The sequence below is a fragment of the Oncorhynchus gorbuscha genome, linkage group LG10 (assembly GCF_021184085.1).
Source record: "Oncorhynchus gorbuscha isolate QuinsamMale2020 ecotype Even-year linkage group LG10, OgorEven_v1.0, whole genome shotgun sequence".
Taxonomy (NCBI): Eukaryota; Metazoa; Chordata; class Actinopteri; order Salmoniformes; family Salmonidae; genus Oncorhynchus; species Oncorhynchus gorbuscha.
In genome coordinates, this window is record NC_060182.1 from 77189778 (window position 1) to 77261866 (window position 72089).

At 42.9% G+C, this 72089-nt stretch overlaps 2 protein-coding genes across 3 annotated transcripts; one reads left to right on the forward strand and one right to left on the reverse strand.

Annotated features, from left to right (window-relative positions):
- Positions 1–6603: 6603 nt before the first annotated feature.
- LOC124046594 (potassium channel subfamily K member 10-like) lies at positions 6604–45634 on the forward strand. 2 transcript variants are annotated; one of them, XM_046367138.1, is made up of 7 exons: positions 6604–6659; positions 14364–14776; positions 37166–37283; positions 38080–38240; positions 39161–39353; positions 39871–40013; positions 40689–45634. In XM_046367138.1, coding segments are annotated over exons 1-7 (1713 nt in total). In that variant the 5' UTR covers positions 6604–6658; the 3' UTR covers positions 41373–45634. The 2 variants fall into 2 exon arrangements, with proteins under 2 accessions (XP_046223094.1, XP_046223093.1); XM_046367137.1 differs by lacking the exon at positions 6604–6659 and adding an exon at positions 6818–7243.
- A 13301-nt stretch (positions 45635–58935) lies between these two features.
- On the reverse strand, positions 58936–66111 carry LOC124046947 (ovarian cancer G-protein coupled receptor 1-like). Its single transcript, XM_046367698.1, has 2 exons — positions 65485–66111; positions 58936–59037 (listed from the first exon to the last, which is right to left on the reverse strand). The coding sequence occupies exons 1-2, from the start codon at positions 66109–66111 to the stop codon at positions 58936–58938; spliced, it is 729 nt and encodes a 242-aa protein (XP_046223654.1).
- Positions 66112–72089: the final 5978 nt, after the last annotated feature.

Sequence of the window (72089 nt, forward strand, 5' to 3'; positions counted from 1 at the left end):
CAGGTGTAAACGGTGAACGGAAAATCAAAAAAGAAATAGTCTCACTGTGGTTACCAGATACTGTGAGAGTTAAAGGTAGTGTCTCAAATTTGATACTGGGAAGATGACTACCATCTAAGGCAAACATGGGCGTAGGCTTGTCTAACGGTCTGAAAGGAATGTTATGTTTCCGAACCCATGCTTCGTCCATGAAACAACCCTCAGCCCCAGAGTCAATCAAGGCACTGCATGTAGCACCCGAACCGGTCCAGCGTAGATGGACCGACATAGTAGTACAAGATCTAGATGAAGAGACCTGAGTAGTAGCGCTCACCAGTAGCCCTCCGCTTACTGATGGGCTCTGGCCTCTTACTGGACATGAATTAACAAAATGTCCAGCAACTCCGCAATAGAGGCACAGGCGGTTGGTGATCCTCCGTTCCCTCTCCTTAGTCGAGATGCGAATCCCTCCCAGCTGCATGGGCTCAGTCTCAAAGCCAGAGGAGGGAGATGGTTGCGATGCGGAGCAGGGAAACACCGTTGATGCGAGCTCTCTTCCACGAGCCCGGTGACGAAGATCTACCCGTCGTTCTATGCGGATGGCGAGAGCAATCAAAGAGTCCACATCTGAAGGAACCTCCCGGGAGAGAATCTCATCCTTAACCACTGCGTGGAGTCCCTCCAGAAAACGAGCGAGCAGCGCCGGCTCGTTCCACTCACTAGAGGCAGCAAGAGTGCGAAACTCAATAGAATAATCCGTTATGGACCGTTCACCTTGGCATAAGGAAGCCAGGGCCCTAGAAGCCTCCCTACCAAAAACTGAACGGTCAAAAACCCGAATCATCTCCTCTTTAAAGTTCTGGAACTTGTTAGAGCAATCAGCCCTTGCCTCCCAGATAGCTGTGCCCCATTCTCGAGCCCGGCCAGTAAGGAGTGAAATGACGTAAGCAACCCGAGCTCTCTCTCTAGAGTATGTGTTGGGTTGGAGAGAGAACACAATCTCACACTGCGTGAGAAAGGAGCGGCACTCAGTGGGCTGCCCGGAGTAGCAAGGTGGGTTATTAACCCTAGGTTCTGGAGGCTCGGCAGGCCAGGAAGTAACAGGTGGCACGAGACGTAGACTCTGGAACTGTCCAGAGAGGTCGGAAACCTGAGCGGCCAGGTTCTCCACGGCATGGCGAGCAGCAGACAATTCCTGCTCGTGTCTGCCGAGCATGGCTCCTTGGATCTCGACGGCAGTGTAACGAGCGTCTGAAGTCGCTGGGTCCATTCCTTGGTCGGTTCCTTCTGTCATGCAGGTGATAGAGGACCCAAAAGCGACTTAACAGAAACAGAGTTTATTCAAGTCCAAACAGGGAATAACAGAAATCCTCTAGTCTGTAGAGGGGAATAACAAGAGAAGCGGCCACAGACTGCAGGTCGCTTCGGTAGGCGCAGGCCGTAGTTGACAGAGACACCTGCTCACACGCAGCATCTGATGAAGGCAAAAACACGACAGGACAGGGCGAAACACAATCACAGCACGGTGAATACTAAACAAGGAACCGACGGGACAGGAACGGAACACAAAGGAATAAATAGGGACTCCAATCAGGGGAAAGGATCGGGAACAGGTGTGGGAAGACTAAATGATGATTAGGGGAATAGGAACAGCTGGGAGCAGGAACGGAACGATAGAGAGAAGAGAGAGCGAGAGAGTGAGAGAGGGAGGGGGAGAGAGAGGGATAGAAAGAGGGAAAGAACCTAATAAGACCAGCAGAGGGAAACGAATAGAATGGGGAGCACAGGGACAAGACATGATAATAAATGACAAACATGACAGCAAAAGGTAAATCATGCACACACATCAGAGCTAGAGAGAGAGCAATTACGTGGGGCATATACAGTGGGGCAAAAAATTATTTAGTCAGCCACCAATTGTGCAAGTTCTCCTACTTAAAAAGATGAGAGAAGCCTGTATTTTTCATCATAGGTACACTTCAACTATGACAGACAAAATGAGAAAAAAAATCCAGAAAATCACATTGTAGGATTTTTAATTAATTTATTTGCAAATAATGGTGGAAAATAAGTACACTTATTGTGCACTCTCCTCAAACAATAGCATGGTATTCTTTCACTGTAACAGCTACTGTAAATTGGACAGTGCAGTTCGATTAACAAGAATTTAAGCTTTCTGCCCGTATCAGATATATCTATGCCTGGGAAATGTTCTGTTACTTACAACCTCATGCTAATCACATTAGCCTACGGTTCCTCAAACATTCCGAAGGGGGAGACACCGATCCCGTAGAGGATAACCAGGTTTGTTTGACGGTGATTACGGCCATCTATTGTACAATAAGGCTAAAATATTTGTATCTGGAATTTGTCTTTCAGCATTGGTAGAACACACCTTACTCTCCTCCTCCAGTCATACAAGAAGAACGGTCTAATAAAAGCCTCCAATCAAAAAAAGAGCTGGCCAAAGCAAGCACAGGTTACACCTGAAGCATGAGGACTTGCAGCGGGTTGTGAACTTCATCAACATCTACAGAGATGATAATGCAATAGTATTACCAGGATGCCACCCAGGACTCAGGACTATCTGGCATGATGACTCCTTGCTGTCCCCAGTCCACCTGGCTGTGCTGCTGCTCCAGTTTCAACTGTTCTGCCTGCGGCTATGGAACCCTGACCTTTTCACCGGACTTGCTACTTGTCCCAGACCTGCTGTTTTCAACTCTCTAGAGACAGGAGGAGCGGTAGAGATACTCTCAATGATTGGCTGTGAAAAGCCAATTGACATTTACTCCTGAGGTGCTGACCTGTTGCACCCTCGACAACTACTGTGAATATTATTATTTGACCATGCTGGTCATTTATGAACATTTGAACATCTTGGACATGTTCTGTTATAATCGCCACCCGGCACAGCCAGAAGAGGATTGGCCACCCCTCATAGCCTGGTTCCTCTCTAGGTTTCTTCCTAGGTTCTGGCCTTTCTAGGGAGTTTTTTCCTAGCCTTCGTGCTTCTACACCTGCATTGCTTGCTGTTTGGGGTTTTAGGCTGGGTTTCTGTACAGCACTTTGAGATATTTATTTTTTATTTCACTTTATTTACCCAGGTAGGCTAGTTGAGAACAAGTTCTCATTTGCAACTGTGACCTGGCCAAGATAAAGCAAAGTAATTCGACACATACAACAACACAGAGTTACACATGGAATAAACAAAACATACAGTCAATAATACAGTAGAACAAAATAAAACAAAAAGTCTATATACAGTGAGTGCAAATGAGGTAAGTTAAGGAAATAAGTAGTCCATGGTGGAGAAGTAATTACAATATAGCAATTAAACACTGGAATGGTAGATAAATGCCAGTATGGGGATGAGGTAGGTAGATAGATGGGCTGTTTACAGATGGGCTAAGTACAGGTGCAGTGATCTGTAAACTGCTCTGACAGCTGGTGCTTAAAGCTAGTGAGGGAGATGTGAGTCTCCAGCTTCAGAGATTTTTGCAATTCCTTCCAGTCATGGGCAGCAGAGAACTGGAAGGAAAGACGACCAAAGGAGGAATTGGCTTTGGGTGTGACCAGTGAGATATACCTGCTGGAGCGCGTGCTACGAGTGGTTGCTGCTATGGTGACCAGTGAGCTGAGATAAGTTGGGGCTTTACCTAGCAGAGACTTGTAGATAACCTGTAGCCAGTGGATTAAGCGACGAGGATGAAGCGAGGGCCAACCAACGAGAGCGTACAGGTCGCAATGGTGGGTAGTGTATGGGGCTTTGGTGACAAAACGGATGGCACTGTGATAGACTGCATCCAGTTTGTTGAGTAGAGTGTTGGAGGCTATTTTATAGATGACATCACCGAAGTCGAGGATCGGTAGGATGTTCAGTTTTACGAGGGTATGTTTGGCAGCATGAGTGAAGGATGCTTTGTTGCGATATAGGAAGCCGATTCTAGATTTAATTTTGGATTGGAGATACTTAATGTGAGTCTGGAAGGAGAGTTTACAGTCTAACCAGACACCCAGGTATTTGTAGTTGTCCACGTATTCTAAGTCAGAGCCGTCCAGAGTAGTGATGCTGGACGGGCGAGCAGGTGCGGGCAGCGATCGATTGAAAAGCATGCAGTTAGTTTTGCTTGCATTTAAGAGCAGTAGTATCCAAGAAGGGGCCAGAAGTATACAGAATGGTGTCGTCTGCATAGAGGTGGATCAGAGAATCACCAGCAGCAAGAGCAACATCATTGATGTATACAGAAAAGAGAGTCGGCCCGAGAATTGATCCCTGTGGCACACCCATAGAGACTGTCAGAGGTCCAGACAACAGGCCCTCCGATTTGACACACTGAACTCTATCAGAGAAGTAGTTGGTAAACCAGACGAGGCAATCATTTGAGAAACCAAGGCTGTCGAGTCTTCCAATAAGAATGTTGTGATTGACAGAGTCGAAAGCCTTGGCCAGGTCGATGAATACGGCTGCACAGTATTGTTTCTTATCGATGGTGGTTAAGATATAATTTAGGACATTGAGCGTGGCTGAGGTGCACCCATGACCATCTCTGAAACCAGATTGCATAGTGGAGAAGGTATGGTGGGATTCGAAATGGTCAGTAATCTGTTTGTTAACTTGGCTTTCGAAGACCATAGAAAGATATCAGCTGACGTAAGAAGGGCTATATAAATACATTTTGATTTGATTTGAGACAAACACTTTGGTGGAAAGCTGGGAAAGCTTTTGGGTAAATGGGTCTCAATACTTTCAGAATGCACTGTATTTAACTTCCAGTAGTACCAAATGCCTTTTCAAAATCCACTGTGAATAGCAGGCCTGGTTTCTTAGTAGTTTCATGTTCTATTATTGCTAGTAGTTGTTGTTTATTGTCTCCAATGTATCATCCATGTAAAAACCTGAGTGCTATGCATTTCGCCACTATTTTTGCATCACAACATTATAGTCTAAGAGGCCTCCAGTTTTTTAGACGGACAGGATCTTTTGTATTTAGCATCTGGTTCATGTTTTAGTAATAGTGATATCAGACCTTCATGCTCCCTGACAGACTACAATTGTTATAGGAGTAGTTAAAACAAGCTAATAATGGAGCTTGAATACATACAATCCAGGTTTGATATACCTCTACCGATTTTTCCAGACAGAAAGGATTTAATAGCCTCAAAGTTATTCCTCTGTAATTTGACCTTCACACTGATCTTTTTGTGCATTTGTTCATTTTCCTTCTTTTCATTATTAGGAAAGAAATCTTTACAGAAATCGTCAGTAAGGAGGAGACTGGAAAAGAGGAGGAGGAGACGTACTTAAAATATTTGGGTGGCCTGGACCAAATTTATCTACCTGTATGTACTGCTAGGTCCTGTCACAGGAGGTTGGTGGAACCTTAATTGGGGAGGATGGGCTCGTGGTAATGGCTGGAGTGGAATGGTATCAAACACATGGTTTCTGTGTGTTTGATGCCATTCCATTTGCTCCGTTCCAGCCATTACTATGAGCTGTCCTACACAACAGCATCCACTAGTTCCTGTATTTCCCTTGTTAGTGTTGTCTCTTTAGACCAAAACGGCTTTTTCTTTACTGATTAATATTGAGTTGAATGACCTGTGAAGTTACATTTAAAGGTATCCCAAACAATAAGGGGATTTGCTGAACATGTATTGTGATGGAAAAAAATCAGTTATAGATTATTCGGTCTTATTTAAGAACAACTTGTCCTCCAGTAGACTTTGATTAAATTTCCAATATCCCGTCCAAGTGGAAAGGCCCATTAGATTATGGTCCGATCGCATTCAGTCTCATATCAATACTTTTTAAACCATTGGTGCCAGAAAGTAGTTAAGACAACTAGCTTGATTAAGTCTCCTCTGTGTATATCTTACTAGATCTGGGTCTCCATATATCGACCAGTTCTAATGTATCCATGATCAATTTTGTGATCTCAGGGGCACAAGGTTGATAGTTTGTAGTGTGATTTCCTTTCTGGTCCATTGAGGTACTTAACATTATGTTATTGTCTCCCACCATTAAGATTTGGTATATATATTTTCAAAGAGGTGTGGGTCATCCTGATTTGGACAATTTACACATGTATACAGCTACATGATTTTGTTATTTTGTATTATGTATTTTTTACAGTGGTGGCCTAGATTCAGTAGCAGTAGCGCACCGCTGCTAAGTGCATAAATCAAATCAAATCAAAATGTATTTGTCACATACACCTTTAGCAGATGTTATTGCGGGTGTAGCGAAACGCTTGTGTTTCTAGCTCAAACAATACAGTAATATCTAACAATTCACAACAATACACACAATACACACAAACTAAAAGTAAAACAATTGAATTAAGCAATATAAACATGTTAGGACGAGCAATGTCGGAGTGGCATAGACTAAAATATAGTAGAATAGAATACAGTATATATGAGATGACTAAATAAAAAATATGCAAACATTATTAAAGTGACTAGTGTTCCATTATTAAAATGGCCAGCGATTTCAAGTCTATGTATATAGATGAAACACTGGAAGAACTAATGGTTTTAGTAGTCTATTATTGAATTATGACTTTTACTCATGTGCCATGTCCCTGCAGTAAACGCCGATACCCAATCAGGAGTGGAGCACTTGATTTAACCCAAACGAAAGGAGGATAGGCGGTATCCCTCCCTGGCACAAAAGAGTAAGTAACGCATTTACAAACATTTGTTGATGATCATTTATATGCCTATAATTAGCGTACAGTAGGTTATTAGTGGTAATATAATTAGAACTTTTAGAAAAACGTGCATTGATGGAGAGGTAGACTACTAGACAATACAAGTTGTTCCTCATTTATTGGGGGTGACGTCCTCATTCGTGACTGTGAAATTCGTGGTTCTAAAAGCGCGCAACTCACTGTCCACTGCTGTTCCCAAGTGGACTGGCGTGTGGATTAACGTGTGAAATGAGTTGTAGCCCATTAGGTGTTCCTGAAAGGTGCGACAGACAGTAGGCCTACAGAAACCTTATTACGAACAATTTGTCCAGGCGTGTACCACGCGCCCATGGCTCCAGACAATGCAATTTTCGCGTTACTTTTAAGAAATATTTTTTTATGACATTCTAAGCAACTATAACACAGAACTGTTACAAGGGCGCTGGCAGATTTTCTCACGCGCTATTGAGCAGATTTATGGTCTTAGTGTGTATTGAGAATAACAAAAGCTATGAAATGTCCACTGGAAAACCCTATAAAACAAGTAAAATTGGACCCGGATCAACAAGGTTAGTAGCCTAAATATACCTTTTCCTCAGAAAGTGGAGTTTGACCCTGAATAGTTTGTCTATGCTGACTGAAGAAATGCTTAGGCTGTATACAGTTGTCTTTACCATCCACTATGTAAGATAAAATGTGATTTTTTTATTTTAATTATTACGATTGTTAATATATATAATGCATATTTATTTTATGTTATCTAAGAAAGAACAGCTAAACTAGCTTTTTATTATTATGCAATGTGATTTTTATGTTGCCAGGTAGTTGGGAGTAGATATCTAGACTCAAATGGAAATGTACAGACGTGACTAAATGGAATAATGTGTCCCTGAACAAAGGGGGGTCAAAATCAAAAGTAAAAGTCAGTTACACAGCATTAAGTACTGTAGTGTATCTCCTCCTCATTTACTGCACCAGATTGATCAGTTCTTGCTGTGAGATGTTACCCCACTCTTCCACCAAGGCACCTGCAAGTTCCCTGACATTTCCGTGAGGAATGGCCCTAGCCGTCACCCTCCGATCCGACAGGTCCCAGACGTGCTCAATGGTATTGAGATCCGGGCTCTTCACTGGCCATGGCAGAACACTGTCATTCCTGTTTTGCAGGAAATCATGCACAGAACGAGTAGTATGGCTGGTGGCATTGTCATGCTGGAGGGTCATGTCAGGATAAGCCTGCAGGATGGGTACCACATAACATTTACATTTACATTTAAGTCATTTAGCAGACGCTCTTATCCAGAGCGACTTACAAATTGGTGCATTCACCTTATGACATCCAGTGGAACAACCACTTTACAATAGTGCATCTAAATATTTTAAGGGGAGGGGGGGTGAGAAGGATTACTTTATCCTATCCTAGGTATTCCTTAAAGAGGTGGGGTTTCAGGTGTCTCCGGAAGGTGGTGATTGACTCCGCTGTCCTGGCGTCATGAGGGAGTTTGTTCCACCATTGGGGAGCCAGAGCAGCGAACAGTTTTGACTGAGCTGAGCGGGAACTGTACTTCCTCAGTGGTAGGGAGGCGAGCAGGCCAGAGGTGGATGAACGCAGTGCCCTTATTTGGGTGTAGGGCCTGATCAGAGCCTGGAGGTACTGAGGTGCCGTTCCCCTCACAGCTCCGTAGGCAAGCACCATGGTCTTGTAGCGGATGCGAGCTTCAACTGGAAGCCAGTGGAGAGAGCGGAGGAGCGGGGTGACGTGAGAGAACTTGGGAAGGTTGAACACTAGACGGGCTGCGGCGTTCTGGATGAGTTGTAGGGGTTTAATGGCACAGGCAGGGAGCCCAGCCAACAGCGAGTTGCAGTAATCCAGACGGGAGATGACAAGTGCCTGGATTAGGACCTGCGCCGCTTCCTGTGTGAGGCAGGGTCGTACTCTGCGGATGTTGTAGAGCATGAACCTACAGGAACGGGCCACCGCCTTGATGTTAGTTGAGAACGACAGTTTGTTGTCCAGGATCACGCCAAGGTTCTTAGCGCTCTGGGAGGAGGACACAATGGAGTTGTCAACCGTGATGGCGAGATCATGGAACGGGCAGTCCTTCCCCGGGAGGAAGAGCAGCTCCGTCTTGCCGAAGTTCAGCTTGAGGTGGTGATCCGTCATCCACACTGATATGTCTGCCAGACATGCAGAGATGCGATTCGCCACCTGGTCATCAGAAGGGGGAAAGGAGAAGATTAATTGTGTGTCGTCTGCATAGCAATGATAGGAGAGACCATGTGAGGTTATGACAGAGCCAAGTGACTTGGTGTATAGCGAGAATAGGAGAGGGCCTAGAACAGAGCCCTGGGGGACACCAGTGGTGAGAGCGCGTGGTGAGGAGACAGATTCTCGCCACGCCACCTGAGGAGGATGTCTTCCATGTAATGCACAGCGTTGAGATTGCCTGCAATGACAACAGCTCAGTCCGATGATGCTGTGACACACCGTCCCAGACCATTACAGACCCTCCATCTCCAAATTGATCTCGCTCCAGAGTACATTCCTTCGAAGATAAACACGAATCCGCGACTCGTCAGTGAAGAGCACTTTTTGCCAGTCCTGTCTGGTCCAGCGACGGTGGGTTTGTGCCCATAGGCGAAATTGTTGGCTGTGATGTCTGGTGAGGACCTGCCTTACAACAGGCCTACAAGCCCTCAGTCCAGCCTCTCTCAGCCTATTGTGGACAGTCTGAGCACTGATGGAGGGATTGTGCGTTCCTGGTGTAACTCGGGTGTGATGTTCGGATGTACGTATCCTGTGCAGGTGTTGTTACACGTGGTCTGCCACTGCGAGGACAATCAGTTGTCCGTCCTGGCTCCCTGTAGTGCTGTCTTAGGCGTCTTACAGTACGGACATTGCAATTTATTGCCCTGGCCACATCTGCAGTACTCATGCCTCCTTGCAGCATGCCTAAGGCACGTTCACGCAGATGAGCAGGGACCCTGGGCATCTGTCTTTTGGTGTTTTTCAGAGTCAGTAGAAATGTCTCTTTAGTGTCCTAAGCTTTCATAACTGTGACCTTAATTGCCTACCGTCTGTAAGCTGTTAGTGTCTTAATGACCGATCCACAGGTGCATGTTCATGAATTGTTTATTGTTCATTGAACAAGCATGGGAAACCGTGTTTAAACCCTTTACAATAAGATCTGTGAAGTTATTTGGATTTTTACGAATTATCTTTGAAAGACAGGGTCCTGAGAAAGGAATGTTTATTTTTTTGCTGAGTTTATCTTCACCTTGCTTGTTGGGCTCAGATGTACAGTAGACTACAACCAATTCTTCGTTGGGAATAGATAGAGTGGGGATAGGACAGCTGCTGGGAAGTGGCTTAGCATCAGATGTTGCTGCCTGTTATAAGTGGACAAGAAGGTATGAAATTATCATACCATAGTCACCAATTATCATCATCATCATGGACGGTGGATACAAGTAAAAACACAACTTCATCTTCGTCATCCAGTAACTTTTCTTGGATTTAGATCCCCCAGTGCATCACCTCACACTTGTCTTTATCCTGTCAGCTTTCAGTATTCCTCTTGTAAAGTCTGGACGAGAGACAGAGGTGGAAGACCAAGGGCAGTAGGAATGTATTGGATAAAATCATGTGGAACAATGGAAATCAATAGGAGGCAGGTTTGGATCTTGCAACACAATTCATGATTAATGTTTTATACAGTATTTTGGAGCACAATAGTAATTTCAAAACCACGGTAGTGTTACGTTCGTCGTTAGAATGAGACCAAGGTGCAGGGTGGTAAGCGTACATCTTTCTTTATTGATCAAAAAAAAAAAGAAGATAAACGAACGTAACATTCTGCATGCTACACAGTAACAGTACAAAAACAAGATTCCACAACTGAAGGTGGGAAAAAGGGCTGCCTAAGTATGATCCCCAATCAGAGACAACGATAGACAGCTGCCTCTGATTGGGAACAATACCCGGCCAAAAAAGAAATATATAATATACAAACTAGAATGCCCACCCAAATCACTCTGGACTGCGGACCGTCGCCGGAGACTCTGGACTGCGGACCGTCGCCGGAGACTCTGGACTGCGGACCATCGCCGGAGACTCTAGACTGCGGACCGTCGCCGGAGACTCTGGACTGCGGACCGTCACCGGAGACTCTGGACTGCGGACCGTCGCCGGAGGCTCTGGACTGCGGACCGTCGCCGGAGACTCTGGACTGCGGACCGTCGCCAGAGACTCTGGACTGCGGACCGTCGCCGGAGGCTCTGGACTGCGGACCGTCGCCGGAGACTCTGGACTGCGGACCGTCGCCGGAGGCTCTGGACTGCGGACCGTCGCCGGAGACTCTGGACTGCGGACCGTCACCGGAGACTCTGGAAAAAAAGATAAACGAATGTAACATTCTGCATGCTACACGGTAACAGTACAAAAACAAGAAAAAGGGCTGCCTAAGTATGATCCCCAATCAGAGACAACGATAGACAGCTGCCTCTGATTGGGAACCATACCCGGCCAATAAAGAAATATACAAACTAGAATGCCCAGGTCGGTTTGAGATATAGATTACCCTTACAACCATGAGTTATGCTAATAATGATGGAACCATTTGTTATTCAGAATGTGATTGGAATTTAATGGCTATTTTTAGACAGAAGCAGACTTAGTGGTAGATAGATCAATCCCTTTCTTAAAGCACTCGTTCAAGTATGATGTACTGTGGCACTGTGGTGCCCATTTATTCCATTCCACTCAATTTATTAGAAGTGATGAAAACCAAATAATGAATGCTTTTGTCAGATTAGTCAAGACACTTGACCCAGTTGGATGTTAAATGGGTGGGTTGTAAAGTTGGATGTTCTATAAAGTCCATCAGCAGGCTCTTCTCTGCAGCTTGCAGGTCTGAAAATATTAGATAAAATGTCTGCCTAAAGCTAATCCCACCCATCCTAAGAGAAATTTCATTGTGAATTCCTTTATTGTGAAGTTACTGTTTTTGGGGCAGTTTCCCAATCGCCTAGTCATGGACTAAAAAGCAAGCTCAATTGGGAATATTAATCAAAAAATAGTTTGAAGACTAGGCTTAATGTGTCCAGGAAACTACCCCTTAATGTCCTAAAAATAGCTTGAGAATGTTCTCCTAGGCACCTGTAATGTGGCTATGTTGATGTTGGTGAATTCCTGGCCTTATGTACCCATCCTGATGACAAAAGTTTGTTTTGATTCATTTAAACTGTGATCAGTGTCAAAGAATGGACTAACATGATTTAGATCCCTGGAAGTGATTGAGACTGCCTTGATGTCCTTGACTCATCGTAACCGGTTGTGTTGGTGTTAGTGTTAGTATTGTTAATAATAATAATAATAATATATGCCATTTAGCAGACGCTTTTATCCAAAGCGACTTACAGTCATGTGTGCATACATTCTACGTATGGGTGGTCCCGGGGATCGAACCCACTACCCTGGCGTTACAAGCACCATGCTCTACCAACAGTAAACATGTATATGCAGGGCCCAGTTGTAATAGAGACCTTGGTCTCAGTCTGTGTTCCTTGTTGAAATAAAGGTAGAATAATACTTATCACACACAGTGCCTTCAGAAAGTATTCATACCCCTTGACTCATTCCATATTTTGTTGTGTTCCAAAATGGATAAAAAAATATATTTAAAAATAATCGGTGAAAACAACATGTTTTATGAAATACAGATATCTAATTTACATTAAGTATTCACATCCCTGAGTCAATACTTTGTAGAAGCACCTTTGCCGACAAAACACAGCTTTGAGTTGTCTTGGGTATGTCTGCATCAGCTTTGCACATCTGAATTTGGGGGTTTCATCCCATGCTTCCTGGCAGATTTTCTCAAGCTCTGTTAAGTTAGATGAGGAGTCTTTGTACAGACTTTCAATGGCATTCAAGTCTGTGCTTTGGCTGGCCAGTCAAGGACTTTCACATTCGTGTTCTAAGGCCACTGCAGCGTTGCTTTGGCTGTATGCTTGGGGTCATTGTCCTGTTGGAACGTAAATCCTTTCCCCATTCTAAGGTCGTTTGCACTCTGAAGTAGGTTCTCATCAAGGATTTGGCTTAGAGCTGACCCCATTTAGTTGACTGGTTGATTGTTTTGTCAATAGGCTGTTGGTTGACCAAGATTAGTTTTTGTAGTCGACCAGTGGCAAATATATTTAAAAAATCACTTCACATGAGAACCCCGTCTGATTTGCACCCGTCTTAGTAGACTAATCCATTCAGGAGACGTGGCATTAGTCTAAGAAGAAGGGGAGTGTGGCTAAGATGCACAAGGCACATCTCTCTCCAGAATGCCATTTCATTGTTTCATAACTTCCTTGTGTGAATTGTTTGCCCTTTGATTGTTAGTGTCTATCAATTCGCCATTACATATATCACCAGTAGTAGGCTACATTTACCTTTAATACCCATGATTTCTAATCGGCAATGTTTGTTTGGTTGCGGTAATTAATGCATTCAAAATATTATTATTATTATTATTACAACAGTCGTTTACTGTTGTCATTGTCGGAGTGGACACGCTATTTGCAGAGCTCACAACCTATGCTACACTTGTGAGAAACACGTTTATTTTTATTTCAATGCATTAACAAGTGTTTATAATTTATTCAGTGTCTTTTTTTTGGAGCACTCCTGTCAATGTTGAGTAAGGACGAGCACCTGATTACGCATATAAAGTAGGTCTAGGCAACTTGGCCTGCGCGCAAATGTAGGCCTATAAATGTGGAAATACCTGATTACTTCTTATCCTGTGCACAAATTGCATACATGTGCAGAAAACTGAGGGCCAAGAATATTTTATACAATGTTGCAAGTTTGCTAGTGTTTCAAGTTCATTGCAGACAGGCCATCCATGAGGAGGGCGGTTGGAAACAGGTTTTTTCCTTCTGGTTGATCTTGATCTCTTTATAAATGCATTTGATTTGATATTAAAACACACATAGTGTGTCTATATATGGAAGACTCAGTCAAGATTTTTTTTCTTGGGTGGACAGCTCTAAATTTAGCGCATTCATTGGTAAACGTTAATTAAATACAACCACCGACTGTTTCCTCGTTGCTGTTTCTCTAAAATGGCAACTATGTGCTAATCCACATGTGCCAAATGAATCTCAACAAGTAAATCGTCAGGGGTTGCATTTGATTAACGTTTTATTAAAATGTATGGATTTCAGCAAACAAAGAAAGGTATGCAACAACGGAGAACAAACCTAGGTACAGTGTTTCAGAATTTACGTTTTTGAAGTATCATGCAAAATAAAATAAAAGGAGTCTGAGGTTCATTTCAAAAACTTGAGTCTGTGCTCAACTCTGTGGAGGTGTTTAAGTGCTTGGCAATGCTACTCCAGGCTATATGGAATGGGGCATCTGTCCAGGGCTGCAGGCTGGAGTAGCACACAAATGGCTTGTATCATTAGTCTGCTGGGATAGATGGATACAGTTATCCCATCTGCGTCTGTTCGTTTCTAGAACTTTGATACTGAAGTTGCAGAGAACCATGAAGCATACTGTAGCTGTTTTTGAGTATTATTCAGGGATGGAAAGGTTAATGACCACATTTAAGCTCCAAAAAGCTACATTCTCAGACGTTAATTATGAAAATAGTTTGCTAACTTATACTTTATACGCTTTCTACTTCGGTTTAGTGGGGGTCCAGACCAACTTGGCCCCTCCCAAGAAGGTCCAATCAGGGATGATCCAGTCTAGCCTTGTCCAGGCCAGTGTGGGGGCCATGCAGAACCCCATGGGCTGTAATTCCAAGGGGGCCAACGGCCACTGCCCCTTACCCCGGCTCTCCGTCTCCTCCCGCTCCGCAAGCGTGGTGGCCAGCATGGACACAACCGGCGACCTCTCGGCCCACCACTCTGTGATGAAGTGGAAGACGGTGGTGGCGGTTTTTGCGGTGGTTGTAGCCTTCTTGGTGGGGGGCGGCCTGGCCTTCCGCGCCCTGGAGCAGCCCTTCGAGAGCAACCAGAAGGACAGCATCACCCTTGAAAAAACGTTGTTCCTGCGGAGGCACCCATGTGTCACGCCTCCTGAGCTGGAAGCACTGATCAAGGTGAGTGTTGCTGGTGGTGTGTGTGAATGTGTGTGGGTCAATGGCGAGTGGCACGAGGAATAGTGATGGTTATCACCATTCAGGCGTCATGCCCATAGGGGCACAGGGGCACGTGCCTCCTCAGATTTATCCTGTTTGTTTTTCTCTGTAATACACCTAGCAATTTTATGAAGTTGGCTTTAGCTAGACCAGATAGGTTTCCAATCTCCCAACCTCAAAACTAGATACCCAGAAGCCATTTCAGGTTATCAATCAAGTTAGAGTTGCTAGCTTGTCTAATTATCTTAGCTGGCATGCCTGCTGGCATGGTTGGTAGACTTTAAAAAGCAAACAATAACTAAATGTACTGAATAAGACTCACAATCTTTGACCCAGTTTTGAGCATAGATGCAGAGAAGCATATTTAGTTTCTGTTTATATGAACACTAACCTCTTCCCGGGAAATTCACACATGACTGTAAAAAAAGCGTTTGATATTTTTTTTTTTTTTTTTTTTTTTTTTATATGAACACTAACCTCTTCAAATGTCATAGTAAATGGACTTAGGTATTGGCACATCTCAAATGTTCTAAATGTGCAGCAGTAGTGCAGATGTACATAGATCTGAGGAGTATCTGAGGAGTTATATAGATGCCCAGCTAGTGAAATGTAAAATAGGGTTGTTTGTATAGATGTTACACTATTAATGCTGCTTTAGTAGCTTGTCTGAGTCCCTTCAGTGGTGCCCATGAGTCAGGATGTGTTATGACATATATGTCATGTGTCCTTCTTAAAGTAAACACAATAAGAACCCCAGGGCCTGTCAGTAGTATTGGTATTAACCATAATAGCTACAGTATAATGAACAATGACACATGTATATAAACATCCACTTCAGGCATCATGTTAGTTAAGTGGCATAATTGACCAGCAGTCTTATGTTACATAGCTGTCAGCTGAGAAACAGGACTTGGGGGAATAACTTAATAGCTGATTGTCTGGGTAAGAAATGAAGCTTTACGTGAAAAGTTGTAACTGCTGCAACCTCTAGAAATGTCCTTGGGCCTGATATTGTGAATAATTAAGGCTATGTTGCTCTTTAGGTTTGTTGCTCTTTAACGACGCCCACACATGGCTAAATCAGGAAAATAAGCTGGTGGTCACTGGTCATGGCAGAGTTCATGTTTCTTTTATGTAACAACAAGCTGTAGAAACAGAGCTTTGTTTGTATGGGAAAAAGCGAAAAATTGTAAACAATGACGAGTATTATTGGAAGTATGCTCTATGAGAAATTGTTTATATTGTACATACCAGTAAGCACACATCTCCAGCACAACCCTCCCAGAATATACCATAGACTGACCAATGATGCAAATCAGTCTCTAAGATTAACCTGGATCTGAGGACCTGCAGTTGATTTAAAGCTAGAATGATGTTTACTGCCTCTAGTAAACAGTGACCTACACAGAAACTGATTAGATGTGTCAGTTGGGCCTCTTTCTGCAAGGACCTAGACTCATGAACCTTTCAGTTCCTGAGCCAGAACTTGTGAAAAATTGTGAAAATAACAAGCAGAAAATACCAATCACAGACTGTCTCAAAAGGGCCATCTACACCAAGGACGATAACTATAAGGATAAATATAAAAAATATATTTTCTAATTCTAGTGAACAGGAGCGATTACACTACAACGATAACTACAAAAAGAGTGGAAAATGATAATGAGAGCTGTCGTTTGGATCACTTTCAGTGATCTACCTACCTACCTACCGACCAACCGAACAACCAGTGTAATTGGGATTTTAGAAATCAAAAGCGGACCAAGTCACATCAAGCTCTGAAATGACAGCTAATTTTCCATTTTAATTTGGTTGAACTGTTTTCCATTGACATATACACTGCTCAAAAAAATAAAGGGAACACTTAAACAACACAATGTAACTCCAAGTCAATTACACTTCTGTGAAATCAAACTGTCCACTGAGGAAGCAACACTGATTGACATGCTGTTGTGCAAATGAAATAGACAACAGGTGGAAATTATAGGCAATTAGCAAGACACCCCCAATAAAGGAGTGGTTCTGCAGGTGGTGACTACAGACCACTTCTCAGTTCCTATGCTTCCTGGCTGATGTTTTGGTCACTTTTGAATGATGGTGGTGCTTTCACTCTAGTGGTAGCATGACACTGAGTCTACAACCCACACAAGTGGCTCAGGTAGTGCAGCTCATCCAGGATGGCACATCAATGCGAGCTGTGGCAAGAAGGTTTGCTGTGTCTGTCAGCGTAGTATCTAGATCATGGAGGCGCTACTAGGAGACAGGCCAGTACATCAGGAGACGTGGAGGAGGCCGTAGGAGGGCAACAACCCAGCAGCAGGACCGCTATCTCCGCCTTTGTGCAAGAAGGAGTAGGAGGAGCACTGCCAGAGCACTGCAAAATGACCTCCAGCAGGCCACAAATGTGCATGTGTCTGCTCAAACGGTCAGAAACAGACTCCATGAGGGCGGTATGAGGGTCCGACGTCCACAGGTGGGGGTTGTGCTTACAACCCAACACCGTGCAGGACGTTTGGCATTTACCAGAGAACACCAAGATTGGCAAATTCGCCACTGGCGCCCTGTGCTCTTCTGAAAGCAGGTTCACACTGAGCACATGTGACAGACGTGACAGAGTCTGGAGACGTCGTGGAGAACGTTCTGCTGCCTGCAACATCCTCCAGCATGACCGGTTTGGCGGTGTGTCAGTCATGGTGTGAGGTGGCATTTCTTTGGGGGGCCGCACAGCCCTCCATGTGCTCTCCAGAGGTAGCCTGACTGCCATTAGGTACCGAGATGAGATCCTCAGAACCCTTGTGAGACCATATGCTGGTGCGGTTGGCCCTGGGTTCCTCCTAATGCAAGACAATGGTAGAACTCATGTGGCTGGAGTGTGTCAGCACAACCCGTTCCCCAGACCTGAATCCAATTGAGCGCATCTGGGACATCATGTCTCGCTCCATCCACCAACGCAGACTGTCCAGGAGTTGGCGGATGCTTTAGTCCAGGTCTGTGAGGAGATCCCTCAGGAGACCATCCGCCACCTCATCAGGAGCATGGCGTTGTAGGGAGGTCATACAGGCACGTGGAGGCCACACACACTACTGAGCCAAAGTTGGATCAGCCTGTAGTGTGGTTTTCCACTTTACTTTTGAGTGTGACTCCAAATCCAGACCTCCATGGGTTGATAAATTTGATTTCCATTGTTAATTTTTGTGTGATTTTGTTGTCAGCACATTCAACTATGTCAAGAAAAAAATATTTAATAATAATATTTCATTCATTCAGATCTAGGATGTGTTATTTTAGGGTTCCCTTTATTTTTTTGAGCAGTGTATATCCATTAAGGATGCTGCTGCATGATTTCACCTGGTCAGAAAATGGTTAGCTGACATCGGATGGCGTTAGCTCTCTAAAAAAATCAAATTCATGTTTTGAAACATTGTTGCCGAGGTCTGAGTGGCAAACAGCAAGGCTCATACAAACCTGTGCTGCTGTAAACTAAATGATAGCTAGAAGCATGAGGAAATAATGTGTTTAAAAACAGCATACCCTCTTAGATAAAAAACGGGCTTCTAGACAGGTTGGTTGTTCAGCAACAGAACCGAAGCATGTCACGTATACTCCCTCTCCGGCCTCTAGGTCATCAGGCTGCTGATTATCCGGCTGCTGATTATCCCGCCCACTTATCACCATCGTCTCGCGCACCTGCGCCTCATGACACTCACCTGGACTCCATCTGCCGATTTATCTTGATTATCTAATTATCTGTCACTCCCCTTGGTTCTTTCCTCAGGGGTTATTGAGTCTGTTTTCATGTCGGTGCGTTGTTTGTGTTTCGTGTTCATTGTTTCTTTTATTTAATAAAACACTCACTCCTTGAACTTGCTTACCGACTCTCAGCTCACTCGTTACAGTGTGTGCAACTAAGGGGGGTTCACATTGAGTCAAAATGCAAGCTGAGATCCAAAGCTCAGATTTTTTTTAAACATGACAAACTTAAGCCTATGCAACATTAACCAATCAAAAACCATTCTGTAGCAATGAGGTTTGTGCAGTAGGCTATAGGCCAAATATATTATCACTTGAATTGCCCTGTCAATGTTGTTCTTCTCAGACCATTTTGAAATTACATTTAAAAATTGTAGGTATATGACCATACTGGTAATAGATCATTTGTTGTATTACTTGTGATGCACAGCTAAGTGAGCATAATATAATATACTATATATTTGTTTTACTGGACTCATGGTCTGCATCTGGTCGTCAGTCTGAAGGAAGGCTGCCTCTCTCCTGACTCAACGTCCATCTGCTCTCCAAATCAAATCAAATCAAATCAAATTGTATTTTTCACATACACATGGTTAGCAGATGTTAATGCGAGTGTAGCGAAATGCTTGTGCTTCTAGTTCCGACAATGCAGTAATAAACAACAAGTAGTCTAGCTAACAATTCCAAAACTACTACCTTATAGACACAAGTGTAAGGGGATAAAGAATATGTACATAAAGATATATAAATGGGTGTTGGTACAGAACGGTATAGGCAAGATACAGTAGATGGTATTCAGTGCAGTATATACATATGAGATGAGTATGTAAACAAAGTGACATAGTTAAAGTGGCTAGTGATACATGTGTTACATAAAGATGCAGTAGATGATATAGAGTACAGTATATACATATACATATGAGATGAATAATGTAGGGTATGTAAACATTATATTAGGTAGCATTGTTTAAAGTGGCTAGTGATATATTTTACATCATTTCCCATCAATTCCCATTATTAAAGTGGCTGGAGTTGAGTCAGTGTGTTGGCAGCAGCCACTCAATGTTAGTGGTGGCTGTTTAACAGTCTGATGGCCTTGAGATAGAAGCTGTTTTTCAGTCTCTCGGTCCCAGCTTTGATGCACCTGTACTGACCTCGCCTTCTGGATGATAGCGGGGTGAACAGGCAGTGGCTCGGGTGGTTGTTGTCCTTGATGATCTTTATGGCCTTCCTGTGACATCGGGTGGTGTAGGTGTCCTGGAGGGCAGGTAGTTTGCCCCAGGTGATGCGTTGTGCAGACCTCACTACCTTCTGGAGAGCCTTACGGTTGTGGGCGGAGCAGTTGCCGTACCAGGCGGTGATACAGCCCGACAGGATGCTCTCGATTGTGCATCTGTAGATGCTGCTGCGCCTTCTTCACGATGCTGTCTGTGTGGGTGGACCAATTCAGTTTGTCTGTGATGTGTACGCCGAGGAACTTAAAACTTACAACCCTCTCCACTACTGTTCCCTACCCTCTCCACTACTGTTCCCTACCCTCTCCACTACTGTTCCCTACCCTCTCCACTACTGTTCCCTACCCTCTCCACTACTGTTCCCTACCCTCTCCACTACTGTTCCCTACCCTCTCCACTACTGTTCCCTACCCTCTCCACTACTGTTCCCTACCTGTTCCCTCTCCACTACTGTTCCCTACCCTCTCCACTACTGTTCCCTACCCTCTCCACTACTGTTCCCTACCCTCTCCACTACTGTTCCCTACCCTCTCCACTACTGTTCCCTACCCTCTCCACTACTGTTCCCTACCCTCTCCACTACTGTTCCCTACCCTCTCCACTACTGTTCCACTGTTCCACTGAGAAAAGGGAACACAGTCTTCCAGCTGATGGCAAACTCAAGACACACTCATGCCTCATGCACCTATTCATGTTATTACTCCTATGACCAGAGAAAGTTAAATATTCCTTGCTAATAATAACAACGCAAGCTTATCAGAACACTTTGGTATACTCATTCATTGCAGCTGCAGTGCTGGTTGGGAGAACGCACGTTATAGCTTATATGTGTTGTACAAAGTGTTGACTGTGCTGAAACAAATAAAAAAAATAGGAAGTAAGGCTTTATCATAGTTTTTTTACATAACTGTTTGATGATCGACTAGAAATGCCTTGGAGATCGACCAGTCGGTGATCACTGGCTTAAGATTGTTGACTACATGTAAACTGTAATTAGTCTCCAAAGTTTTATTAAAAACTTAAATGAGCGCAATGAGCACTTGTTGTCTCTCAAATATATTGTTACAGTTGTTGGTTAGCTAGCTAGTGAATTTGAGCCATATTAGCAATGACATGAAATCAGTCAAAACACCCCAAAACAAGACATGGTATCAATAACAAGACGGAACTAGCTGAAATGAGTGACTTACGATTCCCCACATGGCAGTTGTCTTGTCATTGTTGGTAGTTACATGTATCTGTCCATCCAGTATCACAACAACCCAAGGACTTCTGCGCCATTGAAGTGTCTGACTGCGCCCTCTCCTGGAGGTGGGCCACAGTACAGCCACTATTGATGAGCTCACATGAGGGCAATTGACTAATTGTTGTTGGTGCTCTCTTAAGGACCTGAAAAGAGGCAGAATGATTATGTGCCGGAGGCCACGGCGAATTCCACAGCACTATGATTCCCTGTTGTAGGTTATGCTCATGCTGTTGGTTTGGTGTTTAGTACCAACTGGTATTTTTTTGTGTGTGTTTAGATAGCCCTTACACAGGCCTTTGTTTGTACTGCCCCAGGGAGAGTTAAAAGAAAAACATCCAATACAGTTTCCTTCTTTTTGTTGAAGTCACGTCTCTGCTTCTCATTTCGTGCTATCCCGCTACCTCTCGCACGCCATAGCAGAGACAAAAGCGAAGTGCAGAAGATGAGCAAGGCCATTCTAGCCCAGCTGGCAGCATGCGGCGTACAACAGGCGCAAACACTGGCCGCAATCCAACAGGACCCGGCCCGGGAGAGGCCGGTCACCAGGAGAGCCACGCCGAGCGTGAACAGCCTGATCCCACAAATGAGCATGGAGGGCGACATCGAGGCCTACTTCATGGCCTTTGAACGGATGGCCAGGCGAGAAGAGAAGGTTGGCCCCTGCTATCAGGGCCTGCACAGGCAGCGTATTACGACAAGTTGAAGGCAGAGGTGTTGGCTCAGTATAACCTGAACGCCCGAGAGAGAGCCCAGAGTTTCCACGGATGGATCTACAGGGATGGCGAATCACCCAGAGAACAAGCGTTCCAGTTAGTCCACCTAGTGAAAGGCAGGCTGGGGTCCGCCCGGTCCGTAGCGGAACTGAAAAATTTGCGTTCCTGGACTCCGGCAGCATGGTCTCCCTCAGCCAAAGGGATATACAGGACGACTGGACAGTGAAGTGAAGGCATTGTGAATACACTGCAACGTCCAATGGTACCCCCGGGCCCGAGTAAAGATGACCACACCCATGGGAAAAGTCAACTATAGGATAGATAAATAAATTGAACCGTTATTAGAATTTAAGCACGTTTGTAAGTTAGCTAAACCAAAAAAGCTAGGCAACTTTAATTTGCCACTTTACAAGCTAGCTCTTTCAAATATACACAATTGTTTTTATGGGATATACCAAATAGAGCTACAGACCCAGTCTGACATTGGAAATTAGCTAATTGTTTGTTTTATTTCAGTGTGTAGTCATTTGAAGGGACTAGCCTATATTTCATGAAGCCATTAGAAGACTCTTGCTGTCTGAGAGGAGGTATTTATAATACATTTATAATACATTTAAGTCTTGGGGATTCAGTAGCCTAGTTACAGTGGCTTGCGAAAGTAGTCACCCCCTTTCCCTATTTTGTTGCCTTACAACCTGGAATTAAAATTGATTTTTATTTAGGATTTCATGTAATGACCATACACAAACTAGTCAAAATTGGTGAAGTGAAATGAAAAAAATACAAAAAGTGGTCCGTGCATATGTATTCAACCCCTTTGCTATGAAGCCCCTAAATAAGATCTGGTGCAACCAATTGCCTTCAGAAGTCATGTAATTAGTTAAATAAAGTGCACCAGTGTGCAATCTAAGTGTCACATGATCTGTCACATGATCTCAGTATAGTATAGTATATATACAGTCGTGTCAGTCGTGTCTTTAGATATTTTTGTCAGATGTTACTATGGAATACTGAAGTATAATTACAAGCATTTCATAAGTGTCAAAGGCTTTATTGACAATTACATTGAATTGATGTAAAGAGTCAATATTTGCAGTGTTGACCTTTATTTTTCAAGATCTCTGCAATCCACCCTGGCATGCTGTCAATTAACTTCTGGGCCACATCCTGACTGATGGCAGCCCATTCTTGCATAATCAATGCTTGGAGTTTGTCAGAATTTGTGGGGTTTTGTTTGTCCACCCGCCTCTTGAGGATTGACCACAAGTTCTCAATGGGATTAAGGTCTGGGAAGTTTCCCGGCCATGGACCCAAAATATCAATGTTTTGTTCCCCGAGCCACTTAGTTATCACTTTTGCCTTATGGCAAGTTGCTCCATCATGCTGGAAAAGGCATTGTTCGTCACCAAACTGTTCCTGGATGGTTGGGAGAAGTTGCTCTCGGAGGATGTATTGGTACCATTCTTTATTCATGGCTGTGTTCTTAGGAAAAATTGTGAGTGAGCCCAATCCCTTGGCTGAGAAGCAACCCCACACATGAATGGTCTCAGGATGCTTTACTGTTGGCATGACACAGGACTGATGGTAGCGCTCACCTTGTCTTCTCCGGACAAGCTTTTTTCCAGATGCCCCAAACAATCCGAAAGGGGATTCATCAGAGAAAATTACTTTACCCCAGTCTTCAGCATTCCAATCCCTGTATCTTTTGCAGAATATCAGTCTGTCCCTGATGTTTTTCCTGGAGAGAAGTGGCTTCTTTGCTGCCCTTCTTGACACCAGGCCATCCTCCAGGTCTTCACCTCACTGTGCATGCAGATGCACTCACACCTGCCTTCAGCCATTCCTGAGCAAGCTATGTACTGGTGGTGCCCCGATCCTGCAGCTGAATCAACTTTAGGAGACGCTCTCCTTGAAGTTCTTGATGATGCGATAAATGCTACCAAAGTATGATTCCCAATCAGAGACAACGATAGACAGTTGCCTCTGATTGGGAACCACACGCGGCCAAAAACAAAGAGATAGGAAACATAGAATGCCCACCCTAATCACACCCTGACCTAACCAAATAGAGAAACAAAACGGCTCTCTAAGGTCAGGGCGTGACAGCCATAAAAAAGCCAGACTACGGTTTGCAACTGCACATTAGGACAAAGATCGTACTTTTTGGAGAAATGTCCTCTGGTCTGATGAAACAAAAATAGAACTGTTTGGCCTTAATGACCATCGTTATGTTTGGAGGAAAAAGGGGGAGGCTTGCAAGCTGAAGAACACCATCCCAATCCAGAAGCACGGGGGTGGTAGCATCTTGTTGTGGGGGTGCTTTGCTGCAGTTGGGACTGGTGCATCATGAGTAAGGAAAATTACGTGGATATATTGAAGCAACATCTCAAGACATCAGTTAAAGCTTGGTTGCAAATTGGTCTTCCAAATGGCTTAAGGACAACAAAGTCAAGGTATTGGAGTGGCCATCACAAAGCCCTGACGCAATCCTATAGAAAATGTGTGGGCAGAACTGAAAAAGCGTGTGTGAGCAAGGAGGCCTACAAACCTGACTCAGTTACACCAGCTCTGTCAGGAGGAATTGCAAAAATTCACCCAAATTATTGTGGGAAGCTTGTGGAAGGCTATCCAAAACGTTTTACCCAATTAAACTATTTAAAGGCAATGCTACCAGATACTAATTGAGTGTATGCAAACTTCTGACCCACTGGAATTGTGATGAAATAAATAAAAGCTGAAATAAATAATTCTCTCTACTATTATTCTGACATTTCACATTCTTAAAATAAAGTGGTGATCCCAATTGGCCTGAGACAGGGATTTTTTTTTACTAGGATTAAATGTCAGTAATTGTGAAAAACTGAGTTTAAATGTATTTGGCTAAGGTGTATTTTTTACTTCCGACTTCAACTGTATGTGGATCCAACCCCCGTGGCAGCCAGTTTACTACTATTTGTGAATCCAACCTCCAACATACTATGAAATGGGCACCCAGCCTACAGAGCCTTGTTGGAGCATATAGTGCCATGCTGTGTAATTCACGTGATGAATGAGAATGGAATAGGCAAGATGCACTTAATTGTCTTAATAGGTCCATTTTTGTCTCCGCTTTCAGTTATGAACCCAAGGAGTTATGACTCCTTTTGATGGTAGCATCTTCAACACTGCTCCAGTGAATATCTGAGTGGCCTACTTTCTTTCTCTCCCTTTTTCTTTTATCCCCACACCCAGCTCCATTCCTATTAATGGAGCATTATCCATGCGGTGGCCGATATTTCAGAGGGAAAAAACAGGCTATTGCAACCAACTGCAGTGTTTGTGGAAATCATGGCAGTGTTTCATGAAGGAGGGGTTGAAATAAAAACCTTTGTGCCTAGGGGCTCCGTGGGGAATATATTATTCATTCCATGTCCCGACAGTCACCAAACTCCTCTATAAGCAGCTGAACCAGCAGAGCCAATTCTCTAGCATTACTTTTAGATTATTATGGTATAGAGGTTGACCGAACAATTGGAAATCGGTATTTTTGAGAGCCAATTTTTTAAATATTTTTTATATATATATATATTTTTATTTTACACCTTTTTAACTAGGCAAGTCAGTTAAGAATACATTCTTATTTTCAATGACGGCCTAGGAACGAGGCAGAATGACAGATTTTTACCTTGTCAGCTTGGGGGATCCAATCTTGCAACCTTACAGTTAACTAGTTCAACGCTCTAACCACTTGATTACATTGCACTCCACGAGGAGACTGCCTGTTACGCGAATGCAGTAAGCCAAGGTAAGTTGCTAGCTAGCATTAAACTTATCTTATAAAAACAATCGACGACTGTTGTTGCTCCAATGTATACTTAACCATAAACATCAATGCCGTTCTTAAAATCAATACACAAAAATCAATACACAAAAATCAATACACAAAAATCAATACACAAGTGTATATTTTTAAACCTGCATATTTAGCTAAAATAAATCCAGGTTTGCAGGCAATATTAACCAGGTGAAATTGTGTCACTTCTCTAGCGTTCATTGCACACAGAGTCAAGGTATATGCAACAGTTTGGGCCGCCTGGCTCTTTGCGAACTAATTTGCCAGAATTTTACGTAATTATGACATAACATTGAATGTTGTACAATGTAACAGGAATATTTAGACTCATGGATGCCACCCATTAGATAAAATACGGAACGGAATAAACGTTTTGTTTTCGAGGTGATATTTTCCGGATTTGACCTAAGGCTCGTATTTCTGTGTGTTTATTATAGTTAAGTCTATGATTTGATATTTGATAGAGCAGTCTGACTGAGAGGTGGTAGGCAGCAGCAGGCTCGTAATAGTCAAAGGTATATGGTTTAGAGAGAAATAGTCTATGCGTTATAATTCCTGTAATAACTTGCGGCTGAACTTGAAAGGGGTTCCTTCGTTATTTTATCATTCATGTCTTCAATAGAGAATGTCTTGATCTACTTCTGTGTTTCGTGCAGGCTTAAACCGCCTCAGCGTTTTAATACCCGTATAAATCTCACTAGGATAAGGTAATGTTTGTCAACATATTTTCATAAATCCACTCTACAAAAAAAAAGATCTTTGCTTATATTTAGCCAATATTGAACAGACTTACCTTGTCCTATGGATATCTACACAGTTATAAAATTGACAAGGTGGTGTAAGCCTACACGAAACACAGACCTTATTTTAAGTGGATCTAAAAATATCCTATGGAATTAATGAATGGAATAAATGAATGAAATGAATGAACCACTTTTCAGATTTTGCAAGGTGTCATGGGAATTATGACTCGCACTTTGGTAGTCAATTCTTACCATGCCCATTATTAAAATAGGATTTCCTGCATATAGAAATTACAGTTTTTGTTTTCAACATTCATTACAGGTAACTTAAACTCTATTTTTATTCAAACAGTTGGGAGTATTTGTCTCCTAAGCAGAATCTTCAGTATCATTGTCACTTCAGAGCTGTGTGTGTGTGTGTGTGTGTGTGTGTGTGTGTGTGTGTGTGTGTGTGTGTGTGTGTGTGTGTGTGTGTGTGTGTGTGTGTGTGTGTGTGTGTGTGTGTGTGTGTGTGTGTGTGTGTGTGTGTGTGTGTGTGTGTGTCTGTACGTTTGTTTGTTTGTTTGCTTTTCTCTGCCATCTGTAAAACAAACAGAGAACCAGTGTGGGACTGTTACATGGAATTGGCACCAGGAAAAGCAAGGTGTCTTATTTGTGATGAAGATGTAAGCATGGGGTCAGCAACGGCTAAATCAAAAAATACCACCAACCTGTTGAATCACCTTAAGAACACCCATCCAAAAGCCCATAATATGTTTTATATTGAGTTAAAATAAAAGTGTTCATTCAGTATTGTTCCAATTGTCATCATTACAAAAACGTGTGCGTAAAAAAAAAAAGTCAGATTAATCGGTATAACGTCTTTTTTTGTCCTCCAATAATCGGTATTGGCGTTGAAAAATCATAATCGGTCGTCCTCTATTATGGTATTGAGCAACTAGAACATTAGTTTATTTTTTCAAGTGAATTCTATAGTATCCATGGGATATCAAGCATTTAGAACAAGTGGCAGTCTTGCCTTTTTTGCTTATTCTTTTTACAGTATAAAACCACAGGAGGTTGGTCGCACCACGAGCAAGGACAGACCCATGGTAATGGCTGGAGTGGAATAGGTGGAATGATATGAAATACATCAACCACATGGTTTGATGCCATTCCATTTGCTTAGTTCCAGCCGCTAGGGGAGCCGTCCTCCCCTCAACACCCTCCACTCTATAAAACAATTCATTGGATGATGTTCAGTTTGTCACTCTTTAATTGATGTTGAGAGCGACGAACCCATCGATATTTTGCCGTTTGTCCAGCCTCTTTCATTCATAACAACCCATATACGTATATTAGCCTTCATTTGAGAGAGCGAACCATATTCCGAAGCTCAGCTAAGGGAGGTTACAGCAAAACCAGTAACTGTACTCACTTGAGAGTTGGCCCTTGGGGTGTGCACTTTTAAAACAAGCACTCTATCAAAATGTCTGGGATTTATCTGTTCCCCTAACAGGTTCTATATCCTGGCCATTAGTGTTGTGTCAAGCCTGTCATTCAATCATCTTTCATCTTATGTTGTCAAACTGTTTGACGTGGGCATCAGCTGCGAAGTGGCACTTTCGAGAACAGAGTGTGTGTATGTGTGTCTGAAGTGTTTCTGCTGCCCACCCACTGTGTGCCCACTGGGACGTTGGGCCTAATTGGCAGTGCCAAGAAGGGTCGGTATGACTCAGTGTGTTTGGCACAATGTAACTTCATGGTGTCATCCACTCCAATCAACATTTAACATTACATTTACATTTAAGTCATTTAGCAGACGCTCTTATCCAGAGCGACTTACAAATTGGTGCATTCACCTTATGACATCCAGTGGAACAGCCACTTTACAATAGTGCATCTAAATCTTTTAAGGGGGGAGGGGGGTGAGAAGGATTACTTTATCCTATCCTAGGTATTCCTTAAAGAGGTGGGGTTTCAGGTGTCTCCGGAAGGTGGTGATTGACTCCGCTGTCCTGGCAGTCTCAAAGTGCTGTACAGAAACCCAGGGCAGGTGTAGTTTGTTCCACCATTGGGGAGCCAGAGCAGCCAAGATGTTCAACAGTTTTGACTGGGCTGAGGGGACGGGAACTGTACTTCCTCAGTGGTAGGGAGAGGAGCATGGCCAGGTGGACTGGGGACAGCAAGGAGTCCTCATGTCAGGTAGCCTGGGACATGGCAGCAGGCCAGAGGGAGAATGGAGATTATAACAGGTGGATGAACGCAGTGCCCTTATTTGGGTGTAGGGCCTGATCAGAGCCTGGAGGTACTGAGGTGCCGTTCCCCTCACAGCTCCGTAGGCAAGCACCATGGTCTTGTAGCGGATGCGAGCTTCAACTGGAAGCCAGTGGAGAGAGCGGAGGAGCGGGGTGACGTGAGAGAACTTGGGAAGGTTGAACACATCAATCAAGACCTGCTGTTTTTCATATCCACTCTTAGCTCGAAAATAGAGCTTCTTGAATGTTATACTGTCCAGAGGCAGTTTTTTAAAATAGTAAGCAAGTATATTATTTGCCCAATACTGTCTTTAATGGGTGGAAAAACTGTAATTTACTGCGCAACTATAATGGGTTGTATGACCAGATTCTCAAGATATTCCTTCTGCAGGCATGCACAAACATACTCCTGTGCGACATTGCAATGACCTGGGTGAATTTGCAGTCACTACCTCTTTGTGGCACTAGTAATTTGTTAATATGATTTGCAAAATATGCAATTTGATTAAACTCATGTTAAACAAATATTATGGCTGAACTCAAATGTGCTGGTTGATAAAATACCAGTAATTATGGAAAAGATGTTTGAAAAGGATATTTTGCTTTTAAATTATATTGTAAATTGGAATGGTAGAGTTGGTCAAATAGCTCTTACACAGCCTGGTGGTGTGTTTTGGGTCATTGCCCTGTTGAAAAACAAATCAAATCAAACTTTATTTGCCACATGCACCGAATACAACAAGTGTCGACTTTACCGTGAAATGCCGAATACAACAAGTGTAGACTTTACAGTGAAATGCCGAATACAACAAGTGTAGACTACAGTGAAATGCCGAATACAACAAGTGTAGACTTTACTGTGAAATGCTTACTGACAAGCCCTTAACCAACAGTGTAGACTTTACCGTGAAATGCTGAATACAACAAGTGTAGACTTTACAGTGAAATGCCGAATACAACAAGTGTAGACTTTACAGTGAAATGCTGAATACAACAAGTGTAGACTTTACAGTGAAATGCTTACTTACATACAAGCCCTTAACCAACAGTGTAGACTTTACAGTGAAATGCTTACTTACAAGCCCTTAACCTACAGTGTAGACTTTACAGTGAAATGCTTACTTACAAGCCCTTAACCTACAGTGTAGACTTTACTGTGAAATGCCGAATACAACAAGTGTAGACTTTACAGTGAAATGCTTACTTACAAGCCCTTAACCAACAGTGTAGACTTTACAGTTAAATGCTGAATACAACAAGTGTAGACTTTACAGTGAAATGCCGAATACAACAAGTGTAGACTTTACAGTGAAATGCTGAATACAACAAGTGTAGACTTTACAGTGAAATGCTGAATACAACAAGTGTAGACTTTACAGTGAAATGCCGAATACAACAAGTGTAGACTTTACAGTGAAATGCTTACTTACAAGCCCTTAACCAACAGTGTAGACTTTACAGTGAAATGCTGAATACAACAAGTGTAGACTTTACAGTGAAATGCCGAATACAACAAGTGTAGACTTTACAGTGAAATGCTGAATACAACAAGTGTAGACTTTACAGTGAAATGCCGAATACAACAAGTGTAGACTTTACAGTGAAATGCTTACTTACAAGCCCTTAACCAACAGTGTAGACTTTACAGTGAAATGCTGAATACAACAAGTGTAGACTTTACAGTGAAATGCTGAATACAACAAGTGTAGACTTTACAGTGAAATGCCGAATACAACAAGTGTAGACTTTACAGTGAAATGCTTACTTACAAGCCCTTAACCAACAGTGTAGACTTTACAGTGAAATGCTGAATACAACAAGTGTAGACTTTACAGTGAAATGCCGAATACAACAAGTGTAGACTTTCCAGTGAAATGCTGAATACAACAAGTGTAGACTTTACAGTGAAATGCTTATTTACAAGCCCTTAACCAACAGTGTAGACTTTACAGTGAAATGCTGAATACAACAAGTGTAGACTTTAGAGTGAAATGCTGAATACAACAAGTGTAGACTTTACGGTGAAATGCTGAATACAACAAGTGTAGACTTTACAGTGAAATGCTGAATACAACAAGTGTAGACTTTACAGTGAAATGCCGAATACAACAAGTGTAGACTTTACAGTGAAATGCTTACTTACAAGCCCTTAACCAACAGTGTAGACTTTACAGTGAAATGCTTACTTACAGGCCCTTAACCAACAGTGCAGTTCAAGAAGAAGAAAATATTTAGGTTATAATAAAACATAATATGAAAACACAATAAGAATAACAATAATGATGCTATATACAGTGGGCAACGGTACCAAGTCTGTATGCAGAGGTACAGACTAGTTGAGGTAATCTGTACATGTAGGTGGGGGAGAAGTGGCTATGCATAGGTAACAAACAAACAGCGAGTAGCAACAGTTTCCAAGGGGGGTAAAAGCTGTTGAGGAGCCTTTTGGTCCTAGACTTGGCTCTCTGGTACTGGTTGCCGTGCGGTAGCATAATGTTTTTGGGGAGTCTCTGACAATTTTATGAGCTTTCTTTTGACAGCTTGGTCTCAGTGATGTACTGGGCCGTTCGCACTACCCTCTGTAGCGCCTTACAGTCAGATTCCGAGCAGTTGCCATACCAGGTGGTGATGCAACCGGTCAGGATGCTCTCGATGATGCAGCTGCAGAACCTTTTGAGGATCTGGGGGCCCATGCTAAATCTTTTCAGTCTCCTGAGGGGGAAAAGGTTTTGTTGTGCCCTCTTCACGACTGTCTTGGTATGTTTGGACCATGATAGTTCTTTGGTGATGTCGACACCAAGGAACTTGAAACTCTCAACCCGCTCCACTACAGCCACGTCGATGTTAATGGGGGCCTGTTCGAACCACCTTTTCCTGTAGTCCACGATCAGCTCCTTTGTCTTGCTCATATTGAGGGAAAGTTTGTCCTGACAGTTCTCTGACTTCCTCCCTATAGGCTGTCTCATCGTTATCGGTGATCAGGCCTACCACTGTTGTGTCGTCAGCAAACTTAATGATGGTGTTGGAGTCGTGTTTGGTCACGCAGTCGTGGGTGAACAGGGAGTACAGGAGGGGACAAAGTACACACACCTGAGGAGCCCCAGTGTTAAGGATCAGTGTGGCAGACGTGTTGTTGCCTACTCTTACCACCTGGGGGCAGGCCATCAGGAAGTCCAGGGTCCAGTTGCAGAGGGAGGTGTTTAGTTCCCGAGTCCTTAGCTTAGTGATGAGCTTCGTGGGCACTATGGTGTTGAACGCTGAGCTGTAGTCGATTAATAGCATTCTCACATACAGTAGGTGTTCATTTTGTCCAGTTGAGAAAGGGCGGTATAGAGTGCAATTGAGATTGCGTCATCTCTGGATCTGCTGGGGCGGTATGTGAATGTGTCTAGGGTGTCCGGGAGGATGCTGTCGATGTGAGCCATGACCAGCCTTTCGAAGCACTTCATGGTTACCGACGTGAGTGCCACAGGGCGGTAATCATTTAGGCAGGTTACCTTTGCTTCCTTTGTCACAGGGACTATGGTGGTCTGCTTGAAACATTGGTGGTCTGCTTGAAAATGTCAGTGTAGACACTTGACAGTGTCAGTTGAAATGCTCATTATAAAAATTCAGAAAACAAAACATATTTTACATAGGTTTAAAGATTAACTTCTTGTTCAACCAACCACAGTGTCATATTTATAAAATGCTTTTCGGCGAAAGCATACCTAGCCCAGAACATACCTAACCCAGGACATAGCCCAGTTGACAAATTATTACAAACAGTAACCAGCCAAGCAGAAGCTTTACAAAACTCAGAAATAGAGATAGAATGAATCCCTTACCTTTGTGGATCTTTATATGGTGGCAATCAGAAGACATTAATTTACTCAATAAATGTTCCTTTTGTTCGATGAAGTCTCTTTATATCCAAAAACCTCCGTTTTGTTAGCGTGTTTTCTTCAGTAATCCATAGGCTCAAACTCAGTCAAAACAATTAGACAAAATATCCAAATTGTATCCGTAAAGTTCATAGAAAAATGTCAAACGATGTTTATATTCAATCCTCAGGTTGTTTTTTTAGCTTAAATGATCTGTAATATTTCAACTGGACAATAACGTTGTTAATATAAAAGGTAAACAAGAAATGCACATGCGCCTGAAAAAACTCTGCATCACGTTAAGGTCCACTCGTTCAGACTGGTCTTACTCCCTCATTTATAAGAATACAAGCCTGAAACCATTTCTAAAGACTGCTGACATATAGTGGAAGGTAGTCCTAAGTCAATGGATACTGTAATGGCATTGAATATAAAACTACAAAACCAACTAAAAAACCTACTTCCTGAATTAATTTTTCTCAGGTTTTCGCCTGCTAAATCAGTTCTGCTATACTCACAGACACTATTGGAACAGTTTTGGAAACGTTAGAGTGTTAATTTGTGCATGCTTTTCATAAAAAATTCAAAATGCTGCCCCCTACCTTAGAGAGGTTAAAGGTTTTGATCACATTGGCCTCCAAGAGCGTTATCACACAGTCATCCAGAACAGCTGGTGCTCTCGTGCATGCTTCAGTGTTGCTTGCCTCAAAGCGAGCATAAAAAAGCATTTAGCTCATCTGATAGGCTTGCGTCTGGCTTCCCCTTTGTAGTCCGTAATATTTTTCAAGCCCTGCCACAGCCAACATCTGAGGGCATAGCGAGATTTCTTATAAGCGTGCGGATTAGTCCCACACCCCTTGAAAGCGGCAGCTCGAGCCTTTAGCTCGATGCCGATGTTGCCTGTAATCCATGGCTTCTGGTGGGATATGTACGCACAGACACTGTGGAGACAACGTCATCGATGCACTTATTGATGAAGCCGATGACTGTGGTGGTGTATTCCTCAATGCCGTTGGATGAATCCTGGAACATAGTCCAGTCTGTGCTAGCAAAACAGTCCTGTGGTGTAGCATCCACGTCATTTGACCACTTCGCTTTTGAGCATGTCGCTAGTACTTCCTGCTTTAGTTTTTGCTTGTTAACAGGAATCAGGAGGATAGAATTGTGGTCAGATTTGCCAAATGGAGGGCGGAGGAGAGCTTTGTGTGCATCTCTGTTGTGTGGAGTGAAGGTGGTCTAGGATTTTTCCCCCCTGGTTGCATATGGAGCGGCAGGGTAGCCTAGTGGTTAGAGCATTGGACTAGTAACCAAAAGGTTGCAAGTAAGAATCCCCGAGCTGACAAGTTAAAAATCTGTTGTTCTTCCCCTGAAAAAGGCAGTTAACCCACTGTTCCTACGCCGTCACTGAAATTAAGAATTTGTTCTTAACTGACTTGCCTATTTATATAAAGCTATTAAAAAAATGTGACATGCTAGTAAAAATTTGGTAAAACTGATTTAAGTTTGCCGGCATTAAAGTCTCCAGCCACTAGGAGGGCTGCTTCTGGGGGAGCATTTTCTTCTTTGCTTAAAGGCCTTATTGAGTTGATTGAGAGCAGTCTTAGTGCCAGCTTCGCTTTGTTATGGTAAATAGGCGGCTACGAATAATACAGATGAGAACTCTCTTGGGAGATTGTCATAATGTACTCTACCGTAGGTGAGCAATACCTTGAGACCTCTTTAATGACGCACCAGCTATTATTGACAATGACACACACCCCCTCCCCTCGTCTTACCAAAGGTAGCGTCTCTGTACTGCCGGTGCATGGAAAATCCCATCAGCTCTATATTGTCCGTTTCTAAATTCAGCCACGTCTCGGTGAAACATAAGATGTTTCAATTTTTAATGTCCCGTTGGTAGGATAATCTTAATATTAGGTCATCAATTTTATTTTCTAACAATGAGCAAGACGAATGGAAGGCATTGGGAGTTTCCTCGCTCGCCTCCGGCTTCTCAGAAGGAACCCCAAAATGCGTCCCCTTTTTAGAGTTAACTACACCTCAGATTGCATTCCAAATAAATGCTTCACACAGTTCAAGTCAGAGACACATCTCAACAACAACTGTTGGTCAAATTGCTGCACAAGCAATGGACATTACACCGGTGGAAATCTGTCCTTTGGTCTGATGAGTGCAAATTTGAGATTTTTGGTTCCCACCACCATGTCTTTGTGAGACGCAGAGTAGGTGAACGGATGATCTCTGAATGTGTGGTTCCCACCGTGAATCATGGAGGAAGAGGTGTGATGTAGTTCCACTAAGCGCAAAAAAGATGGGTTGGCATATCACTGCAGAATGCTGTGGTAGCCATGCTGGGTAAGTGTGCCTTGAAATCTTATTTAATCAGTAGTGGTTTCTTTGCAGCAATTCGACCATGAAGGCCTGATTCACGCCGTCTCCTCTGAACAGTTGATGTTGAGATGGGTCTGTTACTTGAACTCCGTGAAGCATTTATTTGGGCTGCAATTAACTCTAAAAAGGGTTGAATGACAACCACAGTGGTTTTGAGGGTACAACATGCCAGCACCTCAGGAGGAAATCTTAGTTGGCTTGGAGAGAGAGCGAGAGAGATAGAGAGAGGAGACCCCGCTTGCACGAGTCCAAGGGTGCGCAAAACTGGACAGGAAGATCAGGTCAGTGACTCAAGCCTGGCACGATGTGACGCACCCTTCCTTGGGAAGGCATGGGATAGCGCCAGTGAGTCAGCCCCGGTAATAGAGGCAGAGAATCACAGTGGAGAGAGGGGAGCTGGCCAGGCAGAAATATTAAGGACGGTTTGTCACTCCAGTGCATTGCCATTCACCTTGCACTCCTGGGCCAGACTACACTCGATCATAGGACCTACTGAAGAGAGGAGTCTTCAGTAAAGACTGAGTCTACGTCTCTCACATGAGTAGGCAGACCATGCCATAAAAATTGAGCTCCATAGGAGAAAGCACTGCCTCCAGCTGTTTGCTTAGAAATTGTAGGACAATAAAGAGGCCTGCGTCTTGTGACCCTAGCGTACATGTAGGTATGTGCAGCAGGACCAAATCAGAGAGATAGGTAGGAACAAGTCCATGTAATGCTTTGTAGGTTAGTAGTAAAACCTTGAAATCAGCCCTAGCCTTAACAGGAAGCCAATGTAGAGAGGCTAGCATTGGAGTAATATGATTACATTTTTTGGTTCTATTTAAGATTCTAGCAGCCATGTTTAGCACTAACGGAAACTTATTTAGTGCTTTATCTGGGTAGCCGGAGAGTAGAGAATTGCAGTAGTCTAATCTAAAAGTGATAAAAGCATTTTTGGACAAAACAGTTCAGATTTTTGCAGTGTTACGAAGATGGAAAAAAGCTGACCGATCAGGTTCCAGAGTAATTTATAGATATGCATATCCTAGCTTCTGGGCCTGAGTAACAGGCAGTTTAATTTGGGCACCTCATTCATCCAAACTTCCGAAGACTGCCCCCTATCCCTAATTAAAGGTCCTCAGGGAAATATTAATTAATTTTCAATTTATACAATAAGTCCTTATTGTATACCGCACATAAACATTGTGATTATATGATGGAGAAAAATGTAATATTGTACTGCATTTTTGGAGACTAGAGTACAGATTAAGGAGAGTCTCCGGTGAGTGTGCGAGGCAATAGGAGACTACAGTTCTTTAATGTTAATGCCCTGCCTCGGTGGACGAGCCTGAAATTTTTAAAAAGAAGCAGAAAAGACCAAATAAGATCGAAGAGATAAGTCTTCTGGTAGGTGACATTTTTCACGGAAGATCTGTGTGTGTAGGATGAAATACCAAAGGAAGTGGAACAAACACTAGTATTTTTAGCAAGGCCACACATGTACAACAAACCACCAGACATTTTAACAGTCTTTGTAGTAAAAGAAGTTGGCATTCATGTAAGGATGTGCTAAGAATGGAGTTGTGTGGTGTGAGTATCGACTGTGAAACGTTCCTTTGTTTATGTACACACTACACAATATATTATGTACTAATCAGCTGTTTGGCATGCAGCCATCTTTCATTCAACACTCAGTATAAACAAAGCCCATGATGTCCTGATAGTAATCATTACAAAGGAAGTGATCCCTCCCCACCAGATCCTTAGGGATGTACCCTAACAGTGTTTACCCAACCCTTTAGATGGGCTGACTCTGAGTCTCACACACCTGGCCAGATCCCTGCTACTGCATGCCTTGCACGCCACAAGCACACAGCTAACCATGTGGACTGTGGAGAACACTGATCACCACCACACCCTGTCCTGCTTCACAGCCTCTTCCCTCCCTCTGTCCCATCACTTCCTCTGTCCTCCCACCATTGGTGACCTTCCAGGTTCATCTGAAGAGAGAGTCATCAGTCATCTGATCTCACATGCATTAAATAACCAATGGTGTGTATGGCATGGTGTGCATGATGAGTTTATATTGGCTATTAAATTCAGTCAGACACGTGTTAGGCCTATGGTTTTGTCTTTACATCATCTGAGGGGTTGTTTGGTACTGTCCTCTTTACTGTCTAGCATGTGTTGAAAGACAACTGGTTATCCATTGGTGCTAAGATATCAACCAACTGTGTTTGGTTCTGGGTTCAATTTGTTCTTCATTTGTATGTTTAAGTAGATAAACTACACGTTGAACTGTATGCTATGAACCAGTTTAAGATAACTAGCTCTGTCTGTTTCTCTCTTCCTCTTTCCCAGCATGCCATAGATGCTGTCAGTGCAGGAGTCAGTCCGATCGGAGACACATCTTACAACTCCAGTCACTGGGACCTGGGAAGTGCCTTCTTTTTTGCTGGGACCGTGATTACAACGATAGGTATCCTCCACCACCAAACCTATTAACGTGTGACTCGCTCCTCTGATTAACTGAGTACAATAAAGCTATAGCACTAGTCTACTTTGACGTGTAGGCCATGAGGTAACCTACAGGTGCTGTGACTCAATGTACTTCAAGTGGAGCTCTGTCAACGTTACACAACTGTAATGCAATGTGTGCTAGCAGGGAAATGGATAAAAGAAAGACTGGAAAAAATAATGCATCGTTCACAGGATGTACTTCATGCTAATGTGTGTGTGTGTGTGTGTGTGTGTGTGTGTGTGTGTGTGTGTGTGTGTGTGTGTGTGTGTGTGTGTGTGTGTGTGTGTGTGTGTGTGTGTGTGTGTGTGTGTGTGTGTGTGTGTGTGTGTGTGTGTGTGTTTGTGTGTGTGTGTGTGTGTGTGTGTTGTGTGTGTGTGTGTGTGTGTGTGTGTGTTTACTGTTCAAGTCTCACAGCGTGTCTTCACAGTACATCATTTACTGATGATAATAGCTTTCTATCAGTAGGTGGGAAGGAACAAGTGTCACTAGGGTATGTTTTTAGCAGAACATATGAATACCATTTAATCTGTTTACACAATTACTCTGCTTCTCTCACTGTGGATAGGGACAAACATCCCACCGTGCTGGTTCAGTCTGTGCTCTAGTCATCCCCGCCCATGTTCAATCTCTCCATTCACTGCAGGTTGTAATTGATGTCATGTTCTCAGAGTCCAAGCTGATTATTTCCTCACCTCTAACCTCCAACTCCTGGAACATAACACAGGCCTTGCATAACAAAACACCACTGTGACAGGTTACGGGAACATAGCTCCCAGTACGGAGGGAGGGAAGATCTTCTGCATCCTGTACGCCTTATTTGGCATCCCACTGTTTGGGTTCCTCCTGGCTGGCATCGGAGACCAGCTGGGGACCATATTTGTCAAGAGCGTCTTGAGGGTGGAGAAGATATACAGGGTAAATTGGATTACTTGAGAATTTAAGGTTATGTACATGGGGATTTACTGAAACTGCAGATGAGCACATGAGGCTTTAAGAGGTGATTTCAAGTTAACTATAAGCAACTTTCGATCAGACTGTTAAATTAATTTAGACACACCATGTTTGATAAATTATTTGGTGAAGAAAAGGGTATTTGAAAATGACTATTTGGCACCTGCTATGTAAGCGAACAGTAACTATAATAACATAAAATGTACCATTGACTTTAAAGAAGCAATATGCTTCCCACAGTGAAAACCAAGCATATTACCTCCACCCCATAATGACCTTATTCACTGTAAACGGCACAATGGCTTTGATACAGTCATCCCTGTAAAGGCTATACGTCTGTTATCCAGGTATTAGGCCAGGCACAGTGAATGGATTCCCCCCCCCCCCAAGGAGTTAACACATGAGTCAGGCTAGCTGAGGCTGAGATTACGATGTGCTCTTTGTAGTGAGGGCAGAGGTGTTTGATGGAGTAGGGAGGCTGAGAAGGTAGAAGGCCAGGACCTGATTGAGATTCTGTAAGCAGGCTGTATGTATCAAATGTCTCAGAGTAGGACTGCTGATCCCTGTCCATATAATCATATTTATTGTGATCTAAAAGCTAAAACTGATCCTAAATCAGCACTCCTACACTGAGTTTCTGTGACAACGGGGGAATTTGGGAACCAGGCTTTTCCTACTGGATTAATGGAGAGTGGTTTTGGATGCTTTTCCTTTTGGTCTCTGGAGTGATTTGTCTAATAGATATTGATGCATTGACTAAACTAATTATCTTCAAACATACTGTGTCTTTCAGCGACAGATGTAGTAAATATCTATTTAGTAAACAGTTTTATCTCTTGTTGACTTACCGTTCACCTCTGACCAATGTCATTTTTGTCCTGAAGCAAAAACAGAAAGAAATAAGCCAGACCAAAATCAGAGTTACTTCCACCATACTCTTCATCCTGGCCGGGTGCATAGTCTTCGTCGGTGTCCCAGCGGTGATTTTCAAGCATTTCGAGGGATGGACGACTCTGGATGCTATCTACTTTGTTGTCATCACGTTAACAACGATTGGCATCGGAGACTATGTGGCAGGTATGATAGTGTTGTAACAGGTTTATGTACTGTGCCTTAGACATACATTTGTTTAGTCCTCCGTTTCTACTCACCGTTTTCTCTTTTCTCGCTTTTGCATTCAATCCACGTAATGTGAAATGAGATTATCTCTATGAAATTAGCTAATGGAGTCTCCATCAACCCAAGAGGTTGTGTACTTATTTTTTGTTGTGTCGTCATTGCATTTGATAATCCCATGAATAATGATGCTATAATTGACTACCTGTAATCAGAACTCAGACAATCTTATATAGGGGAATATTAGAGAAAGACTCATCCAAAAGAATTCAAAACCCAAATACAAACTTTGTGTTTGTCAAACTGAAACTTTCTGCCTCCCTGGTCCTACTAATCTGGCTTTAATTAAAATGTATTTTTTTAATGTGCTACATTTTTCATTGTTGACAATAATTTGGCAGTAGCAGGCATCAATGTATATACGTAGATAATCCAGTAGTTGGCATCCAATGTAACAACTCTTCCACTGTTGTCCCAGGTGGGGATCGGAAGATCAAGTACATGAAGTGGTACAAGCCCCTGGTCTGGTTCTGGATCCTGGTGGGTTTGGCCTACTTCGCTGCGGTCCTGAGCATGATCGGAGACTGGCTCAGAGTGCTTTCTAAAAAGACCAAAGAGGAGGTGGGTGCTGCTCATTTAATTACAGTGCCTGTCATTACATTATCTAAAGCAGTGGAAACTAAAAGGTCACTCTTTCCCTCCCGTGCCTTCCTTCAGTCTGTTTTGTTATTATGCCTCGTTGATGCCCCTGTCTGGAGCCCCTGAGACACTGAGATAGACAGACAGACAGACAGCTGTGTGGGAGAAGTGGTTAGATATCCATTACCCACTGGGCACAGATGTCAGTTCAACGTCTAGTTTTGATTAACATTTGGTTGAGTTGTCAACTAACGTGAATTCAACCACCATGTCACCGTGTTTACTGTTGGTTACAAGTTGTGGGGAAAAATATGAAATTCCCTTATGTTGATTGATTACTTTTTAAAATCCAATCAGTATTCCACGTTGATTCAACGTAAATCACATTAAATGTTTTTGTTGAAATGACGTGAAAACAACGTTGATTCAACCAGTTTTTTCCCGGTGGGTAGTGTTTGGGCTGATGAGTGAATAGTGTGCTTACTGCGCTATTGATCTGTAAGTACAGTATGGATGGATACTGTGATATTGACTTTGTGGAAGGAGCCTTTTTTTTTTTCTGAAGGGGAATTTGTACAAGATCCAATCAATTAGATTTCCAAAGCACCCCCCTCCTCCCACCCTCATGCCTCAATCTCCATCTTTGTGTGATTTCAGGTGGGGGAGTTCAAGGTCCATGCTGCTGAGTGGAAGGCCAATGTGCAGAATGAGTTCCGGGAGACGCGTCGGCGGCTGAGTGTGGAGATCCACGACAAGTTGCAGCGGGCCGCCACCATCCGCAGCATGGAGCGCAGGCAGCTGGGACTGGAGCAGAGGACCCACTCGCTGGACATGTTCTCCCCACAGAAGAGGGCCTTGTTTGTCAGCCTGGACCAGGGCTGCTTCAAGACCTCCTCCCAGGAGAGCATTGACACCAAGCTGAATAACTTGAGGTTGCGAGGGGCAGGGGAGCTTTGTTATGAGCAGCGGAGAGGCAGCGAGCAGACCCAGCAGGCCTCATCAGAGAACGATAAGCTCTTCAACCTCCGCTTCCGGTCCCTCACCAAGCTAACCAAGAGACCCAAGAACCGTGACCTGAAGAGTAACATTCCTGATGATGTGCGGAGGGCCTGCGAGGCAATGGAGAAGAGGGAGGAGGACATGGAGGAGGTGAAGGAGGAGGAAAGGGGCGAGAGGAAGAAGGGCAACACCAGCTTGACACATTTAGAGTACGCAGACGAGCGCATTAATAAACTGAACGGTTTTGTACTGGCTCAGGCCAAAGAGAGGGAGAACGCTAGAATGTTGGAAGGAAGAGAGCTTGAGTCCCAGCTAGAGTGTGCAGATACCGAGACTGAGTGAGAGAGAAGAATACTTTTTTTATGTCTCAAAATGTGCCTTGCTGTTGTTTCTACGCTTAGACTGTTCTGAGTAAATGGGACTGTTCTGTTCAAAATCAGTCACTGTGCTCTAGCAATGTAAAGACTAATGTTGCCTAAAAGTGGAGAGAAAAGAGACCGAGGCTTGGGTCTAATTTGGTGAAGACCTATTTTCTCTTGGATAGTACTGGACCTACCAGAATCTCCTTTCCTTTTTAAAGAACACCCACTTGCTACCCAGCCCCAACCCACCCCCCAACAATATCCAACAAAAAAGACGTGGGATATATCTTCTCCTTGTTAACTGAAGGTTAGCAAGTAACCCAGTGAACTAGTGTTTCACCATCCCAATGAAATTTGCACCAACTATATAAATCTTTACTTATTATTATTCATTTCACACCAGATATTTTTAGCCCAGGCTGCTGAACAAATATGACTTGAGGGGAACTGTATCGATATACAATGTGTGCATTTACTGAAATTATGTGTACATTTATTGATACATTGGTTATGAAATGTAGCCCTAGGATAATCTACTAATCTTTTATAACAAAACCCTCTGATTGTGTATGCTTTTGACACTAAAGCTGTCAATATAAAGTATAGAAACCTTAAAGTTCAGGGCCAGCTGTCCTCTTGTAATTTCAAAAAACAAATGAAATGTACTGCATTAACATTTAGTACTGTTGAAGTGGAACATCTAGAAAATGAAGGGATTTTAAGGGCAATTTAAAAAAAAAATACTTATGAGGTTTTGATGACCATTGAACCCAATTCATTTCTGTACATCATAAGAATGATTTATTAGTATGACATTTTGTTACTTTGTTCTTTGCTTGAAGATGATTTGATTATGAATTATTTTACACAGCATACAGTATGTATGTGTGTACTGTAGTTTCCTGCAGTTGAATGTTTTCTTTCACAGTAAATGGAATATGACTTTTCTTGTCCACACCATGTGCTGTGCACTGTATGTATTGGTGTTTTCCCCTCACACAGTCAGACGATGCATTGCATTCACCCAGACCAGGGAAGGAACTTTCCCTATGGCTGTATTCACTTCGCAGATCAATGTTTTTGGTCTTCTGCTATGTCTTTGTCTCATTGATGTACTTCCTGAGGTTTTACTCAATGAAATGTTTGTCAATTTGTTCCAATTTGCTATTTATATTTTTTGTTCATTTTTATTTTACGGAATTGAGGTCTAGTCATCAGAAACACTTTTTGAATGGTGGCTAAATCACTTACCTTTGAAGATGTTCCTCTGTTTACAATCACAAGGGTCCCAGCTCCATAACAAATGGTCCTTTTGTTCGATAAAGTCCTTCTTTCTATCCCAAAAAAGTCAATTTAGTTGGCACGCTTGACTCAGTTATCCACCGGTTTCCCTCATTCAAAATGAATACAAATGAATCCCGAAAGTTACCAATAAATTTAGTCCAAACAAGTCAAACAACGTTTCTAATCAATCCTCAGGTACCCTAATATGGAAATAAACAATAAAAATTTAAGTTTAAGACAATAGTATGTTCATTACTGGAGATAAATAACGAAGTGCGCACCCTCACTGATGTGCGCCACAACACTACAGCCAAAATAGGAGCCACCTTGAAAAAATACAAATTCAAGCAAAATTTTCAAAAAACAAGCCTGAAACTCTTTCTAAAGACTGTTGACATTGGCTGGAAGCCCTAGGGACTAAAATCCGGGAGGATTTCCATTGATTTCACCATAGACATATTTTAAATGGTGTCACCACCAAAAATAATATTTTGGGATGGATTCTCCTCGGGTTTCCGCCTACTGTTTCAGTTATGTTATACTCAAATACATTATGTTTTGGAAACTTTAGAGTGTTTTCTATCCAATTCTACCAATTATATGCATATCCTAGCTTCTGGGCCTGAGTAACAGGCAGTTTACTTTGGGCACCTCATTCATCCAAACTTCCGTAATACTGCCCCCTATCCCTAAGTTAAGGATAGTAGTAGCCTGTTACACTCTTTATCATGCATGTTTGTACATTGTGCGTACACAGGTATTTATACCCTGATGCAGTCATTACTATACCTGAGCATGACTCATATCTACCACCATCGTTCTGGCCCAAATGTTGTAGGCCGCTAAGTGCGCTGGCCAGCGGTCGAGCAGTGTAATATCTTGCGACACTCAAATGGCGTCAGTCTGTCGGGGACTTTCATCATTTAGCATATATTTCACAGGAGAACAGCACATTTTTTAGATGATTACTACTGCTAACCCTAACCATAATCCTAATTAGAGGCGATATTAGCATGTAAATCTTGGTGGGGCAAAAAATATACATATAAAATTGGAATGCGTGCCAGCAAAGCCACTACACAATACTAAACAATACATTAATTGCACAATAACAGTGACAAACTGTTGGGACAGCTTTATGTAGGCCCTAACAGCAGTCCCAACATCTTACATACCTCACATTTTGGCATTTGCTGTATGATCGATGAGAAACTCCATATTGCAAATGTACGGTCCCTTACTAGACGTCCGCGAATGTTTGTAAAATTCGCCGATGGCGGCGGGCCGTGCACCGGGGCCAGATCTTCCGGGAAGTCCGCTGTCCCGGTAAATTCCACCAGATGGCGAATGGAATCTTATTGCAAATGTACAAAACATCAATCACGACATGGCCATTTCTCCTAAACGGAAAAGACTTTGAAGACGAAACTTGGTGAGCATAGGTTTGGACTAATTGGCTGTTAGCCCCGAAAAAGATGACGTCGAGGCCTCAGCACTTTTTGAGTTAAGGCCATTTTTCTGGGATTAAAGGTCAAAAACAAAAATAGAGCACTAATTTGACCACTTCATGTCAAAGTACATGAACCTATGGTGTAAGGGTGAAAAGAACCAGCCATTTATCTATCGTAATTTAAGAGAAATCGTATAATGTACAATTGGTGATGCTCAAAAAAAGTAGTTTTTCCCCCAAAAAGTTAAAGATCCAGTTGCGGCGTGTTCAGACGAATCTGGTAAGGTGTGTTTTGGAGCTCTGAGATTTCTGTGATTTTCTGTGATTTTTTGAAATCACACACACTCATTCAACCCTCTGTAAATCAGTCAGTTCTTAACGTAAAGACTAAAAACTCAAAATTCTGTATAAGCCTACCCCAAAGAGGATATGTGTTCACTTTCAGCTTCCGGTGTCAACCGGAAGTGCCTTAAATTGGGGTCATAGTGGCTGTTTCAAAGGTTTAAAAAGGTCAGATCTTTTCAAAACTTCATATGTGATTAGGCAACCCTCATGAACTGTAAATCAGTCATTTCTCCCAACAGATGTCAAAGAAAAGCTCCCACACAAACACACAAACAGCAATGATGCAGTGACACAGTGCGGGGATTAAAGACACACAGAGCCTACAATGGCATTACCATAATCTCTAGGCTGTGCCGAGTTCAATGAGATGCCCCGCTTGACCGTAGCTCACTCGGTCTGAGCGCAAAGACCGTAAAAAAAGTAGGCCCATAATGAAGCCTGGCCCTAAATTTCAGGTGCTTTTGGGTGTCAGCGGGAGAACCTTTAGGGTTAGCAACATTCTTGAGGTCCTCCCGATCTGTGCAACCCTAACCTCGACCATGTGGCATTAACCCTTAACAGTTAAAATAAGGTGTTTACATCAAACACTGTTCCTAGGCCGTCATTGAAAATAAGAATTTGTTCTTGACTTGCCTAGTTAAATAAAAGTTTTAAAAAAGAAGTTTTTAAACAGTTTGCAATGACTTCTCTCCCATAGGAAGACATTTTTTATTTTATACCTTTATTTAACTAGGAACCGTGGGTTAACTGCCTGTTCAGGGGCAGAATGACAGATTTGTACCTTATCAGCTTGGGGGTTTGAACTTGCAACCTTCAGGCCACTATGAGGTCTACCTGTGTTGATTCTAAGCTTCCTGGATCAACCGGAAGTGGTTAAATTCACCCTAAAAGTTTTTTGATGTACCAAACCTGCAGTTTGTGAAAATCACTGCATTCAACCCTGTGTAAATCAGTAAATTCTTAACGTAAACACTTTAAACTCAGGATTCTGTATTCTGTATAAGTCTACCCCAATGAGGATATGTGTTTACTTTTAGCTTCCTGTGCCAACCGAAAGTGCCCTAAAATGGGGTCATAGGGGCTGTTTTGAAGGGTTAAAAAAGTCAGATCTTTCCAAAACTTAATATGTGTGATTAGGCAACCCTCATGAACTGTAAATCAATAAAAACTCTCTCACACACACACACACACACACACACACACACACACACACACACACACACACACACACACACACACACACACACACACACACACACACACACACACACACACACACACACACACACACACACACACACACACACACACACACACACACGAGCAAGGATGGAGTGACACAATGTGGGGCTTAGAGACACACAGAGCCTGCAATAGTTACCTTCGTTCAAACTATCAAAGAACCGTCAGACCTAGACCTTTGAAACTCTAGAAACCTGTTCTAGAGCTCAAGTCAATAGTGAGTTATGTGGCTCTAGAAGGTTCTCAGACCGAGAAACAGCCTCGTACATTTGCAATAACTTCAATTAATTTTGACCATCACCAAAAGGACGAGATTTAGAAAAGTCCCAGAGTCGCAAGACTAGGTGTATTGAAACTGCCTCGGCCCAAAAAATGGATATTAAAGTTTCTGTCAGATAGCTCTTTCAAGGACCCCGTAGCAACAGCCGGAAAATGTGGATTTTCAGCACCAATAAAGCTCGTTGCTCGAGCTCCAAATGACCTATCGAGCCAAAGTTTAGTGTCAGAATGATATCTAATTGAATGATGGACGGTGACTTGCTGGCTGACTTTTGTGCATTTGGAATATGTTTAAACAGTGATAGACCATCACCAAATTGACATTCTGAAATCAACACCAACGAGCGATGGAGAGGAACCAGAATCACTGCCCGGCCATCCCGAGTTCATCGGGCCAGTCAATTTCGCATTGATTGGAACGGATCACATTTTTACCAGGAGCACATTTTTTAAATGTTTTTTATTGCCTTTAGGGGGGTGCAATGGGTTCATGGTTGGGTCGGTAGCACCCCCCACCTGTGCTCATCCAATAGGGGGCGCCCCTGGTCATTTTGTTAAAGAACGACAGAGTCCCACTTCTCTCATGTCACCATCGAGCGATGGAGAGGAACCACTATCACTCACCGGCCATCCCGAGTTCATCGGGCTAGTCAATTTTGCATTTCTGCAGTATTTTTGAGCATGTCAAATTCGTGACGGTAAATGCCCATTGAAACATATTGTAAATGGACAGTACATTAGAGTCCCACTTTTCCCTCATCATACATGACAAATCGACCGTCTAGGTTGATTCATGGCTTAACATAGTGCTATATATCATTTGGGTAGTATAAATGCCATTTGGACATGGTTCACTGACTTTTGGGTTTAGAAACCGACTTCCTATGATTGTACATGGCAAATGGACATAACATCCTGATTTCGCACTTTCAATACTTTCATATTGCATTTGGACATTTCTTATGGCATTTGGCAATGGTTCACTGACTTTTGACTTCCTATGAAATCATATTGCAAATGGACAAAACATATGCCTTTTCCCCCACCTGCATTTGTGGGGTATTATTTTGTGTTTGTGCCTGTGCACCACATAGTCAGGTTTCATGTTGGTTTATTGATTTATTGTTTTGCTTTAAGTTTCACTTTGCAATAAATATGTGGAACTCAACATCCTCTGCGCCCGTTCTTATGACAACCATGACAGAATATCCCACCAACAAAGGACCGAAGCAGCTTGAAAATGGGGTAAGGACGAGTTGGACTTGGGAGGACATGAGAGGACATGAGACCCTTCCTTGGTGGGAGTTGCCAAGGAGCATGGAAGGACAGCGACGACGCCGGGGACCGCAGGCCACAGAAACCCGAATATTTTTTTTTGGGGGGGGCACATGGAGCTGGTGGCTGAGCAGAGGGAAGAGCCAGAAAACATCTGGGAAGAGAGAGAAGTGGTCGGTCGACCCAAGGAGAGAGAGAGAGCCCACCTGGGAGTCGATGGAACAGTGTGAGGAGGGATACCGGAGAATGGAGTTGGCTAGGAGTGTGCGGCAATGCAGGTGTCATCAGGAGCATGTCATCAGTCCGGTGAAACCTGGGCCGGCTCCACGCATCTGGCCTCCAGTGCGCCTCCCCAGTCCGGTACGTCCTGTGCCTGCTTCCTGCACTCGCAGGAGAGAGCTGTTGTGCAAGTGTGTTCTGCTCAACATCCGACCAGGGGATCCGAATAGCAGTCTGGTTAAACTTGGGCTGGCTCCACCCTTCTGGTCTCCAGTGCGCCTCCCTAGTCCGGTACGTCCTGCGTCTCCTCCTCGAACTCCTCCCTGACTCCTCCCTCCTCCTCCCTGAAGTGCGTGTCCCCAGCCCGGCACGTCCTGTGCCTGCTTCCTGCATTCGCCCTGAAGTGCGTGTCACCAGCCCGGTGCAACCTGTGCCGGCTTCACGCATCAGGCCTCCAGTGCGCCTCCCCAGTCCAGTACGTCCTGTGCCTGCTCCTCACACTCGCCCTGAAGTGCGTGTCCCCAGCCCGGCACGTCCTGTGCCTGCTTCCTGCATTCGCCCTGAAGTGCGTGTCACCAGCCCGGTGCAACCTGTGCCAGCTTCACGCATCAGGCCTCCAGTGCGCCTACCCAGTCCAGTACGTCCTGTGCCTGCTCCTCACACTCGCCCTGAAGTGCGTGTCACCAGTCTGCGGCACCCTGTACTGGCCCCACGCATCAGGCCTCCAGTGCGTCTCCCCAGTCCGGTACCACCTGTGCCGGCTCCACGCATTAGGCCTCCAGTGCGTCTCCCCAGTCCAGTACGTCTTGTGCCTGCTCCTCGCACCCTCCCTGAAGTGCGTGTCACCAGTCCAGTGCCACCTGTGCTAGCTCCACGCACCAGGCCTCCGGTGTCCTGTGCCTGATCCCCGCACTCACCAACACAGTCCAGAGCTTCCGGACACAGTTCACAGTCCAGAGCTTCCGGTGCCTGTCTCCGGTCCAGAACTTCCAGCGACGGTCCCCAGTCCAGAGCTTCCGACGATGGTCCCCAGTCCAGAGCTTCCGGCGACGGTTCATAGTCCAGAGCTTCCGGCGACGGTTCACAGTCCGGAGCTTCCGGCGACAGTCCCCAGTCCAGAGCTTCCGGCGACGGTCACCAGTCCAGAGCTTCCGGCAACGGTTCACAGTCCTAAGCTTCTGGCGACGGTTCACAGTCCGGAACCTTCTACGACAGTCCACAGTCCGGAAACTCCGGCGACGGTCCACAGTCCGGAACCTCCTGCGACAGTCCACAGTGCGGAACCTCCTGCGACAGTCCACAGTGCGGAACCTCCAGTGACGGTCAACGGTCCGGAACCTCCAGCGACGGTCGACGGTCCGGAGAGTCCAGGCATTGCGTCCAGTCCCACTCCAGTTCTCTATGGTGTTTAGGTCAGAGCGTGACTGGGGGGTTATCTAGTTTTTAGATTTCTAGGTTGGTGGTTTGTGTGGTTCCCAATTAGAGGCAGCTGGTAATCGTTGCCTCTAATATTTAGGTAGGCTTTTTCCACACCTGCATTTGTGGGATATTATGTTGTGTTTGTGCCTGTGCACCACATAGTCACATTTCGTTGTTTGTTTATTGTTTTTGCTTTAAGTTTCACTTTGCAATAAATATTTGGAACTCAACATCCGCTGCGCCTTGGTCCTGTTCTTACGACAACCGTGACAATCTCTTGCTGAATGGGGAAACAGTGGCTTTTTGCCACAGCTGAGCTTTCACAGGTGTGACACATCAGCACTGACGACTCGCCCAGCTCCGCCCACCAATCTCCTGCAGGAAGTAAGCACAGCAAAATCCAGTAGATAGAGCAGGGGATGGGCCGTCACACCCCCACCTATAAAAACAGGGACCTCCCATGTCCCCGAAAACAGAAACAAAATGGTTTAATAAACAATCCAAATATACTTGCACTCTTTGAACATCCAATCACCCAGGTCCATTACTTACTCAACCCACACCAACCATGTCACCTGGATGCAAATTAAGAAAAGGAGAGGAAGAGAGAAGAGACCAAATTGTTGGAGAACAGACAACAGTATTAAACAGGACGGCTAAGGAGAGGGCACACGGGACAACGCAGCTAACCCCTAAAGATGACAAATCTTGAGGGGGAAAAGCTTGAATTTACCGACACCACTGCATCAACCTTTGGTTCAGACACTGCATTGAGAGTAAAAAGGTGAGTGGGTTGTGATCAGTATATACAACTAGAGACACTACACCCATACCCGCATTGAAGTGGTGGAGAGCCCAGATCAGGGCAAGAGCCTCCTTCTCCGCCACAGAGTAATGTAGCTGATAACTGTTGAATTTCTTGGATTAGTACACCACAGGATGCTCAATTTCCTGGCTCTGCAGCAGAACCGCCCCGGCCCCCAGCTGCAGTGTAAAAGGTTGCTGCGGAGCGGCCAACACAGGAGCAGTACTGAGAAGAGTTAACAACCTCAAGGGACTGTTAACATAATGGAGTCCAAACAAACAGAAGCAGTGTCAACCACAGGAGAGGGGAAAAACATACAAATGGAGCTTCCAAGACCTATTACAAGCTCAACCATAGTCTTCATGCGGTTTCTGACGGTGGGTATTTATGCACTTCAGCCCGCTTTCACTGAGAAAGCTCCCAGCAATCGGATTAATATGAGCCATGGATGTGTTCCCGAGACAACTGCTCCAGCCACAGTCACCACACATAAATAGAGCTTACACTGCCCAACGTGTTGTAAGGGACACACGTCGCTAACCCTACCAGGGGAGAAGAGTCCAGGTAGCCAATCCACACTACCCCAAATCTCACTGCTAACACCGCACAAACACTAACCTGATGTCCCAACAATGAGCAAAGCAGGATCTCCAACCGGAACAGGGAATGGAGATTAACTGCATTCCTTTCTCCACTGCAGCACAAACCAGCACTACTTCAACACCAACCACAGGCATGTAACTTAAGTAGCAACAGGCAGTATCCAAATCTCATAAATACTTTGTACATGCACCTCAGTATGTAACCCCAAATCAATACAACTGACAACATAACCCCATAGACAAAAGGGTTAGCCAAGCAATAATCACAGAGCACTTTACTTTGAAATACCACCTTAAAACCAGTCAGCAAATGCTACCAAACAAATTAAATTCCAGGGATTAACTCCAGAGATCCCAGATGAGGCCCCATTTATTACAACCTGCCTCAAGATTGTAACAAACAATGGGAAAACACACAAAAAAGTAAAGGAATTACAAAATTAATTTATTCCATAAATAAAGTAAACACTCGCAACAATCAGATGAGGCATGATTAAGCATCAACTGCCAAAGGTATGCATGGAGAGAAGAATCTCTTGCTGAATGGGGAAACAGTGGCTTTTTGCCACTGCTGAGCTTTCTCAGGTGTGACTCATCAGCACTGACGACTCTCCCAGCTCCGCTCACCAATCTCCTGCAGGAAGTAAGCACAGCAAAACCCAAGAGACACATACATACTGATGATAGTATCTTCTGACCAGGAGAGTTTTGTTGAACGTTAAAATGCATCATTTGCAGTACGATTTTGGAAACATATCTTTCATATCAGCGAAAGAACAAAAACGTAAATTACAACACACCTTTTGTAGGTTTAGGGTTAGTGTTCCCACACGACCATATCTCCATGTTACAGTGCATGTTTATGGACGACAGATGGAAGACAGAGGTGGCCACCTGTGCTTATTAGCTATCGAGCGTGCTTCAAACACCTGTGTGTAATGGGTAACTGGGGAGGAAGTGCAAACTGCTACAGTAAGTATCTTTTTAATTTGAAAGATTATTTCTCTCTGATATGAAATATATGGGGCATATCAGCCTCTTTTTTGAAAACCATTTCACAAGTGATGATTATTTGCGTTTCTAAAGGTTAAAACACAGAGTCAGAATTGCAGTTCACACACAGCCAACCATGGGCGTCGCTAACCTCTGAAAACCCGATGGAGAAGGGTTTTCAAGAGCTAGTCATCTACAGTTCCTTCAGAAAGTATTCACATCGTTTGACTTTTTCTGCAAATTGTTGTGCTCCAGTCTGAAATTATGGATTGAATTGCGATTGAATTTTTTTTGTTTTAATTGTCACAGACTTTACTTAGACATAATACCCAATAATGTAAATATGTATTTAAAAAAAAAAACATTTTTTACAAATTGATTAAAAATGAAAAGCTGAAATGTCTTAAATCAATAAGTATTCAACCCCTCTGTTATGGCAAGCCTAAATAAGTTCAGGAGAAAAAATGTGCTTAACAAGTAACATAATAAGTTGCATGGACTCACTCTGTGTTCAGTAGTAGTATTTGACATACCTTTTTAATGACTACCTCATCTCTGTACCCCACACATACAATTATCTGTGAGGTCCCTCGGTCGAGCACTGCATTTTTAACAGAGATTCAACCAAAAAGACCAGGGAGGTTTTCTAATGCCTCTCAAAGAAAGGCACCTATTGGTAAAAGTGGACATTGAATATTCCTTTGAGCATGGTGAAGTTACACTTTGAATGGTGTATCAATACATCCCCTCACAACTAAGATACAGGTGTCCTTCCTAATTCAATTGCTGGAGAGGAAGGAAACCACTCAGGGATTTCACAATGAGGCCTTTAAAACAGTTACTGAGTTGAATGGCTGTGTTTAGAAGAAACATGATGATGGATAAACAACATTGTAATTACTCCACAATAGAAACCTTATTGACAGAGTGAAAGGAAGCCTGTATAGAACAAAAAAAATCCAAAACATGCATGCTGTTTACAACAAGTAATACTGCAAAAAATGACTTTTGTCCTGAATACAAAGTGTTATGTTTGGGCAAAATCCAAAACAACCCATTACTGAGGACCACTCTTCATATTTTCAAGCATAGTAGTGGCTGCACCATGTTATGAGTATGCTTGTAATCGTTAAGGACTGGGGAGTTTTTCAGGATAAAAAACAAAAGTAATGGAGCTAAGCAGACGAAAGGAAAACCTGCTTCAGTCTGCTTTTCACAAGACACTAGGAGATGAATCCACCTTTCAGCAGGACAGTAATCTAAAACACAAGGCCAAATCTACACTGGAGTTGCATACCAAGAAAACAGTGAATGTTAGTGGCCGAGTTACAGTTTTGACTTAAATCTGCTTGAACATCTATGGTATGACCTGAAAATGGTTGTCTAGCAATAATCAACAACCAATTTGAATTTTGAAAAGAATAATGTGCAAATGTTGCACAATCAAGGTGTGGGAAGCTCTTAGAGACTTACCCAGAAAGACTTACAGCTGCAATCGCTGCCAAAGATGATTGGTTCAGATTGAATACTTAACTAATGAAGAGTGTTATTTTTCATGAATCTTTTTACAAAATGCTAGAATTTTTCTTCCACCGACATGAATATTTTGTGTAGATCGTTGAGCAAAAAATGGACAATTCCACCCAGCTTATCAGTCCCCTTCTCACCCATCCATATCTTGTGTATCCCTTTATATCCCCCCCAATGGGCATGAAAACAGAGAAAGTATGTGTGGGGTTTTAGCTGAGATTGTTCTTTACAGAGTCAAGTACAGTGCCTTCGGAAAGTATTCAGACCTTTTGACTTTTTCCTCATTTGTTATGTTACAGCCTTATTCTAAAATTGATGAGGAAAAACCATTTAGTCAATCTACACACCATTCCCCATAACGACAAAGCAAAAACAGATTTTTCAACATTTTGGTTCATTTATTAAAAATAAAAAGCTGAAATATCACATTTACATAAGTATTCAAACCCTTTACTCAGTACTTTGTTGTAGCACCTATGGCGGTGATTACAGCCTCGATTCTTCTTGGGTATGACGCTGCAAGCTTGGCACACCTGTATTTGTAGAGTTTGTCCCATTCTTCTCTCAGGTTGGATGGGGAGAGTTGCTTCACAGCTATTTTCAGGTCTCTCCAGAGATGTTCGATCGGGTTCAAGTCCGGGCTCTGGCTGTGTTGTCTTGGCTGTGTGCTTAGGGCCGTTGAAAGGTGAACCTTCGCCCACAGTCTGAGGTCCTTTATTGCTCTGGAGCAGGTTTAAATCAAAGATCACTCTGTACTTTGCTCCGTTCATCTTTGCCTCGATCCTGACTAGTCTCCCAGTCCCTGCTGCTGAACAACATCCCCACAGCATAATGCTGCCACCACTATGCTTCCCGGTAGGGATGGTGCCAGGGTTCCTCCAGACGTGACGCTTGGCATTCAGAGAATGTTGTTTCTCATGGTCTGAGAGTCTTTAGGTGCCTTTTGGCAAACTCCAAGAGGGCTGTCATGTGCCTTTTATTGAGGAGTGGCTTCCATCTGGCCGCACTATCATAAAGGTTTTATATCTTTATGTTTGAAACCTGAAATGTGGCAAAAGGTCGCAAAGTTCAAGGGGGCCGAATACTTTCGCAAGGCACTGTATATTTACAGGTGTGTGCCTTTCCAAATCATGTCCAATCAATTGAATTTACCGCAGGTGGACTCCAATCAAGTTGTCGAAACATCCCAAGGATGATCAATGGAAACAGGAGGCACCTGATCTCAATTTCGAGTCTCATAGCAAAGGGTCTGAATACTTATGTAAATAAGGTATTGTGTGTAGATTAATGAAGTAAAGTGTTTGTTTAATCCACCTTAAAATGGTGCTCTAACTTAAGAAAATGTGGAAAAAGTCAAGGGGTCTGAGAATACTTTCCGAATGTACTGTATATGCAATGTACTTTATATCAAGTAGCCAGCAAAACAACACTATTTTGGCTATTGACCACGGCTGACACCATCATAGCAAACTTAACGAGGCATGGTACTGGCAGGTAAACTCATCGCCACTGAGAAGCTCTCAAAAGTCCAGTGAAGGTTATTCTACCATTACATCACTATCGACTAGGCCTTTATGTGAATACTAACAATGTGTAGCATGAGCTAATGCAGTCATATGTCTATTTCTCCTATGACGCAATGCCGGGTACCCTTTATGAGGCAAGATGATCTGTCATCTTGGCAAATGGAAAATATTCTACCTATCTAACTTTGCAACCGTAAGTAGTATGAACCCGCCTGCCATGAACATAGCCAACCGCCTGCAATATTAATGCACTGCCGGGTAGCTTCGCTGAGGCAGGATGAGCTGTCATCTTGGTATATGATATTCTACCAATGCAACGTAGAGAGCTACTGGATCATAGGGCTGACACAACCATGATCATATAGCAATACTGCAGGAACTGAGGTAGGCGCCACAATCTCAGAATCAATCAAATGTAATGTTGTAGCAGCAGAGGATCATGGGCCCATGATCTTGAGGGTGAAGTAGTAGATGGATGGGACGATATTCCTCCTGAGGTCTCAACCACAATAGTATACAGTCTTGTTGCGGCAGGATGACTTTAACTGGTCTATTTGATCATACGTAAACAATGCTTTCTGTAGTAGCTACACAAAGTCATCTGGCGTATGTTTCTGCTGTTTTGGGAGATTGGTATAGCTTACCTTGCTCACTGCTTGTACATCATTTTATATATTGACGCTTTGCTTGGGCAGTGTGCTACCCTGAAGGATCAGTGCCTATATCGCCAAGACTTGCAATATTCATTATTTAGTAAGTGGTTAAACATATTTCTATGTGGTGTTTCCTTTCTGAACTGTTGTTTCAAATGTACTATGTCAATAAAACACAGCGAGGATGAAAATAAGAGACAATGAAGGACTGGTTGGGTTTTAAACTTACTTGAAACATAAATCTGAGCTGATAATGATCGTATAAGAAGTTCTCAATGAAATAGACAAGTAGTAATTGGTATAGACAGCCAGGTACACATTGTCATCGAAGATCAAGAACAGAAACATCATCCTCTGCCAAACGTTACAGTAGGCTACTCCGAAGGCAGGAAACACAGACAGAAACAATTTTATTGAAATGTTTTTCCCCACCAAAATACTTCAAAGTAGTCTGCGGGATAGCTAAAGAATGGGAGGAAGAGGTGCAGTAAAAGTGCTGGGAACACAGGAAGGATGAATGATTAAGAGAGGTGAGAGGGAGTGTTCCTCTGAGACTGAGCCTGGAGCAATGAGTAGCCTAGTGCTGGGTAGAGCCGAGTAGAGCTGGGAGGATTGCTGAGGACCTGCCTGTCACGCTGTCTGGCAGGCATGGAGAGGAAAGATACAAGCTGAACCCACATAAACCTGATTTTTATCAAATGAACAACAAATTATGTATTTTGGACAAATGTGGATGTGCAGAAAAGAGGCAGATAGGGATAGTGCAGTTTTTCTGCCCAAGGTAAATGCTTTTATTTTCATAATAAATAATAAATAAGTACTGAAAGCACTTATAATATTTACAAAATAATAAACAGGACAAAGAGCAACATAGGTCAATGCTCTGACAGGCTAACACATGCCTATAATTCCTGATAACAATTTGCATGCACAAGCATAGTATAGCCATGACCCCATGACTGGTCAATCACAACAAGGAATGAGGGGGTTTAAATACATTTTACCAACAATGGATTTCACCATGGAACATTCCATTCCTACACAAATGACCAATTAACTTCAAAATCAGCATTCTGACAATATCAATATATGTAGGCAGTAAATATATATGTGGTCCTTCTGTAGCTCAGTTGGTAGAGCATGGCGCTTGTAACGCCAGGGTAGTGGGTTTGATCCCCGGGACCACCCATACGTAGAATGTATGCACACATGACTGTACGTCGCTTTGGATATAAGCGTCTGCTAAATGGCATATATTATATTATTATTATATAGGCTACATATTACCAATAGCAAACACTTCAGTCAAGCTCATAAACCATGCCTTAAGTTACACATTTTAATTTAATTTAGTTCCTCAATTATCCTCCCCCGGGACAATCAATAGGTTGGCATGAACCACAACACAGTCAAAACATGGCGCTCTCTTAGTCTCACTTTGACTGACAACATCTCCATCCAGGAGCAACCCCAATACAATTACGAAGATAAACAAAGTATTTATTTACATTTCTTTAGCTTAACTCTTAATCACGATCACCTTAATCACGGTCATACTGTTAATCAACAAATGCATGAAGGAAAGGTAAAATAGCATGGATAAGTACGGCTTGAGCTGTAGACAAAATGTTTGGCGACAAAACGAGAAAAAAAGGAATCGGTGTGCACGACCAATGAATTATGGGTGTGTGTGTATATTGGGAAAGTACATACTGTGTGTATATTGGGAAAGTACAAACTGTAGTCTACCAGACACTTTTATATACAAACCTATGAGATAACTTACACAAACAAAAAAGAACAGGAACTGCCTCTGCAATGACAAGGACACAACTCAAGGAAAGTGAAGATAGCTAATGATTGCAGCTAATTAACCAAGTGATGGAAATTACCAAACAAATCCTTGTAAATATTCTGTTAATGTTCCATGTTTAATGTTCCATACCAAGTTCTTATTTAGAGCAAAACTAAGTTATCACTTTTATTTAAACGTTTATTAGTAGGAAATTATTTTAGTTTGGGCATCTAGTCATTTCTCAAATAGAAACCAATGCACACTGTACAGAAGCCTGCCAATACAACTACACTATGGATATTTGTATGTGTTTATATTACAGCAAGCTGAGAGAGAGGGGGAGTGACTGTTTTAGTCTGGCTCCATATAGAACAGAAGAGGGTGCCAAATACATTGAAACAAAAATGAGATCCCACTGCTTTCTGATTGTGAGTGACAAATATGGACTCATGCTTTGTCAAGAAGACACATACTGTGTTGCGGTTTCGATCATTGTGCCAGGAAATCATTACTAAGACATGATTTTCTGATAGCAATCACATTACCCTTGAACGAGTAATTTCATCCCTCCTTGTGACACTACAGAAGGATGAATTTAGTTCTCTACTTTCAGGTTTGTCTTGCCATTTATTTACAGACTAGTGTTTCAGAGGTAACCAACTATACCAGGGGTCTTCAACCTTCAACCTTTTCTTGCCCTTTCAGGAAATTATAATTCACGTTTTATTATCAGGTGAACGCCAATGGAAAGTAATCAACATTTTAAAATGAATAGTTTTGGTAGATAGTTTTTTATTATTTTGATCTCCTCACATTATAAATTGGAAGAGGACGTGTAAACTCTAACATAGCCTATTAGACAGAAAAGTAACTCCTAAACACATTTTCGCTAATAGCAGCTGTTAGCCACGTGTACTTGCTGAGACTGGTACTAGCGGGTGATTTTTCAAAGCCTATGTCAAATCCTCCAGTAAGTGTAATTAGCTTAAATTAGTGTAATTTGTTCAATATTAGGAGTTGTAAAATACAGCGGACAGCATTAGAAAGATGTTCTCCTCTTTTCTACTGTAATTAAAAATGTGTTTATTTTGTTGTTGCTAGCGATATTCATGTATATATTGATATTTTCGCGCACCTGCTGCAGTACCTCAGGGTTCAGCAGATCCCCGGTTGAATACACCATAAATATACCAATAGCACTCAAAACTAGACCTTGACCACTTTACTACATCATCATTGTTATTTGATCAAATCAAATCAAAGTTTAACTGTCCACCTTCATGCAGTCCCAGTATTTGTGCTATATCATGTTAGAAATGTAACAATGACTGAACAGCAGCATGTAAACTGAGGTATCTGAGACCATCAACCGGGCAGTAATGGGATTGTCTCTCTCCAATGTTCTGGTTTGAGGTTACATTACTACATTACACCACCTTCTGACCATTCCCCTTTCTCTTCCGCTGGAGATAGTGTACCACCTGTGTGACATTTGTCTTGCCCAGCCTGGTGATGAAACAGTAGAGGAAGGGGTCAGCCACGCTGTTGAGTGCTGATATCGCCATACTGACCTTATAGGGCAGGAAGAGCCAGGAGGGGCTCCCACAGTGCTCCAGAAGCCCCCGCAAGAGCATCATAACGTGGATGGGTCCAAAGCAGAGCACCAGGGTGAGCAGCACCATCACCAGGAGTTGGGACACATGTCTCCTCTCCTGCTCCTCCGTGGCCTGGTTGGCACGTACTGCCACACAGATCCCCCGACAGCAGAACGACACCTGCAGGACAGGAAACAGGAAACCCAGGACGAAATGAGCCACACTGACCGGTAGCAGACTGTCCCTCAAGGGGAACATGTCTACACACATGGCTCTCTGCTCATCTGAGTTGTACGAGTCGGTCCAGATGATGGTGGAGGTATTGAAGGAGATTACCAGCACCCAGATAGCCACACTGATCATCACGGCCGTGTCAAGCCTCCTCAGGATGGGGTACTTTAGCGGGTGGACCAGAGCCAGGTAACGGTTCAGAGCAATACAGCAAAGCAGCCCGTCGCTGGTGTAGAAGTGAGTAAAGAGGATTATGATGGAGAGAATGCACATTGCATCCCTGTGAAACCAGACACCATGTCACATAAAGTCCACCCAAAGAGACAGTCCCACAGTGAATATGAGGTCAGACAGGGCCAGATTAAACAGATAGATGCCCAGGGTGTTCCTCTTTCTGATGTGCTGCCAGGAAACATAGAGGAAAAAGGAGTTGGAGGGAATCCCGATGATAATGATGACCAGGTACATAAAGAGAAAGGGCCACCTCTCTTTGGGGTAGTCAGCTGGATTACACAGTTTGTCTGGGTCATATGTGGTGCTCAGGCTGAAATTCTCCATCCCAACTGTGGAGTTCATGGCCCCTCAACTTTCGGGAAACAAAGCAATACAACACAACATGACTCGATTTCTGAAGTATAGCAAAGGTCATTTCAAGACTGCATCATTTAAACATGAAACATCCACTTATTAGTAAACATCCACTTATTGGATATCTTGCTAAAGTAACCCACAGTAAGTACCATATCAAGTACAGTCAGATCCAAAACTATTGGTACCCTTGATAAAGATGAGCAAAAAAGACTGTTTAAAGGTGGAATGGAGCCATTTTTATCTCAATACCAAATAATGTCTGGGTAAAAATGAAGTACCTTACTGTAATTATTTGAAATTAAAATGATCAACAAGAAACAAAAATGGCATCTATATATAAAGATTAATTTCTCAAGCAAGAATTTTGCTAGGACGTCCGAGAATGGTCTTAGCGGGGTGCGGAAAACTGAAAACTAGCTGTTATTGGCAGAGATGTTTGGAACTCTTTCTTATTGGTCTGTTAACTAATTTCAGGCAGTCTTTTCCAACCTCATAATGTAGAAATATGTCTATAAAACACAGGAAGTGGCTCAGCGGTTTGCACTACAGACCCTGGTTCGATTCCAGGTTGTATTACAACCGGCTGGGATTGGGAGTCCCATAGGGAGGCACATAATTGGCCCAGCGTTGTCTAGGTTTGGGTTTGGCAAGGCTAGGCTGTCGTTGTAAGTAAGAATTTGTTCTTAACTGACTTGCCTAGTTAAATAAAGGATCAATTAAACAATCTTGACTGTGCTGAGCATTGTAAAATAAATAATATGAATACTGAGCTGTATTGTATGCTCAATTATACTTTTCTTTTTTTAAGGGTTTGGTGTTTGGATCTTTGATGTTATGGGGGTATTTTAATTCCACTGGTCCTGGGGCTCTTGTTAAGGTCAACGGAGTCATGAACTTTACCCAGTACCAGGGCATATCTGGTTGCCTCTGCCAGGAAGTTGAAACTTGGCCGCATGTGGATCTTGCATCAAGACAATAACCCCAAGCACATACCAAAAGCTACAAAGAAAGGGTTAATTGACCACAAAATCAACATTTTGCAATGGCCATGTCAGAACTTGAACCCCATTGAAAACCTTTGGCTTGAATGACAAAATGCACAGATGAAGGATATCAAGGATCTGGAAATATTCTGTATGGAGGAATGGTCTAACATCTCTCCCAATGTATTCTCCAATCTCCTAAAACATTTTTGAAAAAGTCTCAATGTTGTTATCCTCGCAAGGTGAGGTATTGAAAGGGATTGAAAACGGGGGTGGTAATAATTTTGACCACTGTAGTTTTTTGAAAAATATATCTTACTTGTTAAACTAAAAGTATTTTTCTGAGAAACTGTATTAGTATAATTATCAATATTTTTCGAGCATACAATATAGCTTTAATTTTATAGTATTTTTTGCTAATATTTTTCAAATGTGACACTAATTTTCGACCTGACTCCATGACCATACAGTAACATGTAAAACGCAGTACTCACAGTTGACCGTATACAGGAGAGCACTCAATAGACTTTTCAGTTATCAAATTATTTGTTTGTTTCTCCCAAACGATAACCTTATGGACAGACTCGGTACACACATGTAATGTCATTCATAGGCTTGGTCAACAAGCTCCAAAAAACAGGAAGAAAGAAACCACTGCTACGTGAGACCTTTACTTTACTACAATGAAGATGTGTCAACCAATAACATGACAAATATAGAGAGAGGGCTAGTGGACTACACTGTAGCTTTAGTTACAATCACCATTTGAGCCATTAACATCAACTCTCTGTGTGCCTACAGCATTGGTTTTACAATTTAGACGGGTTTATTATTTTAGCTTGTGTTGACCTTACTGTTTGGGTGTGATAAAGGAGTATGAATAAGCCATATTGAGCTTTGCACACCCGGAGGAAATGGCTGCCTTTTTACAATCCCCTAATCAATTGTCCTATTGTGTGTGTTTTTTCGCGTTATTTGTAACTTATTTTGTACAAAATGTTTCTGCCACTGGTTCTTATGATCGAAAGAGCTACTAGATATCAGGACAACGATTACTCACCCTGTACTGGAGATGGGAATAATTTACTTCAGACGCCCAACAAGGCCCTCATCCCCGTCATTCGCAGGAGAAAGAGACGGAGATATCGAGGACAAAGGTCCAGGTGCCTTGTAAGGATTCTGCGGCAAGCGGGTAATCTCCCTTTACCATCGGTCCTATTAGCCATCATACAATCAATGGAAAATGAAAAAAATCTAGGACCAAAAGGCTCCTCAACAGCTTCTACCCCCAAGCTATAAGACTGCTGAACAACTAATAAAATTGCCTCCGGACAATTTACAATTAACTGTTGTCCTGTTGTACTCTGCTGATACTCACTATTTATTATCTATGCATAGTCACTTCACCCCCACTTACATGTAAAAAATGACCTCAACTAACCTGTACACACTGACTCGGTAGCGGTGCCACCTGTAATAGCATCGTTATTCTTATTGTGTTACTTTTTTATTGTTACTTTATATTTTCGTCTACTTGGTAAATGTTGTCTTAACCAACAGTGCAGTTCAAGAAGAGTTAAGGGCTTGCAATCTACTTGCAGAGTTCTGTCATACTATCCAGGTCTATGCCCAAACAGTTTGAGCTTCTACTTTTAAAAATCTATCTCTCCAGAAATAAGTCCCCTGCGGTTGCCGCTTGTTATTGACCCCCCCCCCCGCACCCTGCTGTGACCTGGACCCCATATGTGAATTGATTGCTCCCGTCTATCGTCAGAATTGATACTGTTAGGTGGCCTAAACTGGGATATGCTTAACACCCCGGCTGTCCTACAATCTAAGCTAGATGCCCTCAATCTCACACAAATGATCAAGGAACCTACCAGGTACAACGCCAAATCTGTAAACATGGGCATCCTCATAGATATCATCCTGACCAACTTGTCCTCAAAATACACCTTCAACCTGGATCTCAGCGATCACTACCTCATTGCCTGCGTCCGTTATGGGTCCGCAGTCAAATGACCACCCCTCATCACTGTCAAACACTCCCTAAAACACTTCTGCAAGTAGGCCTTTCTAATTGACCTGGCCCGGGTATCCAGGAAGGATACTGACCTCATCCAGTCAGTAGAGGATGCCTGGTGTTCTTTTAAGTTCTTTCCTCAACATCATAAATAAGCATGCCACTTTCAGAAAATGTAGAACTAAGAACAGACATAGCCCTTGTTTCACTCCAGACTTGACTGCCCTTATCAGCACAAAAACATCCTGTGATGTACTGCACTAGCATCGAATAGTCCCCGCGATATATGCAACTTTTCAGGGAAGTCAGGAACCAATATACTCTGTCAGTTAGAAAAAGCTAGCCTTTGCTTTCCTAACAGAAATTTGCACCCTGCAGCATTAATTCCTAAACATTTTGGGACACTGTAAAGTCCATGGAGAATAAGAGCACCTCCTCACAGCTGCCCATGGCACTGAGGCTAGGAAACACTGTCACCACCGATAAATATACAATAATCGAGAATTTCAATAAGCATTTCGTGTTTCAAATATTTTTATTGAACACACACAGGAATGGTATGTAGGAATAAAAGACAGGTATACAATTCTTATCTAAACATAAAAGAGCAGACAGGAACAGCAAGACCCAGAGTTCTGGGTACAAAACAAATATTAAAAAACAAGACATACAGAACAAATAGAGGTAGAAAAAAAGAGGATAGGTGTCAACCCCCTTTATTCATCCCTATTCCCCTCCCGACTGCTCGGGTGGCGGGGCCAGCACATGCTGCCCAAAGGTAGATTAAAATATTACAATTGAGAGTGCGTTAGAAACTATAAATTCACAGCGCCAACTGGTCCAAGTGGGAGAGGAAAGGCTGCCAGATTTGATCGAATGTTGATCATTTATTGTCCAGAATATATCTAATTCTTTCTAAGTGTACAGTGTTTGCCAATTCGCTGAGCCATAATTTGGTAGAGGGCGCTTCCCTCCTTTTCCAAAAAACAAGATTTGTTTTTTTGCCAAAATGAGACTGTAAGAGATTAGTTGTTTTTGGGAGTTGGTTAATCCGTTTAGGGAATCAGACACTCCCAGGATTATGAGAAGTGGGTCTGGGTCTATTGAAGTCCCCAGAACATCAGAGAGGATCCCAAAAATTCCACACCAATAACCATACAAGCTAGAGCATAGGGCAAAGCAGTGGAGTAGTGTACCCTGCGCAGCCTGACATTTATCACACATAGGGGATGTATCAGGAAACATCCTATGCAGTTTGGTTTTGGAATAGTGTAATACCTCGAATTGTATGAGACGATGTCTGGAGTTAATGGAGCATGTGTGTGTATACTCCAAGCTATTTTCCCAGTCTGCCACCAAAATGTCATTTCAATAAGCATCTCTCTACGGCTGGCCATGTTTTCCATCTGGCTACACCGGCCAACGGCTCTGCACCCCCCGCAGCAACTGGCCCAAGGCCCCCCCCCCCGCTTCTCCGTCACTCAAATCCAGACAGTTGATGTTTTGATAGAGCTGCAAAATCTGGATCCCTACAAATCAGCTGGGCTAGACAATCTGGACCCTCTCTTCCTAAAATGATCCGCCGCCATGTTGCAACCCTTATTACTAGTCTGTTCAACCTCACTTTTATATCGTCTGAGATTACTAAAGATTGGAATGTGGCCGCGGTCATCCCCCTCTTCAAAGGGGGAGACACTCTATACCAAAACTGTTACAGATTTCATCCATCCTGCCCTGCCTTTCTAAATTATTCGAAAGCCAAGTGAACAAACATCACCGACCATTTCGAATCCCACCGTACCTTCTCCACTATGCAATCTGGTTTCCAAGCTGGTACTGGGTGCACCTAAGCCACGCTCAAGGTCCTAAACAATATCATAACCACCATCGATAAAAGACAGTACTGTGCAGTCGTATTCATCGACCTGGCCAAGGATTTCGACTGTCAATCACCGCATTCTTATAGGCAGACTCAACAGCCTTGGTTTCTCAAATGACTGTCTTGCCTGGTTCACTAACTACTTCTCAGATAGAGTTCAAATTGGAGGGCATGTTGTTCGGACCTCTGGCAGTCTTTATGGGGGTGCCACAGGGTTCAATTCTCGGGCCGAATCTTTTCTCTGTATGTATCAATTATGTTGCACTTGCTGCTGGTGATTCTCTGATCCACCTCTATGCAGACGACATCATTCTGGATACATCTGACCCTTCTTTGGACACTGTCTTAACAAACCTCCAAACAAGCTTCAATGCCATACTACACTCCTTCAGTGGTCTCTAACTGCTCTTAAATGCTAGTAAAACGAAATACATGCTCTTTAACCGATTGCTGCCGCCTGCCCAACTAGCATCACTACTCTGGACGGTTCTGACTTAGAATATGAGGACAACTATAAATACCTAGGTGTCTGGCTAGATCGTAAACTCTCCTTCCAGACTCACAATAAGCATCTCCAATCCAAAATGAAATCTTGAATCAGCGTTCTATTTTGCAACAGAGCCTCCTTCACTGATGCTGCCAAACATATCCTCGTAAAACGGACTATCCTACTGATCCTTGACTTCGGCGATGTCATTTACAAAATAGCCTCCAACACTCTACTTAGAAAATGGGATGCAGTCTATCACAGTGCCATCCGTTTTGTCACCAAAGACCCATATACTACCCACCACTGCGACATGTATGCTCTCGTTGGCTGGTCCTCGCTACATATTTGTTGCCAAACCCACTGGCTCCATATCATCTATAAGTCCTTGCTAGGTAAATCTCTGCCTTATTTCAGCTCACTGGTCTCCATAGCAACACCCACCCGTAGCACTCGCTCCAGAAGATATATTTCACTGGTCATTCCCAAAGCCAACACCTCCTTTGGCCACCTTTCCTTCCAGTTCTCTGCTGCCAATGACTCGAACAAATTGCAAAAATCACTGAAGTTGGAGACTTATACAGGTATCTCCCTCACTAACTTTAAGCATCAGCTGCCAGAGCAGCTTACCGATCGCTGCAGCTGTACACAGCCAATCTGTAAATAACCCATCCAACCAAATACCTACCTCATCCCCATATTTGTTTTTTGCACATCCTCATCTGCACGTATATCACTCGTGTTAATTGCTAAATTGTAATTACTTTGCCACAATGGCCTATTTATTGCCTTACCTCTTTACTTCATTTGCACACACTGTATACAGATTTTTCTATTGTGTTATTGACTGTATGTTTGTTTTTCCCATATACACCACATATGTCACCAGGAAGAGCAGCAACAGGAGGCTGACTTTCCTCCGCTCCCGGGCCAGCAAGGAGCCACTGTTGCGGAGTGCCAAAACAATGTGATGGAAGCAGAAGGTCATGATGAGAAGGGGGAGCAGGAACCCCAGAACTACCCTGGTCAGAGCAACATGGGCGTCCGCCTGGGCCATGGGCATACCCCCCTTACACAGCCGCCTGGCGGAGAAGTCCTGCAGCGCCCCCTTTTGGTGAAGATGATAGATGTGGATAGACAGTTCTACATACCACAATGCAGCGCAAACTGCCACTGAAGTACGCACCTGCCGCACCCAGTTGAAGTAGAGAGGATAGACCACGGCCAGGTAGCGATCCACTGAGATGCAGCAGAGGAGACCAGACCCGATGTAGAAGCTGTTGTACATCACCACAGACACCAGGCAACAGAAGGTGTCCCCTACTGGCCGACTCAGGGCCAGCTCGATCCATACGGGCAGGGAGACCGTATAGAGGAGGTCTGAGATGGACAGATTCACCAGGTACACGGCCAAGTTGTTTCCTTTCGCCATTAACACCCAGGCCACATACAGAGACAGGCAGTTAGCCGGGAAGCCCACGATGAAGAAGAGGGAGTAGGCTGCTAGGTACATGTGCCCGTCCACCCAGTCATTTTTAATGCAGGCAGAGTCAGAGACAGGTATTGGTCTGATTGAGTGGTACTGCAGTTGGGTCCATCTTTGCCCTTGCTGAGTTGGATGTCTCTGGGTGCTCTGCGTTGTTGTCACCTATTGTATTCCTATGGTTCAATGAGAAAAATGGATGTTGGGATGCTCTGGTTAAATGCATTGGGCCAGTATCCGAAAGGTTGCTGATTAAAATCCTTGAGCTAGCAAGGTGGAAAAATGTGCTGTTCTTCCCAGTTAACCCCCCTACAACAACTGCTCTCCTGGCACCGATTTAAATGGATGTCGATTCAGAGGGATTGGGTTAAATGTGGAAGGCACATTTCGGTTTAATGCATTTAGTTGTGCAGGTGACTAGGCGTACCCGTTTCCCTTTCTTGTATTCCATGCAAATTATACTCATGCAAATACATTTTCTGGAACTGATGGAGCTGTTGTGAGAATGGCTCTACTGGTGTTTTCAGGATTGTCACTAGTTAACACAGCCATATTGTTAAAATTGGCTATATTCAGTGTGGTTTAAGGTTAGGGTTAGGTTTCAAATCAGATTTTAAGAGGAGAAATTGTAGAAATAGACAGTGTTTATGACTTTGTGGCTATGGTAACTAGTGATGACCAGCATAGATATTTGGTTATCAATAACAAAAGAATTGCCATTAAATTGTATTTCTAAATTTAGGATATTGATACCACTAAATGACAATTTAGATTCCGTTGCTAAGCTTTTTCATCAACCTGTCACCTTTTCTTTAAATGCCAATTGGTCCAGCACCAATCATCAGACAATTCTATGTACAAGAGGCTTCTAAACAGCTTCTACCCCCAAGCCATAAGACTACTGAACATCTATTCAAATTCAACATCTATTCATCTATTACCCAGACTATTCACATTGCCCCCCCCTCCCCTCTCCACACCACTGCCACTCTCTGTTGTCATCTATGCATAGTCACTTTAATGAACTCTACCTACATGTACATACTACCTCAACTAACCAGTGCCCCCGCACATTGACTCTGAACTCTACCTACATGTACATACTACCTCAACTAACCAGTGTCCTGCACACTGACTCTGAACTCTACCTACATGTACATACTACCTCAACTAACCAGTGTCCTGCACACACTGACTCTGAACTCTACCTACATGTACATACTACCTCAAATAACCAGTGTCCTGCACACTGACTCTGAACCGGTGCCCTCCTGTATATGTTGTTGTTTTCTTTACTGCTCCTCTCTAAATACTTGTTACTTTTATCTCTTATTCCTTTACGTATTTTTTGGAACTGCACTGTTGGTTAGGGGCTCACAAGTAAGCATTTCACTGTAAGGTCTACACCTGTTGTATTCATCATTTCACTGTAACATTTAACATTTACATTTAAGTCATTTAGCAGACGCTCTTATCCAGAGCGACTTACAAATTGGTGCATTCACCTTATGACATCCAGTGACATTACACTGTAAGGTATTCTATTGTATTCGGAGCATAAGACTAATAAGATTTGATCTGAATTGCTTTCATTTTTGCTGTAATTCTCATTTTTTGAAAAGGCTTAAAATACAGTTTAAAATCTAGGTCATAGTCCAAAACGGGGCCCAAGTCATGACGGTAGAGCTGACAAACAAACAGCCTGCTACACACAGCTGCATCGACCCCACTGTTATGTCTCCTATGTCAACATTTGATCACGTAAATTGTTACGCTGAGACCTTTAACACAGACTCACAGCAAGAGAGAAAAGGTTGGTTCCGTAACTTGTGGGCCTTGTATAATCACACGGACGCCTGTCCAACAGCAGACATTTCTCACATGTTTTGTTCAGTCATTTTAGATACAAAATGGTATAACCACATGTGACCCTATTTGAATATATATAATCATAATCTGGAAGTTTTTGATGACATTTGCATCAAACAATTTATTATTTTACGTTGGAGCAACAGACACATTTTTCTCTATTGGCATAGTTGGACCATGAAGGAGGATACTGCTACCTAATTTCCTTCCTATAGTATTGGATTAAAATAGAAACAGCTTTCATTATACATAATGGCAGACATCACAAAGTGATGGGTTTGAGGACTGTTAACAAGGTTAAACTATCCTAAACAGGGATATTGTAGCTGTTGGGGCCCCAGATGGCTAATTACCCATGATGGTCCAGATTGCGGATAACTGAAATTGAAGAACTGACAACTGAGCTAAATGTCTGACAGATCAGTTTTTTTTAGATGAACTGATATATGTTGTGGCTTATTTTCCACAAAATAAGTCAAACTTAAAGCCTGCAATATACAGTTTGGAGATGATGGTTCATTTTGGGTTGGTTGGGGATGCATTTGCTAGGAAGTTGACCTACTAGAGAGCCACAAAAATGCAAAGAACCAACGATTGGTGAATTGTGGGAGATGGAATTACATACAGAATCATTATAGAATAATTGAATAGGATCTCCGTGGGTGATGTGGCATCTTGCTTAGCACCCTGTTGGGAATGGGGACTGAGACAACACTGATGATTGTAGAACTCATTTAGCAATTATGTCAACCCCTAACTTGATTTAAAATCCCACCTCAATGTCTTGTAAACTGAAAGGGAAGAGACGTGTGTGTTTTCTTGTAGGCTATGTAAAGTATGTGGCAGATGTGGAGAGGACACATGCCTAATTATGCAGGTTCGTGTCAGAAGTTATCAACAGTGGTCGACAGAGATTGAAATGATGATGATTTGGTGTATTTGGTAACATTGTTCTCCTGGATGTTTTTTAAAAACTTTTGTTCTCACACTAATTGTTTACCTGCCAACTTTCTGGCTCCGTCAATGAAAATATTTGCTTAATGGTTTTCCTCATAATTCCCTTGTTCTCGTGGTGAAAGTCCAACGGGGGTATTACTGTGAATAATGTTTTGATTAGTATTTGACTTTATTTACATATTAGTTACAAACATGCATATTACCTGTGGACAGTGCCGATTTGAGCATGTAAATCTTGGCGGGGTGTATGCCAGCAAAGTACCTGCACACCACAACACTGAACAATACATTAATTGCACTATAACGGTGACAAACGGTGCCCACAAACTGTTAGGGCCTACATGAATGTCACGCCCTGACCATAGTTTTGTATGTTTATGTGTTTTGTTTGGTCAGGGTGTGATCTGAGTGGGCATTCTATGTTGTATGTCTAGTTTGTCTGTTTCTGTGTTTGGCCTGATATGGTTCTCAATCAGAGGCAGGTGTTAGTCATTGTCTCTGATTGGGAACCATATTTAGGTAGCCTTTTTTGGCATTGTGGGTTGTGGGTGATTGTCTATGTTAGTTGCTTGTGTCAGCACAGGTCGTATATAGCTTCACGGTCGTTGTTCATTTATTGTTTTGTTCAGTTTACTTTGTGTTTTCGTCATCCATTAAAATGATGTATTCACACCACGCTGCGCTTTGGTCCGCTTCTTACGACGATCGTGACAATGAAGCTGTTCCAACATCTTACCACTGCTACAACTGGCTATCAGCAGAGCCTTTTCTGGCAGCGAAACAGTTCATTCAGCCTCATTTACTGCCTTTAAAAAAACATAGCTGATATGGCTGACTTGCTTGAAACAAATGTGGTTTCTAATGATAATTGAGATGTACAAACTGGCATAAGGGGACGACAAGCGCATAAGAGGCAATCTGTAGTTTTGATTAAAACAACGAGAGAGCTAGGATGGACGTAGTCAATATACCTATTTGTTTAGCACGTTTGAAATGGATTGCGACATAATTCAGAACATGGGCTGTTCATATAGTGTTCTCCCTGTACACCAAGTCAGAACCGTAGGATAAATAAATGGGGCATATAAGCAGACAATGAAAGCGCTTACAATATTCGATGTTGACATTTCTCTAAAATAGATTATAGGCTACTTGTGCACCACCAAGTTAGAACAGTAGGCTAAATTATGACAGGAAAAGGGACCAAATTATTAGGGTGAGGCACATGTGCTACTAACAGCTTACTACACAACATACACTTAGTATTACCTTCTTAGCTACAGTATACATATCTCCCTGGCATATTACATAATTTATGCAGCAGCATACAATACATTTTTGTGCGCACTTGAACAGGAAGGTGGTGCAGCGGTCTTTTGTGGTCAAATTTTGTCATCAAAGTCTGGCATTCTCTGAATTTATGGTGCTTTCAAGACAACTGGAAACTCAGGAGAAAAAAAACAAGGTCGAATCATGATGACATCATTGATCTTCAGGTGGTAGAACTAGAATGAGGCCAGATTTACAATTCCGAGTTCAAAATGTATTTTGCCAGTCTGGGCTCGTTTATTCCTGACTTCCCAGTTGTCTTGAACTCACTGAAGCCGAGTTAACAGTTGTTTTTGAATGCGGCACAAATCATGCTTCATTGCCAGCATGGCCAATGTTGAATGTTTATCATTTTAAACTGGGAAAGAGCCCCCTAATCCCAAATTAATTAGGGACCACACAGCCACTCCACTGAATAGCAGGCTAGTGATTGCTTTGCAAAGCTTGCAGTTAGCCACTGTCACTGATTCCTTCCAAACCACTCATGGTTGAATTTGTGATTTCCAACTTGTTGTGTAATGTTTATGTCCAATGGCCGATACGTTTTAACTATTATTTCTCTTCATTATTTATCTTAATTTGACAAGGATTAAAAAAGATTTGCTAGTAGATTGTCGACTTGATTCATGATGACTGCTAGCTAAGATTTTGAAAGTATGATGTTGACATGATCAGTCCAATCAAAGATACTGTACATATAACGTGATTTGAAGTAATTTTATCTGTGGCCAATGACCTTGATCTTTCTTGGGTTGGCACTCCTAATGTACTGTAACTCGATGGCAGCACCCAAGGGGCTAGCATTTTCTAGCTCTACCCTTAGACTTGGCGGTGGCGTAGTGTCTCCATGAGTGACAGAACACTGAGCCAATCACAGCTCAACGTGACATATTTTTTGTTGGCTTTCCCCGCCACCACAGAAATCACTGAGCTAGGCTGAAACAGCTGTATTTTGGAGCTGCCTTAATCAAGAAAACAAAAAAGAGACCATGTTTGTATGCGGCTTTATTTACTCAATGTGTATATAAATACAGTGTATATATATTACATGTTTTTATGCCAAAATAACATGCAAAACAGGCTCAAAACAGTTGGGGCAGAGCCTTGAATGACGGGTCACCACTGCCTGTGCACTATGACAAATGGCACAGCTCCTCTCAAAAAATGCAAGAAACACTCCATAAATGATTTTGTAAGCCAAGATTTCACTAGGAATTTCATAGTTTTTGCTGTAGAACCTCCTGCATTCTCTCATGGTCAAAGATGTGACCGTTGAGCTAAGTATCCTGAAGTGAATGTCAAACAATGTAAGTCTCTATCATTTATTTTTCTCTGTTAAATTCCCTCTGAGCTATCACATGAGAGCAGTACTGCGGATGAGAGAACTGTGTGCTGGGCAGACGAGTGAATGGTGAACTCAACAATTATACATGGGTGGTTTGCAGTTCATAAATCGTATGTATATGTTTAAGCACACAAAAGAGGAGAGTTGGTTTTCCAAGAGGTGACTTTTGGGTAACATTTAATTTGGATAGTCTGTAGAGCATCTACAAATAGACTAACTATCTACTAATACTAATCCTAACCCTAACCTTAACCCCGATCCTTATTCTTATTCTAACCCTAACCATAATCTTAGCAAGCAGTTGCTTATCAACAAATTGTTGATAGTATGATTATCCAGACTATACAAATAAAGTGTGACCTGAAACAGTACTTTTGTTACTGTAAAGATGTTTTCATAGGCTATGGTGTAAACTTCACTGTGGTGCAGAAACCACAACTATTATGAACAGCAACAAACATGACGTTGGCTCATCTGCAGTTTATAGCTTGGAACTTCTCTCCGTTGG

Coding starts and splice junctions, on each gene's coding strand:
- LOC124046594 (XM_046367137.1), top strand. CDS start 7,186: ATGAAATGTCCACTGGAAAACCCTATAAAACAAGTAAAATTGGACCCG. Junction 7,244..14,363: donor ATTGGACCCGGATCAACAAG/GTTAGTAGCCTA, acceptor ACTTCGGTTTAG/TGGGGGTCCAGACCAACTTG. Junction 40,014..40,688: donor CTAAAAAGACCAAAGAGGAG/GTGGGTGCTGCT, acceptor GTGTGATTTCAG/GTGGGGGAGTTCAAGGTCCA.
- LOC124046947 (XM_046367698.1), bottom strand. CDS start 66,111: ATGTACCTAGCAGCCTACTCCCTCTTCTTCATCGTGGGCTTCCCGGCT. Junction 59,038..65,484: donor TCCTGTTGCTGCTCTTCCTG/GTGACATATGTG, acceptor GTTTCCTGGCAG/CACATCAGAAAGAGGAACAC.